This window comes from Anopheles ziemanni, chromosome 3 (genome assembly GCF_943734765.1).
Source record: "Anopheles ziemanni chromosome 3, idAnoZiCoDA_A2_x.2, whole genome shotgun sequence".
Taxonomy (NCBI): Eukaryota; Metazoa; Arthropoda; class Insecta; order Diptera; family Culicidae; genus Anopheles; species Anopheles ziemanni.
The window spans coordinates 61,767,562-61,839,650 of NC_080706.1; the positions used below are offsets into that span (position 1 = coordinate 61,767,562).

The following is a 72,089-nucleotide window of genomic DNA, read 5'->3' on the forward strand; positions in this document are numbered from 1 at the left end:
TTCCATTGCTTCCTCATAACACCCACTAGCACGGGTCCAGTCCACGCCAGTGATGCATCCAATCGGGAGTCTATGAATTTTGGAAAAGTGGGTTGGATTATGTTTTTAACTGATTTGTATAGTTTTCAGGGTGCGCCATATATGTATGTTTTTTTTTTGTTTTTTCAATAGGTATATTGTTTTGAACGAAATTTAACCGGCTTTCCGAGTGAAGTATTGAAAAAAATAATGACAAAGCTATTGCTACAGTAATTTGCTTTTACTAAATCGTTTCGTAAAATTATGCGCAGATTTTTAACGATGGCTCATTTAAATGTCTTCTCTAGTTGCTTGGTTTGTCTTATTTGGTTATTGGAAAACAGGGTAGGTTAAATTTGCACTTTGATTTTGGGCGTTTTTTATTTGTTCAGGGTGTATTTTGGTTCCTGTTGCTATCAATATGACAATTTATGCTAAAACGTTGAGGGACATAGAGCTTCACTGCTCGATGTCGTTTGCTTATTAACGGTCTTGTTTAAGTGAGAGTTAGTTATAAGTGATAAATTGTGAATTAATGAGGATTTAAAAAATGTACTGTAATAAATTGAAACTACTCGTAAGCGTTTTGAATGAAAATTGGTTAGTAAGGCACACCGGGGATGAAAGCGTCCCAGCGATACATCACTGCTCCATGCGCAAGTGTGCGCAATCGGGCCACGGCGACTGCATGTGAGGAGATGTTTGCGCTGCCGGGAATCCGGAGAGGTCGCGCTGTTTACAAACACCATCAACCGGACGCTTGTTCTCGCGGTGTTGCGTTACGCTCCTCAAACAGACTAACCCGGCCTCTCCTCTTCCCCTTTCCCCCCTCTACCCTGATGGCACTGATGGAAGCGCGCGCCGATCGTAGGCGAGCAGCAGAGGCAAAGACGGCCGCGTTTCTGGGAAAGGAGCGAAAAGGAGTGGACCGACCGAGGGCGGGGGGAAGATGGTTCGCGGAGAAGTTGTGCGAAGAAGTTGACGGCGTTTGACTCCAACTGCCTGCTGTCTACCTTCCGCCTGCCGCCCACGACGCCCAGCGTCGCATGATGACGAGCGGCGATAATAAATTACCGCGCTAGACTGGCTGGCACAGTCATTTATTTATTTTATGATTAATTTTCCCTTTTTCCTCCAACGGCTGCATGCGTTGCAGGCGCTTGCGTTTTCCTCATTCGTGGTTCTAGTTGGCCCGGGGGAGGCCTTAGATGGAGGTGTTTTGAAGGAGTTCTAACTTCCCCGACGCTCTGTCCGGGGAAAGGCTCAGGGAAGCCCTTAAAGCTTGTCGAGAGGAATCGTAGGAAATGTGTAATTTTTTCTTTCAAATTTTCAAAATTTGTCTGTGCCTTCTCCTCATTACTATCGGTTTTACCTGCAATGTTTCACTCGGAGCGAACGGGTTTGGAGCGATTCTCGGTCTGTGACTTGCCACAATGATCTGTCAATTGCTGCCACTCGTCCGATGGCTGTTTGGAGCTGTCAGGGGTTTCTGTTTAGAGCAAGGCACACAAAACGTAAGCACCGGGGCGCGAAAGAATTAGTGACGCCACGGTGGAATAGCGTCGGATGAAATATTGACAGGGATTTGAAGTGCTGACTTTTGGCAAATGATTATCCCTGTGAGATGCCTACGGAGGAGGGGGTTTTTCGTTTTTATCGCTAGTGGTCGTTGACCTTGCTCTTGATCTTTCTATTTCCTTGCGTGATCTTTTCAACCGAGATTTTTAAAGTTATCTGAAATCTTTCGTATGATAGTTGTTGCTAAAGATTGTGTTGTGAAGTTTTTGTGAGGTTTAAATTAAGGTTGAAAAATTAACAATATAACACACAAACTATGCAGTAATAATAAAATAAGTGAATATTCATGTAATTGCCCATAGTTTGTTCCATTTTGAATAACAAACAAATGAGTTTCAATAACCAAAAAATTATTTAAATCAAATAGTAGACGGAAAACCCCCAACAATGTTTACCACACCAAAGTTGATGATTGCTTGATCAATAATAACGTAATTATTTAGTTGAGAAATCGCGAGAATTGAACATTTAAGAAATCATGTTGAAACATAATCTGAAATTTTGATACCTCTCAATGATAAGAAAACAAGCTCTGGCAACAAGTTAAGGAAGTTGGCAAAAATTAATCAAATTGAGCGCCCAATGACAACGAGGACTACTATCGGCGTCAGGTGATGGGCAAAACGGAACATGAAATCAAATATGTTGCTCCAACACTAGTGAGCGATAAGAAAACATGAAGGGAACATGCATTCGCCAAATGATACCATCGATACGCGCCATGATAGTGCGAAGTAGGAGAAGGTGGAGGCGGAAGGTCATCGACAGTAGAACAAGCAAGGTGGTTGCTACAGTGTTGTGCATGGTACTGGAATGACCGCAAGCTGTCGAAACCGGTGTGGCTCACAGGAATATCGCTTCTTCAAATTAGCTGCTTAGTAATGAGCGCTGCCAAGATGGCGCTTGGCCTCGATCGAATTACTAATCGCTTGGGATGATTCGTGATGCATTGTTTGACAGCTGTCGAGGGAAAGCTGGGCGATGGCACGGATGCACCCGAGACGGGCAGGCCCGGAAACTCGACCGGAATTCTGACCAATGCTCGACTATGCATGCCCTTGGGCGAAGTGTTATTGCCGTTGGCTGAATTCAGGATCTTTTCCGTTAGTTACGTTGCGATAAGCAAAGCAAATTCAATTATATGCACATGTGATCGATTCGTAGAAAAAAGAAGCGTGGAAACCTAGTGACCTCGAATGGTGCAAAAAACAAATGAAGCGTTTTCTACGTCGATGCTCGCAGGCAAAATGTATGTATTCGCCTTATCTCGTTACAGCCTCTTCGCGATGGTTAGAACTAGTAGCTGGCAATTAGATTACTCTTCTTACCATCAGCTGCTTTTAGCACGTTTTTGGATTGTCGTATTGCAACTTTAACTGGATAAAAATGTTTAAAATTAAAACTAACATTTTGTTTTATGACTGGTTTTGTAAGTGCTAACGATTTCCTAAATGATCAATTATTATTCTCTACTAGAAATTGAGCAACAGGTTAATTAAAAAGTCAATAGAACTGATTCTAATCATATGTATCATAATAGGAGCCATTCTTATGCATATTCAAATAAATAGATCAAATTTTTAGATTAAACGGGAGTAATTGAACACTCGATGAGCAGAAGGCACGAAGAAAAGTTTGCAATTATTACAATTTATAGAAATTAGGCATCTCCATTATTGTACATGGAGATTGACCAAAACGGTGTTTGTTTTTTAACTGAACAATTACTGTAGTACTGTTCCACAAAAATTACAAGCTAAGGTAATGTGAGACAAGATACACTCTTCAAGCGAAAGCATTTATAAATTACAGCAAATTCATTCAAATTCATCTCCAAATTTTCACTAATCTATTCTCCATACTTTCTTCCACTACCAACTATTAATAAAGCCACATCAAATTCCTCAGATAATTTTGTAAATGATGATTTTTGAGAGTACACTTTTCCTAGCGCAATTTGAAATTGTGGGGCAAAATGACTCAGATAGTAAGGTAGAACGTATGCAATTAAGGATTTGATATTTTTTGAGAATTTCAGCACAAGGTAGACAATGTCAAGCAGTTCAGTTAAATGTATCTCTGATTTAAAATAAATTTAATTTAATCGCAACGCATTTTACGGGCGTATATATATCAATATGAAGCATCGAAAATTGATTATTTGTGAGTTGCTGATGTGCATAGCGTCATACTAAATAACTTTAGAAATCTTAACTGTTTTTATTAACATTTGCAGCACTGCATTCAGCCTGTATGTAATCCGGTATGCTAGCATTCTGAATCATATTCTATTAAGTATTTAGGAAACATATTGCGGTACTTGATGAATATGTGATTGATCAATATTTTATTTATTTTATAAATTTAGCTTTTACCTGTTTTATCCGTTAGACACGCCAATTAACGTATTATTTTACTTAAAACAAAGTTAAGTACATAGTTCAGTTAAAAAAGGGGTGGTGCACTTTCCTTTACAAAAAAAATTAAAACTTTTTTCGAAACTGCATAAAATTATTCAACTTATGATTTACATTTTTATGTTTTTCAGATGAATATCTTCGATAATTGAAACGTACTAACTGTACTCTTGGCAGTAAAGAAGGCCTAAGAATTAATCCACCTCTTAGCTCATGAGTTCAATCTATGTACGACTTCGTGACTCATTCCATAGGAGTGTTTGTGTGCTGTCAGGACGCGAAATCTGTCGCCCGTGGCAGATCGGTGCTCTTAGCAAGCCTTTTGCTAATGAAACTGTCAGATTCGGCTGAACCGCCGAAAACTGCCGAATTTAACGACTAATTTTCATTAGCATATGAAGCCAGCGAAGCGGACGGAGCGGGGTGGTGCTACGGCCGACGGGATGTTGTTTTTCTCATTTCATTCAGAAAGCCAGCCATTCAGCAAACGCTTAATGCCACGGCTCGGGTTCCGTGGGCCGCAACTCACCAGCCATGGACAGGTGATAATTTGAATTTTCGATTGGTTTGCCGCCTTTCGGGCAACCTGCCGCGGTCGGCCACTCCGGGCTGCTCGAGTAGAATCAATAAATATTGAATTTCATTCCTTTATCTGATAGCTTTTTGGCTGTCTTCTTCCCTCGGCTTTTGCCTTCTTCCTTCGAACTTCGACCATACAGGCAACGGCCGGCGAGGACGGGATCAAACGGTTAATTTTTATCGCGCCGAAAGCTAGTTCGCCCGCCTGCGCCCAACCCACCCAGTCGCTTTTGGAGGCCCGAAAAACCGCGAGCCAATCGGATGAGCCACGGGGTGACGCCATCTAGAGAAAATTTATGAATAAAATATTCACATTCTCACTCCTTCCCCAGGGCAATCAACGCCAGGAGTTTGCCAGAGGGGTGCTCACACGTCTCGATTTTCGTCTCGGAATTAATTAGAGTTCACCTTTCGAGCTTGACAAGCCGACCGTGTTGATGGCATGGACTGGAAAAGCTTTCCTGTCTTGCGGTTGGGCTCGATTCTCCCAAAAAAAATCGAACCACTAGGAAACTGGGCGGAGGTGATGGAGGTGTGTTTGATGCTGCATCTGGGACCGTAAATCCGAAAATTCATTATGTTTTTATTGGATTAGATCATTCGCCCGAGGTTTTATCGACGATCGTCGTGCGATCTGCGACGCGATGGAATGATGAGAGTGAACACTCCGGGCGCCATTTTTACCGGGGACAGCTTCTCCAAAGTTGCTGCCAAAGGGGTTTTTTCATCATCTATGAACGTTTAAAATTTCTTCTCACTGGGCGCCTTTTAGTTTTTCTATTTCTAAGTGATAAACAAATTTGTTGAAATTAAAAAACGAACATTAAAAGTTTTTTATTTTCATTTTTTTCTTAAATTACGTGCAATAATATTTTATTTAAGTTAAGTTACTGATGAAATGTTCATATTCTAACGTATACCTGTTAGCGTTAAGCATTTTAAAAAGTGGAATAAATGAATAAAAAAACAAATGATTTCCAATTCCAAACCTACGCCACGTTCGACTTGATGAAACTATGGAGGCGGAATTTTGACAGCATCAAATGATATGGCGTCGCACGAAAGGTGCTTATCGCTCACTTAATGGCCGATCTATTTATAGGTCCTCTGGTCTGCTATTCCGCCCTTCCTTCTGATGATGCTGAATTTATGATCGATCATCGAGTAAAAAAGGTGGCCAATCGGTTTAAACGCTTTTGATATATCAATTCGATTTTAACGACAGGTCGCACGGAAACCTAACACATTTCACGTATTGGAGTAGATTTTGGAGTTATTTTACTATCTTTATTCGTTTACAGTTTTGGATGTTTATGCATGATTTATGTCATTTTTTATATTGGTGAAACAATAAGTTTTTGTATTTTCAGAAATTTACAAGCCCTACTTTTGATAAGTGAAATAAAACAACAAATCATCCGAGCTAAATGGAATAGTTGGTTCCCATAAATAAGTTCGTTTTCATAAAATATTATTTTTATTAACAATATTTAAGTTTTTAGTTCGTAACCAAAATATTCGAAATGATATTCGGGATAAACATTTTTCAACAAAACAACATAGTTTAAATATCGTTGTAAATATTACGAGAGTGACTTGTTTTGCCCATAAATAATTTTGTGATATAAAGTTTCTTAACTGGTAGCGACACTGCGTTGTTTGGTCATTTGGTCATGACCAACACAGTTGATCAATTTAACGCAAACTTGACTCGTCGTCCAAACCACTTCACATTTCATCATTGGCACAAAATAAATTATTCAACTTTACTCCACTCGTAGCCGGATGATTTCTCCCATCGCATCCAGGGGACGCGATATCATTAGCGATTTGAAAGTGTGTGATCATAGATTTCCATCAGGTCTAGCCTTCCTTTCCTGCACCTTTTAAACCTTCCCGCTTGATAGTTCATCGAAGATTGTGCCGGTCGATTTATTTGGTCCCGGTGATCCGAATCCACCTGACAGCGGTGGACAAGTCAGTGGATTGGAAAAAAGAAAGGAAAAATAAAAACACCCGAAACCTGAAGGAATGATGAATATCTCTAATCCAATGCCTTGGGAACGTCGCCTTTTGGGAACCAGATGGCTTGGCTAGCCTGAGCCAGCCACAAATCTCCTCTACTGGAGTAATAAATTTCTCGTTCCTCGTCTCCCCGGGACCCCAGGATTTTCCTCCCATTGGTGCACATCCTAGGCGTGGTTGGTTTTGGTTCCTCGAAACACTGGTCCGGCGCTGGTCGACGATTGAGACGATCAGTTTGAGGTCAAAACACCAAACACCGGGGACTGTTTCGGGTGACTTCGTCGCCAGGCGTAAGGCCCGGTGAGTGAGGCGTCGGACTGAGATGGATGGTGTGGTTGATCGTATGTTCAGCCCCCTCCCCTCACCTGCAACCTCCCGAGCTACGGGAACTGGAAACAGAATCCATTTGCAGCCCTCCGGGCGATCTTGAACGTGGCCACCTCTCGCCGAAGCAAACGCGTCCGTCGACGGCGACTGGCGACGGGTTGTCTGGCTTGGTCGGATTTTCAGCGCCTCGTCCATCCCGCTCGCACCGACACGCATCACGCACGGCGTGCCATCTCACTCGCATCTCGCACCACACATTCATGCACACGCCTGGCATGACATGGCAACGAAACCCTACGGCGATCGTTTCCCTGTGCTTTTTTTCCTTTTTTTGTCGTAGGTTTTGGTCTCTTGATCGACGTGCGCGTACCTGTCCGACCGAACCGCGTCCTCTGAGTGCACTCAAACACGCACACACGGAACCCACATATGGATGCGGTTCTACGTCGTTTAGCAGTCGGAACGAATAACAGAAAAATAGGGGAAAAAAACAACGCAAAAGGCACATGATCACATCTCGTCGTCGTTTTCGTTGTCGTTTTCGTCGTCCTGTAGTGGCCTGTTTCGCTCGTATTTCAAATCTTTGCCACTTGCACACACACAAGCACACGCACATATCAGGTCCCTATCCGATTTGGGTTTGCGATCGCGAAAGCGAAGAGCGCATGAAACTTGCCTGTCAAAAATAACATAAAAAAAACAGCGGGAAAAGGTTCGGGTAAAAAACCCAATCCAAGCACCGACAGCATCGTCCATCTTCCGATCGTCATCGTCCCCCGTTTCGGCCGTTCCCTTTTTTTTTCTCGACACGGGCCCGCGCGAAATTTTGCGAGTGCGTCGATAAATCTTTGCGGTCCATCTCGCTCTGGCCGCCGGTGCCGGTCCGTTTCGCGGTCCTGCTCGCACGCCTTGATGATCACGCGCTCCCCGGATGGACGCCTCTTCGAAGTTGGACGACGCGTCGGTCGGCTCCATCGTGTCTCGCCCGTTCCAACGTTCGAGGTTCGATTTAGCTCGCGCGTCTTGGAAACTTGCTTTCCCGGGGGTTGTGTTCTTGGGCTTTCCACTCGTCCCGTCCGGTTTTTTAGCTCCTCTCCTGCAGGGACTACGCACGATCGCGAGTCCGGGAAATCGACAACAAGCCATCGCGAACACGTTCGCGGCCCCAAAACGAGCCGTTCGATCGTTTGCCAGGAAGCTGGCCTCACAGTAGTGATCGAATTTTCACAACATGCCAACAGCTACTGGATGCGTTTCGAGGGACTGAAGTAGACAACTAAAAAAAATTATACTTGTCAATAGAACTTCAATTTGTTCGCCTTTTAGAACTTACTCAATCTTCTAACATCATTTATCGTGTGTTAGATACTCTTAGTTGAGGGTTGTGTCTTATGAATCTTTCGAGTTGATTCATGAATCTTTGATTCGCTTTTCAAAAAATTGATAATCTTTTTGAAACATTCTAAAACTAAAGCTCCACGAGTATTTGCCTCAAATAAATACAACGACCACAAAAAAGGGGTGTTATCTTTTCAATCTTCGTGATGAAAATGAATGAAAAAAGTCATTCATGTCCGTGAATTTCAATCTGAAGTTTTCCCATCATCCATCTTTGTCCCTGCATCTGTACAACTTATTATAGCGAACGCAGCGGCTTTGAGCGTAACACTTCTATGTTATAGTACATCTATTCAACGTAACAGTGCGATCGCCAACCCGTTTACTGAAATAGTCGTTAGCAATTGTACGAAGTCAGAAAACTCGGGATTAAAACATGGATCGGGTTAAAACATGGTGTAAGGTGTATTGTTTTATCCTTTACCTACACAGAGTGATACTATGTTTAAATTATTAATTATTTAAAAAAATATCATCGTTTTCGCAACTAGGGGTAATTGCCACTTTTTACTCATTAGTAGAGGGTCATCATTAAAAAATCGTTAAACTCATTGTGTCGATCATATAACGATAAACTAGGTATGATAAATTCACACTTTTTAATTTATTGGAGGTTTTTACTGAAAAATTATCAATATGTCCACACCTTTTTTGTCGAAACACAAAAACGCCTGTTAGTGACACCGAAAATACGCTTCTGTTTTTCGAGATTTGAATAATGTTTTAAATAAAATGCTTAGTTTGCTATTTTAATATCCGCCTCTAAGCATCATGATTGCATTTTTATCTAGGAGGACTCACAATCAGCTATCAGTGTAAGAATGCATAGAAATTCGTGTCAATTCAAACCAGATTTCCTTGCATCAATTTTGGCCACTCTTTGCATCGATAAATTTTTCAAGCTTTAAGAATTCAAGTAACGTTTAGATAATCCTTAACCACGCGCACACTTTGTGAAAATATTTATTCATAATTTTTTAAGTTGTGGTTGCTTTTATTTCAATAGAGGGTGAACTAGACGTCTTCAGCATAAATGGCCAACAATTTAACAGCGGCTTAGTTTTTAACTATTTCACTGGTAAAATCGCTTCGAAACTTGGTATTTAACTAAAATGAATCGATGATAATAATATATAAAAGGTTTTAGCCCGTTTTTATTTAAACCCAGTATTTCATTAGGAGCAAAATTGCATACATAGGTAGGACAAAACCCCCTTGTTTACATTACTTAAGGTGGATTGTTGTCTAACATAAGTGTCATAACCATCAATAAGAAATGGTTTTTTTATAAGATGTGAAAGATTAGTTTATTTAAAAAATGCAATGGAAATAAACCATTTTTTTTAAACCTCTATGCGTAAAGAGTAACGCTCAAAACAGCTAGTTAATTTCTTCGCTTTGTTTGTACATCTACCGGCGAATTTTGATTTGTCTTCTGGTGCCTCAGCTCCCCATTGAGCATTTCCTATGCTGCCTTCAATATGTTTGCATCCGTTGGGCACCCTTCTCTCTCGGGGTAAGAGGAGCACTCGGAGTGCAACATTGGCGGGGGGACTCGGCAGAACGTGTGTGCGTGTTTGTTTGTGCGAGTGGACCACCCCGCAGATCGCCCTATCCTTCCCCGCGCACTCCAGCAACTCATTAGCCAAACGATGGAAAACCAAACGAATCGATCGTCTTTCGACTGGCATGATGTTGCTACCTCTTCCTGTTAATGTTGTCGATCCCGCCCCATCATGCCACCTCCATGCGTCCAGCATTCGGTTTGCCCTCCCCGTCCCGTCCAACACGTCGTCCATCGACGATCGATTCTGGAACGTGAAACGTGTGTTCAAGCCCTCGAGGGCCCATCTCATCCCTTTTTCGGTGAATTCTAGGCAGCGCACGAAGACGGGCTTGTTTGCGCGAACGGTACTACAAAAAAAAAAAAAAAAACAACAACATCGGAGGAAATCTCGAAGCCCTCGCCGCGCACCTGCATTCCCCCTGCTCTGTTGCCGAGGACCTGTTCCTCCATCCATGTACGATGCATGAGTACGTATGTTCGGCCTTTGGTATTCCGTTTGGTGCCATCCTCTTCCCGATCGCTTCATGTTCTTATGCGACTTCTTGCGCCCCTTCCCGTGCGCACATCTTATGCTCGGTCCTTTCGCTCGACACTCAACCCTCACACCTCACCTCCCACCTCCGTCACCGGAGCGAACGGTATTGAAAGTAACCTCGCCGGGACGCTCCCGGAGTCAGGTCAACGCGTGGAAGATGGCTTTTACAGCATCCCCGATCCGTGGGTAGAGCCGGGGCGGGGTCTGAGCGAAGGTGGCGATAATGGCATGGGCAACGTCAGCATGATCGGCTTTTCCTTCCCTCTTCCCTTTCCCCTTTTCGGCGACCGTTTTCGTGTCCGGGGCTCTTTTTCCTCCTCGGGATCTGGCAGACAGAGTGGCGGGTCGAGTTTTGGACGTTTGCGGCTGGCGAAGGAGCGGTTTCGGGTGACGGGAAGGCAAGGGGATCTTAAACATGAACCTCGTTCCCGGACTCCCACCGGGCTTCGGCGCACCAACCCGCGTCGGTTAGTACGGAAAATCAAAACCCGCTTGGTGCCATGCTGTCTGGAGTGTCTGATATTTATTTTTAAAATGCACCACACACTCTTCGTTCGTGGGACTTCTCCGGGGAGCCGCGATGGAACGGGGTGCCACTGAGGCACCGGTTGTTCGGTTGGTGGTCATAGAGGGCCGTAAACCCGTCTCCCCGGCGGGTTAATAAGGACAGTGCGCACTGTACCGCCTGGTTTCCTGGTTTTTCTATCACCGATTGTCAAAAAGAACACACAGAAAGGTGACACACAATATTCGGCAGTCGCGTTTTAGCCGCGAGCTGTCGCGTGTTGAGTGACTGAAGAGTGTTGTGTCCTGCCTAGCGAACGAAACAGGCGAATATTTTGCAACGCCTAATGATTTCCTAATAAGTTGTCTGATTTATTATGATTCATATGCGGGTTCGCCACGAGTGAAGGGTTATTTTTGGAATAAATGTTCAGGTCTTACCGAACGTTACGAGGCATTCGCAAGCTTCTTCCATAAAAGTGGTTTACGAGACAGTCCGATCTTTCACACGCGGCCGGCAAATAAATCCTACCATCTTAGTTTCTTTGCCATACATCGAACGGTTTACTAAATTGGCCTATTAAAAGATCATTTAAAAACCAGTAAATTTATTGAGTACCGAGGATCATCATCCTGAGAAAACTTTTGAAAAAAAAAATGGTTGGAAAACGTTTAAAAACAAAATGAAACTTTTATAAAAGTATGCGAATTAGGATAAGCAATGCTTGTATAATAGTCTTAAAACATATTCATTTCATATTATTCCAGAATCACCATAAAAAGTAAGAAATAAACCAAGCACTGCTTAAATTTGACGTTTGAAAACATAAAGTTTTAGCTTTGCTATTCTCATTTACTATAATCAAAATACTTTTAATGTACTTCTTAACATAGGAGCTGGAAATGTTGTACATAGTATTTTTTTTCTGGTGAGTAAAACAGACTTTTGAGCCCAATTTGCTCTGTTATCATTCTTTTCTTTCCTAATTCTAAACATCTTCAACATATTTTTGCACACAATATCATATCAAAATTCTTAACTTCCTTTTTAAAATAAATGTACTCAAATAAAATTAAACAAAATCACTAGCAACAAATAAAACTAGATAAACTTTATGTTTAAGATGCATAATATACAACAGAGGAACCATAAGCTGACCAATTTTTCTAGTTACACAACATAGAAGGATGGTATAAACCAATTGACTTTGGTCAATGCATTTAAAAACGGTATATGGAATTGGTAAAACACGTAACCACAAAGACAGAGGCTATTCTCGGGACTCGATAACATCTTCGGGTGGAAAGAACCGTTCGTATGTGAGTGTTTTCCTCGAGGACTTCGCAACCTTCTACCTTGTTCGTTTATGAATTCCATTTCGTACAGTTATCACATCACCAGAGATGATGGCTCTTCTGTCTGTCGAATATGTCTTGAGGCATGCCTGTCGGTGTTGCAGTCACTCTTTTATCCCGAGCAAACCCAAAAGTCAAAATTGGGGAAAGGCATCTACCATCCCGTGGCAAACCAGAGCTGGCGCAAATTAAACTCGTGGAGGGAATAAAAAAAGGAAGATCTTCTGTTCAAATTGCCATAGAATGGAACCGAAAACGGTAGAGATGAAGAGACAAACCAAAACACAAAAAAAAAGCCCAACCGAATGAAAGAAACTCTCGCGAAGTGGCGGAAATGGGAGGCACCGAAAATCTTCGCCTCGTTTGAGCCCAAATTTCCAGCGAAACTGAAGAAACAGGCAGCAAAGTCGAAGGCGAAACCTTAACTTTACCATTATTTTCGTGTAGTTTTTGTTCTTTCTCCTTTTCGTTGGCTTCTCGGAGCAGTTGAAAAAAAAAGAAACGAAAAGTGAAGCGCCCAGGAGTCTCGCGGGATTCAGCAGGAAAGCCTCACAGGGACGTTGGTGGAAATGATGGTGAGAGAAGGTAGGGTGGAAAAGTTGACAGCATAAAAGGCGAACAAGGCGTCGGACTGGGCCCGGTGAGGAGTTGGCGGGGAACGCGGGGAACACAAAAGTCGAATGCGATGTTGGTACGGGTTTCTTTTTCCCGTATTCGTTCCTTCCACTCGCTCGGTTTTCATTCGAAAGTTCTTTTGTGCTCTCCGTTATGCGTCGAAGTCCGGACCGGGGCTGGTTATGCTTGCGGCATTATGTTGCTACCAGGCAACACCAGGTTTGCGCCAGGGCTCGGGTGCAGAGGAAGTCCCGGGCAGGTGGCGGTACCCCGGGGGCCAAAATCCCAGGAACGGTGACCTGCTCCGGGCGAAGGACTCGAAAATCACCGCATAATAATCTGATTAAGAAGAAGCATAAGTAGCGCCCACACCCGAGGCCTATGAGGTACGGACGAGGACTTAGAGACACAGGGCCAGGGCTGCCGGGAGGAAGGTCTCAGGGCCTCGCCCTTTTCTTCTTCTCCAAAAACGGTTGTAACGGTTGCCATGGTTCTGCTATGGCATTATAGCGTTGAACGCTTCGTTGGTAGCGATCGGGGACTTGAACTTGATCTTCTCCTCCCTCAACAAGTTCCACTGCAGGTTTTGGGCCGGTTGGTTCGATTGTTTGCCAGACGATCCGTCGTCGTCGTTGTCACCATCTCCGCCAAACGATGGTGCTGCTTTGCACGACAAACAATGACCAACTCAGAATTAACTTGAACCGATGCGCCCGGTACGGATGCGTTCAAGGAAACGGTCCCGTACGTGGTACGGTCCATTTGTTGCTGGTAGATATCCGTGCATGAATCGGGGCTATCCTTGCCACATGTAATTCCTGGTGTTGGTGTGGCCTCGAATTAGCCCGATAGAGCTATGGGTATTATGGGATCCGGCGCGTAAGCGCAGTTGCCAGTGAATACAAAGATATGAAACGCGATCCTCTGGCAAATCCGTGAAGTCCGCTGTAATCCTGCGAAGTTGTTTCAAGCTTGACGAGTCTATAGAAAACGAAGTACCCTTACCCACGATGATCAAGTGCGGGATGGATTGTTCGAAAGAGTCTACGTCGTTGCCAAACTACCCCTGCAAAGTTACTGCAAGGCAAATCATTTAAATACATTCTCAAGCAATCCTAATGATTCCTAATGATAAACATGCACATTTTTAGAAAAGTTATATTTTATATAGACCTTTTTAGCAGCTTTTACTGTAAACATGTATTTTATTGAGGTGAAGGTAAGTAGTCCTTTGGTACAGCGAATTGATATCATTGGATATGGGTATTCTGTATACGTTTACATATTGATAAATTAGGTATATGCTCTAATACTTTTCATCTGCACTATTTGTGATACTCAACATATCAAGACCTTCTCATGCATTAAAAACACATCCAGTGTATTTGTGTGTTATTCAATATCATGTTTTTGCAGGCGTATTGCTTTCCAAACTCGATTCTACACATCTGTGGGAGTTCTGGAGTAGGAAACGAAAACATAAAATGTTCAGCCTAAAACATATGCCGCCATGTTTCGATCACACAGGAGGAAATTTATTTATGTTTGATAGCACGGATTGAGTAAGAAAGCAAAACATGCACCGTTGGCTGCATCATGAGGATCATTGATCAATTGCATGTGTGAGACCGGTAGTCACTTCGTCAAAATGATAAACTTTCGATTTTAAAGAAAATATTGTCGAACGTGTGTTTTGCGACTGTCTGCGCTGCTTCCGACTTCTGTAAGGTGGGCTCCTTAGATCGTCCGGTACCCGGAATGAATCGGTTGACTGATTCTGGGCCAGAATTTCCGGCACTCTATCGATATCTCACTCTCTGGTGGCGTAATCGAAACCAGATGTGAACTCAAATTTAGCGAACTCATCCCAAATAGTTGCTTATCTATTCTAGGTTACCAGAATATGTCGTTAGGAAATTTTGTCTTTACTAAACCTGATCTTCAACACCCTAAGATCAGGTCTAAAAGACCTATAAGATAACCCAAGGCAAGAATCGGTAGCTGAGAACTCGTTTTTTGATGTTCGGTGATTGGAAGAAGGTAAATCAAATCGTCCGACTTGGTCTCTTCGAAGTATGAGTCCGCAGACTTTTCGCCTATATTTATATTCAATGTTTTTGCATGCAATGGAAAGTTCCAATGTTTTTGCATGGTTATTGTTTCCCTGTCTGCGTGGTTTCCGCCTGGGGGGACTGTTCGGTACGCTTTATTTCTAGCGTGCAAATCGGAGAGCATAATTCAAACCAGATGTAGGCTTTGCACATCCGTTTGAAAACAAATCATTCAACCCTATCAATAGCAATAGTCTTGACACGCAATATCTTGGAGAATCGAGCACATGTTTGGAGGTGGATCAAACCTCTCAGGCAAGGGTTTATGCTGCGCTATGCGGCAATGCAATGGAAAGTTCCTATGTTTTTGCATGCGTATTGTTTTCCTGTCGGTGTGGCTTCCACACAACGTAATTCAAACCAGATGTAGACTTTGCACATTCGTTCGAAAACAAATCGTTTCACTCTATCAACAGGTATAGTCATAACGCGGAACATCTTCTTGTATCTAAAAGATGACAAGATTCTTAGGTAACCACAAGTATTTGGAGATGGATCAAATATAGCTTGATCGCTGGGTATTTCGTCAGCTAAGGCGGTCGGTTTATGCTGTCCTATGTTTCAACAGAACGCAACGCGTCTTTTCGAGAATCATAGAGGGGGCACGTGGGAGTACCCGGTAGTATATGCACATTCTGCTGCACAGGAAATCGTAAAAGTGCACCACCGAGACTCCCCAGGTTTAGCGAAAAGGGCAGCTAATGCGCAGATGTATGTACGTGCATGTTGTCGGTACCCGGCCCGAGTCGGTGCCATCCCGTCTAGCCTGGCTGAGCTGAGCCCCGGAGAGCTCAGTCCGTCCGGGAACACCAATCCCAAACACACACACACAAACACACAAGCACGACGAGAAGAGCGCGCTTCCAAAAGCGAACCCGGTTGGAAATCCGTGGTGTGCCCCGCTCCACTACCTTCTCCCGTCGCTAGGTGCCACATCCCGGCGCGAATGAGCGAGGTCGAGGAAAGCTAATGTAGATGCCAGCGCCAGAGTGTGCGAGATGGCGCGTCTTTATGGTGGAACGCGCGACGAGCCAGACTTTCCGACGACGCTGTCTCCGAACGAACTTAAGTACGTGACTTTGCTGCTCGGTGTGTGTGCGTTTTTATTCGCGTTTTTATCCTCTGTCCCTTCCCTTCTGGAGCAAAGCCCCAAACCCTTCTACACCCCCCTCTCCCGGCCCCATGTTCCGCTGGCAGACGGTTCCTTTATTTCTCCGTTTATCATCTGAATTTTATCTCGATTCGCTTATCTCAACGCGCTCCCCCATCTCCCGTTCCTCCACCTTCTTCGTTGAGACCCCGCTCCCCTTCCTTGCGCCACCTTCGTCAACTCCTTCCCTCATTCGTTTCGGGAAAGGAGTGGCGTCCGGAACCGGTTCGTCGGAGTCCCCGCTTCGGGACCCGGTTTGGTTCTCGAGGGGTTCGATCGATCGAGCGATCAGGAACTTGCCGCCGCCTTGCTACCGGAGTTGGGTGTTTTCGAAGCATTGAAACCATAATGTATTTTATGCTGCTTTTTTTCCTTTCGTCGCCATCCGGTCGCTCGTCGGTGCGCGTACATTGTGGCCGGGTATGTTTGTTTTTTATTCGAGTTTTTATTACAGTTCCATTCCGTGGCATTAAAAAAGGATTTTTTTTCTTCTAAAGATCCCATTAACATGAAGTACTTTCTGTCTTATTCACAGTGTTACTAAAAACAAACACCAACCTTATAGATTTAACACCCGTTCTTTATTCAAATACGGCATAACACTATTCATTTTAAAATGTCAAACGAGATACATTCTATTTGAATTGTTAAATTTTACATTGGTGAACCTTCAGCACATTTGAAAGTCAGACTTGCATATTCTCGATCATTTCATTCTAAATTCTATTTTGATGAGTTTTGGCTGTTTTACTTCTTTTAAATTTTTTTCGAGTTCTCAGCAAATAGTTACAAAATAATTAATCGTTATATCTGACGCGTACGGATACATCTGAACATTTGCGGTACAAGTTAACACGAAACAAAAACTGTTAGTTATGTGCCCGTATAAATATAAAACGACTTTAATTTATTATTTTGCAGAAAAAATATAGCTAATGCATCCACAAAACTCTACGTCATAACGATGAAATTAAATTTTACTGTTATACAAGTCCATAAACAAGATGAAAACGATTCAATGGAGTTTGATGGTATAAATTATAATCATAAAAGGAATGATGAAACATTCGCTCGGACCGTCTCTTCAAGACAGCGTAAGAAGTTTGGTTGGAGTGCATTTACTGAAAATTGCCTCTGGATATTATTAGAACACAGAGCAGGAGTTGGGATCAACATCAACTGTGAGCTGTCCAAACATCGTCGGAGACCACCACGAACGAATTGACCGTTGAAGCAGCCAGTAGAAACAGCATCACTTTCGGCAATGTGCGTTATGGGCATACGTTATGCTGCTTATGTCGGAAAATTGGTGCAACAGTGCGCTCTCTCTCCACACTCACCTAACTCGTCAATCTTCGTTTTGGATGCACTGCGGGTGATCCGAAGGGTGAGTTTGTGTGGTCGTGGTGACATTTCGCTCCGTCGAAGATCAAACGCGCAAAACATACTATGGAAATTTCATTTTCCCGACGGCTCGCCGAGTGGATTCGTTTGTCGGTGGTTTTCCGTGGATGGTAGATCAATCGATCTTCCCGTTCGCCGCTAGATCGGCACTCCATTCCATTGACTCGTCTGATCTTGCATCAGATGATCAAAGGATCCCTCGGCAAAGCGGCCACTAAAGAGGTTTTCGAGAATGATGTATCATAGGACAAAATAGCCCTTGCTGGAGAGCACTGTTCATCCACCGGGGCTGCTATAATTAGTACTTCAACTACAAATAAAGCCCAATGCACTGTTTCAGCGATTGCAAAAGGCGATTTAAAGTTGATCTTGGATAATGTGTAAGGGTCAATTTTCAACGTGGTTACGATCAAAATTAGTGGAATAAAAGTTTCGTTTTGAAGCGATTGAAGATTGTTGGGAAGTTTAGCAGCTTATCGTCAAATAGTGGAGTTTTCGTAACTGAATAAAGCTATTCAAACCAAATTGAAGTAAAAGAATATGTAAGAATAAGGCTCATACAAAAATACAATTGAAATTTTTAGATAAGATATCAATCTCTTTAGTGCTACAAAATCAATATACTATCAAATCAACCCTGGAAATGTTCAAATTTATGGAAGAATTTTTTTATTCAAAATGTTGTAAATGTTTAATTCACAACAAGTAAACAAGTTACTTAATTTATCTAAAAAATACATTTTAAAACAAACACAAAACGTTCGTCACACATCGAGCCTAATCGAAATGTTGTTTCAAACAAATTGTTTTGGCTCCTTAAAAAGTTAGGAAAGGAATTTCATGGGATAAATTAATCAATGATTAAAAAATTTGAGAAAAAATAAATAATGAAAAGAATACTTGAAGAACAACAGTTAATTAAAATGAGTCCGAAATGGGGCTGGTAGCGCTGTGGGAATATGATTGATTGGCAAAACATTTTCAGCGAATCGACACAACATAACAAACAACGTGGCGTTATAGGCCGCACGTTGATAGGCGGCAAGTAATTTTAAACGACATTGTAGACCACCGAGTTGACTTTGCCGGCCGGCCCCGCTTTATACTGCCGTTGCTTATTAACGGTTTTGATAACCCCCCGAGACACCGTGAAGTACTAGTTTCCAAGAGCTGGCAACATTTTACGACCCTATAAACATTTGCACTTGCGGGGTGGTCTTTGGAAATGGTTCTGACAAAGATAATTTGGAACACACGCACAATTGTTGGTCCATCGCTGGTGGTGATTGTGGCGAGTTTTTCTTACCGTTTTAATGTCCAGTCGGCCAGATAGTCGGCAGGAAGCGCTTTGCTCCCGGCGTTGGCCCTGGAGCCGTTCGACTTTGATCTTGCAGAAACAACGAACCCCAGAGATCTCGAGGGCGGGCGGAGAAATGTCGCAGTGGGAGGAACAGCGGATGACATGCAGTGTCAGCCGGATGTGGCTTCATCTCGTGCGGCGAGGTGAACTCCCCGGAACAGCGTCTTCGGTTCGCCCCCGCGTGTCAGCTGGATCGTTCCTAATTGAAGGGATTTTTCGAAAGACTCAGCGGGAAAAGAATTCCATTCACGTCAGCCCGAACCAGACCAAATCGAGGCACGGAGACAACGACGGCAGGGATCGTCGTCCAAAGATGGTCCACCCCAGTGCGGGTTTCCCGTCCGCGCCAGCGATTTCCCCAAGGAGTGCAAGGAGTAGGCCTCCGAAAGGGATCCAACCGATTCGCGATCCGGGTTCCGAAGGGAACCCTGCGGTTTTGTGTGCTTCGAGCTTCAACAAACTCTGGGAAAAGGTTGTGGTTTGGCCGGGAAGAGGAGAGGGCTAAATAAATGCACATAAAATATGGGTTTTAACGATCATGTTTGGGCAAACTGTCCGCGCCAGGGTTTCGCGCGGTGAGCGAGCACGAGCCAACGACATTCCGACGCGTTCGAAACGAAGACCATCCCGTTGGGAGGGATCTTTTATACTGTCGCCGTGGCCAACTAGCCTGAACGGCCTATCAGGCTGAACGCGCACACGTCACTCGCAGGGCCTAAGGGCAGGCACGCTGGGCTTGGGCGGCGAAGACCACACCGGGAAAACATTATGCTAATTGCCTTTGCGTGGCCCGCTTTGCGCGAAGGCCCGGATAACTCACACAACACACGCCGCCGGTGCTGGAATAATCTAATCGCCCGTTTGGCAGATCGTAAAATAAATTTAGGTTCATTTAACAGCCGCGGCCGCAGCCGGCGGAGTAATAGTGGCAATAATTGTGCGGATTGCTAATGTGCCAAACTAATGGCACACCAAAGTGTTGAATGTTTTATCATTTCGTTTTGAATGTGGTTTCGTTTCTTGGTACTCTTAACGCAAGCATCATCTAGATGATGAATTCGAAAATGTCATACGCCTGATTGTGCTAGTTCGGTAAAGCACTCGAAAAAGCAAGTTGAATTGACGCCTAGTGAACCAACCCCTTTAGTTTTTGTAAACACTGTAAACATTCTGTGATAATTCTATATTTAAGGTAGAAGTAAAATGATGTATTTATAAAAATTTAATTGTATATTTTATTCGATTTGTTTTTTGGTTCAAAACAAATGATGAAAACTGCAATAAGAGAGACTTAATCCATGCCGGATTTCAATTTTCAGCTTTCCGTGAACAAGCACAGAGTTTTATAAGAAACAAGAATTCAGTTAACAGAAATATAAAATAATTAAAATAAGAAATAGCTTGCCACCGAACATGAGCATAATGTTTACAATGTTAAACAAGAGCAAACTTCAATTAATGCATAGTACTAAGTGGGATTTTTCGATGCGGAATTTTATTCTATTATTTTTTAATCGTGCTTGAGTAAAAAAACGATAAGATTACCCGATTAGTATTGGTCAATTACTAAATTAGCTGTATGAAATACTGTTCTTTGAACACGATTTATTTACGAACATGTTTTATCAGCTTGGTTTCATGTTAAAACGAACTTATTTTACTATAAATGATAGAGAAGCGTTCCTTCGAATTATGAGAGTTGTTATTTGAACCCTTTTTTCACTAGGAGATTCAGAAAACCATTGAACTTTTGTTAACAATTTTGATCTTGTGTCTTCCTTTTGTCAAAAACAAATAAACCATTTAAGTAAATCTTTAACCAACTGTTGCATTAAAAAAATCGATGGCCAAACATTTTCTGGCATTTTATTTCAAAAAAATATTTTACAACCAACTAGACTCACATTGAAGCCAACAATTTAAATCTGTTCTGCTTTGTCACAAGGTAACTCTACTGAAGGACGGCGCTGAACAATGAAATAAAACCCATTTATAATGTCTAGTTCATAAAATTAATTAGTTATTTAAGGTCTTAGTGTTAAGGTTAAAAAAATAATCCAACCAAAAACAGAGAGTATTCAAATAATATTCGAAAGCATTAATATTACATGTTGGAATTGAAAATAGCTCGTTGACTAGAAAACGTCACAAGTAAAAAATAATTAATATAAAATGACTGGCCAGAATTGTTTTTTTTTTTTCTATTTGAATAAGGGTCATCAACACTTGGGAAGTATATTTCAACTCGATAAACTTTCGAAGCGTGTGCCCCAAGCCAAGAAGTTCGGAAGCTGCTAAAATTCTCACCAACTTGCAAAACATTCCGGCAAACTGCTCATCAGTGGCCTCCCCGGGTGGTCTCCATTCGGGAGTTGTTTGACTTTGAGCTTTTTTTCTTGCACATTTAATCCACTCATTCTCGCGCATGTGTGCGCTATTTACAAGAAATGTTTATTGCGGCACTTCCTTTGCATAATTCGGTCGGGAGTTCAGACCACCGCCAGTGGACGGTCAATTTCGGTTTGAAGTTGGCCCACGAAGCTGCATGCAGTGTTTGGGTTAACCGATGATGGCGGGAGTAAAAACGCATCCGAATAAAGTAAAGGTAACTAGCCACGTACGCACATATTGTACCTTTGTTTTTTTTATTATGACAACATTAATGGTGCTTCACTTGCCCGTGTCGCTGGATGAACAGAGTTATGGCGCGAAGAAGAGAAACGATAATCGTATAATTAGACATAAATGTCAAGCAAGCAAAGCAGGCGGTGGCGGCGGCGGCGGCGGCAACGGAGGCAACGGCGAGCATTCACGACCATGAATCATGCGGCATGGACGCGAGAAAGGGCGAGGGAATGAGAAAAGGGGGACCGCTCCTTTTGCTGCAAGCCTTATCTGTCCCCATCGTGCCCGGTTCATCATCGGTGTGGTGTGTCTGTATGTACGTGGTGTTTCTTCTTCTCTTCTCGTGTTTGTCACCGGGAAGGAACGACGTACCCCGCGGTGGCGCTGCGAGATGATAGAGCTCATTTAGGCTGGCCAGAGCGTCGAGTTTGGATAGGCTGGTCGGTTCCACCGTGTCTGCGGTCGACTTTGGGTACGCTCGCAGCATCCGTGAACGGCGCGCGTGGGAATGAATATGACGCCAATGCGTCCAAATGAACCGTGTGTGCTGTACGCGATCGTCGATCGACTCAGCCGGACGATCGTGGTTCATTTCGCGAGTCGATCGAGGGCACGATGGAGTACAGAGCGAGAGAGAGAGAGAGAGAGAGAGAGAGAGAGAGTGAATGACAGATGAGGGGGGACCCGAGGGGATGGCATGAGATGGGAAAGAACGATGGTGATGGTGATCTTGCTTGGCTTGACTTGACCTCGCGCCCAAGCCCTAGGCCGTGGTGTAGGCCAGACAGAGATGCAGGAAATTGTCCGGATAGCTGAGGTGCTCCGAGAGCCACTGGAGTGGAGTCGTTTCGGGAACGGTGACGCCATGGGTCCGTGCTTCTACTGCAGATAGGAACGAGGAAGAAAAGAAAGAGACGAAGACAGAATGAATGTCAGTTTTTTTTTCTTCTATCTATAACATCAAATAAGGCAAAACATCATCCCCACAAGAGCCTCCGCCTCACATCCCCTTTATCATTTCCTTCTCGACAGAACGCTATCTCTTCCAATTAGGATCTCGATGGAGACGATGGAACGACTCTTAGGAACATTGTGCCCGGAATGGAAGTGGAGCGGAAAAAAGGGTACAGAAAAACACATAAAAACTAAAATCAAACGATCAAAATATGATCCGAATATGGAGCCATAACCGGTTTAAGACAATGTACTGTGGAAAATTTTTCCATTCCTCCTGGATGGGTAAACATGTTTTCGACCCTGTGCCGGATACCAACGGTCGCTACAAGCATTCCTTTCTGGGACCAAAAAGAAAAAAAAATAAAAAGCAACAGCTCACGCTCTTCTTGAGAGCGTCCCATGTTCACGAAGTTGCTCATAATCGTTATCAACCGCAGAAAAATCAAGCAGTTTTGGTTTGTTTACAATGTCTCTCATCAAGTGAAGATTAATATTTTGGTTCAATTTGCCTGAGTTATATAAGCGATCCGCGGTCGGTTTGAGATAATTATTTAACGATACCAATACCATCTTGGGTTTTGTTATTGGGGATCGAACCCCTTTGGATACCGTATTGAATACTGTAATACCGAAAAAAAACGATGAATAAAAGAAATAATTTTTGAAAATTGTTAACAACGATTCTAAATCAATAAGATGAAATAATTAAAATTGAAGTAACAAAATAATAAAAAAATGAAATACGATCACATTTATCATTTGTTTTGACACCATTGCCGGTCTATAAAAAGAAGACAACAGTTGGATGGATACACTCATCTTTGATGGAAACCATGAGATGTTGGAAATGGATTCATCTAAGAATAAAAGAATATTGATTGTATAGCAGAAGCTTGAGAACAGAATGTTGAATAGAGAAAACAGGAACAGAAACTGCATGTGTCAATATCATGTTAGTCACATTCAAGTTTTAATAATATATACTTCGAACATGAGCAAAAAGAAATAAATATAAATATAACATACTTCTGATCCTTCTTTGTTAAGAAGTAAATAAAGAGAGAGTAAATGGTACGATAGGCATCCTTCCAGGCACCTTCAGTACCAATCTATTTTCAGTACCTTTTCGAAGTACAATAATTGTTGATAAAATTTGTTTAGAAAATTTATTAAATCGACCGTATCAAGGGAGTAATGTTTGTTATTACTACAGGATTTATATTTAATTTTTTATTTGTTTTTGTCGTAACAACATTGTATAACTCATGAAAGCTGGCTATCAAATATGATATGATCAACAAGTTTAGTAATTTGGTGAAAACACAAAAATCAAACCGACAAAACTGTTTAAATGCAGGCTGAAACAAGATTCAAATATGTTTATCCTTGCGATAATCAAAGAATTACTTCGAAAGAAAGAAAATCCAAACCTCCTCTTGAACGAAAGCAGTACAACGGCATCGGCAAGAGTCCTGGGTGCCCTTTGTTCCATTATTCCGTCCCTCGTCTTAACGATAATCGCCATCAACCATCAACACCACCCAGCGTTACGATAAAGATTATGGTTTCGGAAGAAATACGCCATCTCGGGCCCATCTTGGGCGCATCTTGAAGTCAAACCGGAGCCAAACAACCCCAAGATGGGTTCCGAGAAGTTCTTAATTAGTTATTTGGTTTATTAAATAGTTCTCGGCCCGGGTATGGGCATCTCCTTGCCGACCAGGGAGCCCCCGGAGGGGATACGCACTTTCTGTCGCCCCTCAGTCTCCGGTCGGCGGGTTTTGCTTTGGTGCCTTTTGAAATTGGATTTTGAAACATTCCGGGGTTGTTTTTTTTCTCCTCTCTTCGCCTTTATGTGGCGTTACGTGGTAAAACCCTGGAAGAGGCTAGAACTAACAGGCTCCATGCGTCGCTCTCTCGTACACTATTTACATTCTCTTTTTACCATCGACGAAGCCTTGGAACGCCAGCATCTCGCTTCTTCTTCTTCTTCTGCTGGACATAAACGGTTCAAGAAAAGTCATCCTCCGTGGTTTGATGTTTGTCAAGAGTTTGAGAAATTCTGAGTATGTGACGCCGGGTGTGAATGAGGGACACCAAACCGGTCTCCAATTCTAGTTCTATCTGAGGATCGAGACTATCGAGAAAAAAACTACATCGAGAGGGATTAGGAATTCAGTAAAAAAAAATACAATCGAAACGACGATCGAGCCTCCCTCCCATAGGGTGAGTCAGGAAACGAGGGTCTCTTAGGTGAAAAGATGGTTTGAATGTGATTTTACCACAAGCAAACGCAGTGCGCCAAGCTATTGGGGCAAGAAGCGAAGAAAGCGAGAGACCTTCAAAAAGATAGAAAAGAGATACGACGTACATGGAGACGTCGAGGAGCCGGTGTTGCCTACTGCGGACCTTTTTTTTCTACAGTTCTTCTGTGATCGAACGCATACGACGGTTGACTCGATGCTAGTGCCAAACTCAAGCCCATCCGTTTGCTTCCAGCGTATCCCCAGAACTTGTTAATTACGCGTCTAATCCTGTGCTCGAAGCCTTGCCACAACTCTCGGCTCAAGTTTAGGCGTGTTCAGCTGCATCCTCCAAACCAGAGCAAGAATAGAGGCACGGTTCGTTCTTGTGCCTACGTTTTTCTTTGATGGATCTTTATTCTCCACCCAACCGCCTTCGACGGACAATGAGAATCATTCAAAATAATCTGACATTTCCATCTCATCTCGATGCTCGATCGTTCCCCACACGCCTTTTGCATCATCGCGTACATCGCTTCACTCCTTGTGGCCCCTTTTTTTTTTTTTTGGCTGTGACGTTTCTGTGGCTCATTCTCAAAACCGCCGAATCCCGTTGCCAGCGATCCTGCCAGTCGGGGCGGCGTTTTGGGGCATTCTTGTTTGTTCCACTCCTTCCTTCGGTCCATCTACAGTTGCAAAGTGGCGCATATTATTTTTAGCTTCTCATCATCATCATCATCATCATCATCATCAGCATAGTCGTCTTTTACCACGCTGGTTTACTTTAATTTCCTCACCTCATCCATTTTTTTCTTTTCGCATCTCTGTTTTCTTCTTCGGAACCGATGCTTTTTACTCTTCTTCATATGCCCCATTCCCTTCGCAAGGCAACTTCTGAGTTATTTCTATTATTATTTTTTAATTCGTTAGAAGTTTTTCAAGGCTCTCCTTTGCCAGGGCCGGCTGTAGCAGCGGGTGCTGCCCTTTTTTTTCGGTGGAGCAGAAATTGAAAAATTCCATTCACCGATGGAATTTCCAGCCTTCGGGTTGCCGTTTTTTGTCGGAACGTTCGCGAAGAGGAATTCGGTGCCGCCGACAATTCCGAACTGGATCAGTTTGATCCTTCGGTTCGGGTTGTTTTTGGTTTATCACAGCCAAGAACCTACACAACCATCCGACGGATAAGGTAAGCAAAGAGTGAGGAAAAAGTAATTTAATAAAAACGGATAATTTAGAGCAGAGGGAATTTTAAAATTCAATGCTTGATGAGGTTTATGAATTTGGTTATAATATTGCAATTTACAGTTGAAGAATTGTTAAATAGTTGAAGTTAAATAAGTTGAATAGGTGTTGAAAGCAGCAAAACAGGTCCTGCGTGCAGAATACTGCCTGCTTGTGACAGTTTGCGTTTGAATGGAAGAACAATTCTGTTTTGTGGCAGACGAAATACTATGGACATGATAGAATTGATCCAGCCGTTCTGCTATTTTCTACTTCTAATTTGAGGTTTGAAAAATAGGACACTACGTGAACGCCGCTGCAGGAATAACATAAGCGTTTCGATTAAACCAACGCTATCTGAGATGTTGAGCAAGGATTTAGTACCTTAACTCAATGCTTTCTAAAGCCAAGACCAGCCGAGACACCACCATCTGCTTTTATCATCACCAACGTTTGAGCCCAGAATGCCTTTATCGTTCGGGTGCTAATGTGCTGACGCCATTACAGTGCGAATTGAGTAATCGTAATTGATCCATAAATTTGGTTGAGTTTGGTTTGCCCGAAAAATTATTGCTTTTCAAGGATACCAAACTACAAACGTCAAGCAGAGTTTTAATCCAACAAAGTTGTAAAATACGCTGTTGGATATACTGCGTCAGATATGGAAGAGTCAGAATAAAGAATTAAGCTCGATTACGATACGTCTATTGAACAGTTTGTTGCCCTGTCTTTCGACGATTTTGCTTTAAAATGACAGACTAAGGTATTTGGTAATTTATGCAATAATAATGTTGGTATAGTTCAACAAAGATATGCAGAACGTTATGATAAGGGATTGGAAAAAAACAAATTCCAATCAAAGAATTCGAAACTTTGCACACCACCAAGCGTCTCTGTCCTCTATAATTTGTTTTCAACTATTAAAAATCAAACCATTCACGGAAAACCTCTCAGTTGTGCGTTGAACAAAACCCTGAAAATAACTTAAGGAATTCACCATTCATCTCTTCGACTGTCACAGAATGTGATGGAAATTTCTACAAAAAGATATCGTTCACGTTCAAGTTAAAAAGAGGAAACAAAACGAAACCATTCACAGCTGAAGCAGTCAGTCCGGAGCCAACGCAGGAGGAGACTCCGACGCTTCCGGGGGTGGGTGTGTGCTGGGATGTGTGTCGAAGATAATTGTTTTCCTCCTTAAATTATCTTTCCCGCCAAAGTACGTCATTCCGAGACCAATGACCACTCGAGTAGCACAGTTTTCTGGGAAAACCACAATACCCCGGGGCGTTTCACCAGTCCCCCCACCCTCGTTACTCTTTTCCCACCCAGGGTGGTAATGACCCGTGGTCACTGAGGGCGTTTAAAAATAAAAATAACATCGCTCTTCTCGGTCGCCCCGCGAAGGTGGAAGAAATATCGTCAACACCCGAACCCAGTGTAACGCCGGTGGTCACCTGAAGCCACATTGTCTACCGCGACCTGGGAGTAGTCGACCGGTAGAACCGTTTTGCCAGCCATCGTGACAGATGGCACGTCCCATCGGTCGGACGGATGGAACGTCTCCAACGCGTTGTAGCCAATGCGTTCCAAAGGGATACAAAAACAACACCAACCGGATACAAGGACAATCGTAGGTCGGCTTCCTGTTGGCCTAGGCCGTGATGATAGTTTCGTCGTGTCCCAACAGGACAAGGAGGCTCGTCCACCCATCCGCAAAGTCGATGAGCCTGAGGAAATCGTTGCATCGAAAGCGGTGGAGCTCATGATCGATCCATTCTCGTGACTGCTGCCTTGGCTTCCGAACGAGAATGTGGCGAGATGCGACGAGCCGGCCGGAGTAACCGACCGCTGCAGTGTACACACACTTCTGCCACTTGACGTACGTCAAATCGTTGACCGGTTTTGTCGAAAGACGGTGGCGATAGATGTTTGTCGCGCGGGAGATGATCTATTTTCAAAAAACGCGGCGTCTTCTTTCATCCCCACCTCTTATCTCACTTTCTTCATCTCCCCCCCACAGGGTGGTGGAATTCACTACAGGCCTCAATTTGTCTGCAATGTGCCATCCCGAACCTGTCGCAAAAGTTTGGCTCCCTCGGCTTCGTTGTCCTTTTCATAGTTTTTGTGTTTTCTTTTCTTATCTTTTTGCAAACCCTTGGGCTTCGGTTGGGTGGGTGGGTGTGTCTTCTCGTCCGTGCCCGTCACCACTCCCTTCCTTCGTTAGCCATTGCACATGCTCGACAAAAGTAGCAACGAAAAAAAAAACAAAACCCTAAAGGATATTTTTGGTGCCGAGATTGAGTCACCGTTTCACTGGCACACCGTCGGGGGGCTTGGAGAGGAGAGAAGACGGCGTGAGGCGAAAAGGAATTTCAGCGACACAAGCACATCAGCGCACATCAAGATGTCACACGCTGCCGCTGGTGCGCAAACGAATTCCTTTCCGATTGCAATAACAGTTGCCAAAATAAAGTGAACGTTCTCAATGTTTCCCGCTTACAACTGGTACAGCTAAGTTTTCACTACTAAGATTTTCCGCTTGTATTTTTTCTCTATCCACTCACTTCCTCCCATCCCCCCCACCCATCTGCTTATGTCGGCTTTTCTCACGGTATTTCAATCGTATCGGTTACCCTAACAGAAGTTGCATGATGCAAGCGCACTGCAACATGTCATCTGACGAAAAAATACAAGCAGAAAACCCATAGTTCGGCCCTTGTTGATAGGCAATTTGAAAAGTCTTAGGAATAGTGTGGTTGGGAGAAGTGAGTTTTGAACAGGTAAATCTAAAATATAGACGCTTATTGTTCGACACGACATTAACACGTTTTCCTCATTCAAATAAAATTGCAATTGATACATTTCTTTTTAATCGGACGTAGTTACCATTTATTGAACCATATTTTGTCAGTAACAACTTCAAAATGTAAAGAAATGATTAAATTATAAAGTAAATGATCACGTTAGTGCAGGATTCTCACAAAAATCAATGGAAGAATTATTTTACATGATTATCACAAAGCAAAGGGGGAAAATGGTATGACAATGCAGAAAAACTACCTCAACCTAAACATTTCCATTGCCAACAAACATTTTTAATTGAAACAGTGTGTTGCTTTTTGTTGCTAGTTTTTGCCACAATGTTGGTCACTTTGAAAATGTGTCCTTTAAAATGTGAACATTGATAGATTGATTGATTTATTTTGATTTGTTCGCAACTTGAAAGATCGGTTCAGCGGATTTACGTACTTGTCATGCACAGGAAGAGGATAATTAATAGAATTGCACATGTTTTGATCCTCAAAACCGAAAACAACATCATTTTCTGTTATTAGTTACAGGATTTAGTTGTCACGTGAAAACGTAGCTTCGTTGCAGGTATTCGAACTAGAATCGCTGAAATATTCATTATAATTATCTTAAATATTAACAAAATAATGTGATAGTGTGTACAAACCATCCTTTTTTAAGAAAATATTATTTCACATTTTTTGACAGTGATGTTTGACTTCATTTTTGTGACCAAATTTAACAACTCTATTTAAAACACCGCGACAGCCGAGCGGTAGTTTAAAATCGGCCCATGAGCGCCGAGGCTCACCACCTCGACGGCGTGGGTTCGAATCCCAACCGAGACCGGACCCTCCCCTGTACGAGAGGATTGACTATCCACGTACAACAGGGAAACAAGTCTCGTAAGCCCTTAACGGGCAGGCATGACCAAGAGGTCGTTACGCCAAGAAGAAGAAGATTTAAAACACCAACCAAAAAAAGGAAACAAACATGGGTCAAAGTAAATTGGATAAAATAAGATCGTATAATTACATCCTTATTTTTAATAAGAAAATTCGAGTGCAAACCGAATGAATCAAAACTCTATGGTTGCCGACCCAAAACGTCATAATTGTTTGCGGCCCATGTGGAAATGTTTGGCTGTGCCTCACATGTTGCATGTTCTAGCAAACTATCAACCAAGAGGTAAGCATCTCCCAAGGCGCCTGCGCATAGCGCACATCGATCCTTGCAAGGATGTCTCTCGCTCTTGGGCTGCCGGCATGTGGTTGAAAACGAAACAACCGTCCGACGATCGACCGGATTTGCACTTAGTGGCCTATTTAGCGCCCTCCCTACCTTCCCCACTCTGACAGCTATTTTTTACCTCCGCGAAAAGCATTATCGGTTGCCAAGAAGATTGTTGAACGCCTTTTCTTCCACACCCTCTCGAGGGTAAAACAAAATCAAATAAAATAAAAACCCATCGTAACCACAGCCGATGCGAACGAGCCGCCAGTACAGTGATGAACAATCGGAAATTGTTTATGCGTTACACCAAGAAAAATATATGAAGAGCAACGGGTGATGTCTGTAGCAATTGCTAATATTCAATTTCAATTTTCCAATAAACACTGATCAACGAAACTTTGATGTCAAAATCATCGACATAATTAAAAAGTAGTCTTCCTTTCACGTAAAAACGTCGTAGTGGTATGCATTGCATTGTAGGGCGTTTTTGACCTGACTTTGCCTGCTCGAATGTTTTCTTCAGTGTTGGGTTTTTTTTTGTTTTCTCAACTTTCGTTGACGTTTTGGTGTACGTCAAAGCGGCAAAGAACAAAGTAAGATCACCCTGCGATGGGGATTGTCAGAGAAAAGGCCTTTCTTCCTCCCGTTGTTTCTTCTCCTTCTTTGTTGTTGCGGTGGGTTCCGAATGGTGCCAAAGCTTACCATCAAAGGTATGCAAAGCAAAAAGAAGGTAAAAAGTGTCGCAGAGTGTAGATCCACTTCCAATCGATCCGCTTGCATTCGCGAACCGCTAAGTGCCCGGTGATGATTGACGATCGAGCGCCGGTGTTTCGTTTATTTTCACAATTTGCGCCAAATTGCGCCATCGGCCGTCGCTGCACCCGATGCCACGCGTACACCGCCCGTCTCCATGCCGGCTCTGCCCTACCCGTTTCCTTGTTTTCAGCTTCCACCACCTAAACGAGGGCCGACGTGTTCAACGGCACGCAATCCGCGCGGAGGCGCTTTCTTCGGCCGCCAAAGACGAAACCGACCGACCGTTGGTGCGGCGTTAGGTTTGCGTTTTTTTTTCCTTGTTTTTGTTTCACGCCGTACGACGTTCTGGCTTCTCCTAGGCGACACGATGGCTAATCTCTTCCTAGTTCGCAAAACCTCGGTGCGGTCGGCTTCGAGCTTGGGCCGATTAGGTCATTGTTTTATTTCGTACGCATGATGTCAGACCATCGAAATGCTGCGCTGTGGCCCACGGTGAGAGGGGGGAGGTTCAGGTTGGTGGCGCTGACGACACTGATTACCGGGCAAACGTACAAAACAACCCAACCAACCATCTTATAACCAGCGTCCTGCAACCGGCGACCTTTAGCGCACGATACCGGAATTGTTCGACACTGTCGGCGATAAGACGCATCCCGGCCTCACCCCACCCTAATGGCGCCAATGGCTTTTCTGATAAGGGCTGGTGGGTCGTGGTTGGCCATAAAGTCGGAACCGACAAAGCGCGCTCCAAAGTGCAGCGGGTATATGATAACGTCCCCCTCCACGTCCGCCGGCAGGTCGTTCCGGTCCTCTCCAGAGTTGCTGAGCAAAACAATGCTGCAACTACCGGACAGCGTTACGCGGAATCTATTGCTTATCACTTGTTGGTTGAAGGTGCTCACATGTTTTAACGTGTCTGGGATCCACTCGTGTAAGCGATTTCGAGAAACGAGATTGCAATCTCGTGGTGGAACGGTACGCGCTGAGCATTTACGTCATGCTAATGATGTAATTGATCGATCGATCAAGCCCGAACTAATTTCCAATTACAATTCAAAACACGAAGCAACCCACAAAAAAAAATGGTGACACTGTAAATAATTCCAAATCAAAAATAAGCATTAGAAGAAAATATTACAAAAAGGTTGCTTGCTTAAAATCTTGTGTAGGGTTCAAATACTTAAACAACGTATTGCTTCCTCCTTTCACTGCTACTGAGTCAGATGGTGTTTATCAATGTTGTCTTCTGTTACTGAAACATACAATAAAAACGGAGGTTATTTTTAACCGTTGATGTGATCATATGTTGCTACGTACGGTTGTTTCTTGTTTGTAACGCATTTGATGTGGCCGCTTCGTTTTGAAACAAGAAAAGTGTGCGTCGATCGATAAGAACGGAAAGTAAAAAGTAGCAACGTGGATGATACTTGAGATCATCACAACACTTTGCCGGCACGGAAAAACACACACACACACACTAGAGCTCCTTCACTGACGTGAGGCTGGTTATCAGCGCTAAGGTGGTTTCAATTAAAGCACATGAGATAATCTACCGTGCGCAATGATTGATAAGGCCCCGGGAGGAAGATGACGTTATCGTGAGGCGGGCAGGCTTGCGGCCGAGCGGCGGTTTCGGTTCGATGATAAAAGGAATCGTTACTAGATTACCCCCGCTGAATCACGTGATAATGTTTAGCAAGTGCGCGAGCAGCGACGACCAAACACTTGCCCGGTGACGCTTATGTAAGGCTTGTAGTGCACAACTGTTGCCGTTTTGTTAACACCAGCCGAAAGAGCTGCAGTATTTTACCGCCTCTAAATTATTCTCACAGAATCGCGAAAATTTGCTTTGATCTTTGTACAGCGTGCACGAAATGGGGCAGTAAAACGAATTATTTACGGCGTTTCACGGTTATTGTCACGGAAAGTATCTCTTGGTGAATCTCGGACGAACCGCAAAAAAACATGTGTAATGCGATCGAGTGCTTACGTGCAAACAAATAATTCCTGCAGAGCCTTAATTATTGTAGGAATATTCGTTCCTCGGACACAAATTGAAATAACTTTGTATTTTGCCCTGTTTGCTTCAAATCATTGGCACAGAACTTGAACTCGTGGTTATGATAAAAATGTATCATGATTATGTTAGAATTTAAATAGTGACATTATTTTTAACATCTACTTCGCTTTTTCAAATCTATTCCTCATTTTGGAAACGTAAAATAAGGCCTGAATTTTTGTTTCATAAATTGTGTTTGGGTTCTGTTCTGGACTATTTGCGAAAAATAAAAATTTTAAAAATTTAATCGTATGCTAATGACCGCACTTTTGATCTGTCATCTCCGATTTGACTCAGCACAGACTTGTCGTAAACGGTTTTCGACACTTTTGAACGGTTTTACAGGTTTTTTGAAAACTTTCGATGTTTGCCGCAGCTTTAACATGTTTTCTCAAGTGTGCCTTCGTTAGCGCCCAAAATATCTCAATTGGTCTGGTCTTGGTCGACTCATCGTCGAGCTGATGAATGATGATTGGCGGCACAGCAGCTTGTCGTACAGCTTCCGGGCCCGATGTTTAATGCATGCAGCCTAATTTGCACTCCGTTACGATTTCTTTTGGATTTTGTACGATTTTAAATTCAATCTTGCCTTGTCTCATTGGACGTTACTTTTTGACGTACCCATTTGTTGAGCCACATCGCGAATGGAACTTTCCTATTTTTGCTTGAATGCTTTTGCTCTTTCCCGGTTCAACTGTTGGTCGATAGGACCAGATTTTTGATCACTTTTCGTCGTATCCTCGAAGCTGGACTCCTCCCGAAACTTTTGGATGGCGGTTCGTACGGCTCCGATACTCACACCTAGCGATTTCGCTAATTGCCTTAGCGAAATGTTAGGAGTCAAACACCATTTGTGCATAACGCTTTTTCGCTTTTTGATGGAAATGCCACGCATTTTAACAGAAACGGTTGAAAAAAATAATTTCGATGCACTATCTAGTAGGTTTGAATGTGAACAATCAAACACCCGAAGAATGAACTGTTTGGCGTCATCCGTTTTCCAGAAACGTAATTTAGAAATCGTGCTTATACTTTCGGGGACATCCTTTATGCATAACAATTCGAAATATACTAATTTGAGATTAAATTCATATAACTTTTTACGACCTTGTGTTGTGTGGGCTTTGCCAAATCCCAAACAAAATTTTTATACTGATCCATCCAGACTCAATCCAGATAACTCGATCCAATATTTGAAGTAGATAATAAAGTTTTGATTACTCGCTAGTAAACAACCAAGTGTTAAATTGACTACGAATTATTTACAAGGAAAATATCTTAATAATCATAGTACAAGGTAACGACCGATAAATGAATGCCAATTCGAAATATTAACGGTTGCGATAAACACTTGGTTATGTTACCATGATACTACGTATAAAAGAGATATGCAGAACGTTTCAAAGTCTCGGGTTTAGGTTTGAAAAATGAATGCCTGCCTAGAATGCGACCAGAACGGTACCTTTTCCCAAGCACCGTATAATTACAGGCAACGCTTAGAGCCAATCCTTTTCTTTCAAATGGCATTAATTTCTTATACACAACAGAAAAATTCTTGCCCCCCACACGGCGTTTTCTCAAGACGCTTCTTCGGGCACTCCTTGAAACCGTTCGCCCGATTTTCGACAAAAGAAATCTTCGGCTCGGTGAAAAAGCTACAATGCACATGTGCATACCGATTTGTGCATTGTTGGCAATAACAATAATTTATGCAAATTTTTCTGCTCGTGAAAGATTCTCCTAAGCACCTACCGGCACCGTGTGCACCGGCATTCCGGGGCTGCCAGGCCGAGCCTGACCGTGAGAGTGAAGCAAGCTCATGAATGGCAGGTAGGAAACCTGCACATACACACCTTGCAGCGCCGTGGACTTCTTCGGATTGGGTGAGAAGTCGGACCGGGACGGCCTGCGAGGCGATTTGCATTTTTTATGTGTCTTATCCTTCCACGCAGGTTCATCTCATTTATGAAAGACGTCTTATAGGCTCGCAACGTGTGGGCAGGTTGGAAAAAAAAGATTGCTATACGAGAGGGCGAGCTAAGGTTCCGTTTCGCCCTAAAACCCAACGGTATGCCATGCCGGGACGAGATGCGCCAAACACCTACAGCACTACGCAGTGCTGCACAGCTTAAATTGCAGGGTAATAAAAACCACCAGCCGCCCAACTAATGTTTGACCATTTTTCGGCCCTTTTTTTCTGTTAGTCGGAAGATGAAACTCTGTCGAACGAACTCCGTAAGGACCAAAGAAATGCACCGACTACATCCTTGCAGCGTACAGCATACATACAGATCTTTCGAAAGATGAAGAATACCTCCCGTAGGATGCGCCGGTGTTCCTTTTTTCCCCCATTCCAGCTTGGTGCACCGTTCCGCTTTGGCGTTATTTATTCATTTACGACGGTAATAAAATATTCACACCTCTCTGAATAAACAACCAGGCCAGCATCTGCGGGGCGCACGGGTATCTCCGGGTAGATGTCGGACAGGCAAAAGAGATTTAGCTTTCTGCCGACTCCACTCTAACTGTTCGAAGGACGAAAAGCCGAAGACACGAAATAAAATCCAAGACCATGCCACACGAAAGGCACATCCAACCAAAGCACCCATCTGGAGATCCTCTGGAGACGCACCAGCTTCTCCGAAAGAGCAGGATCTGCGGGCTCTTTTGTTTTACCCCTGGTCCAAGAAAAAGGATCCGATCGGGCCTCTGTTTGCTAAAATGGTTCTCCCGTCCGGCGGTACCTGCTCCTAAGAAAACAGTGCACGGCTAAGAAAATATTTAACCTCTAACACCTCGATCGGACCCGTTGGGAGGCGAAGGTTGCCTGGTTTGCATACACCGGCACATAGCGGCAGGTTCGATGATTAAATGCAGAAACACAACAATCGTCAAGGTGTCAACGCCAAACAAGTGCCAGCCCGCACCTCCAGATGGTGACCGAGGAGAGCCGGGCCTGGGAGAGGGCTGTAAATGTTCAACAGCTGCACTTTTCGTCATGGGAAAATTGATTTATTGTACCCACTTCCATGAAGTACTGGCAAGAATTGCGATCATGAGCTTCGGTAGATACCTTAGCATTAAAATGTATGTACAGAAAACAATTACTATGCCTGTGACACTTATTATTTAATCTGTTTTTTTCTGGATATCAATGTATTGTCCCAATGATTAACCACATATTGTGTAATGTAGTATAAGATTTTGAGCACAGAATAAAATTTAAGAAAAAGGTTGCGAGTTAAATCAAAGGAATAGGTTATGTTATTATTGTAAGAATGTTATATTTATAGTGTTTCATTATTCTTTTATCAACATGAGAACAGACACGTAGAAAACGAATAATCAAATTTGGGTTGAAAAACCATTGACTTTCATGTGTTATAGAAAATATGTTCATCTCATATAAAATAATTTGTCTAAACTAACTTGTATGTCTTAAATTCAATTAATGCCAACTGAATCGATAAATTATATATACTGTATGTTTGCAATTAACCTTTCCACATTACCAACAAAATGTCTGTAAGATATATTATTTTTTCTATTTTTTTTGTGTTTTTAGCATCGTATTACGTGACCGAGACTAACACCTGCGATATAAGCTAGGTTAAAGTAAACCACTTCGCTACCGTTTATGCGTGCCATGTATTTCTAGCGAACAGCATAGGTGGATTACATTATTTATTTTACGTACAAATACAAATAAATATGGAAAATGCTAATTCCCGCAGCATTGCACCACCGATTTCAATGGCAATGCAGTTGACTGAGTTTCTTTGCGGTTATACCAGCAAAACTCAGTCTCAATCTACGCAAATTAGATTTACAGACCGTTAAAAATACAACTCTTTCGTTTGGGGATGAAGATTTTTTAAAAATGAACGATACAAATGTGTCGGAATGCTCGATTTTCTTCTATCATGATTTATGGCTCGCGGTTAAGCAAAAATAGATGCTGAAGGTCTTGTTACAGTGTTTCGAATCAGATGATTGAACACTTCAAACACTTGGGTGGAATGTTTGCAAGATCAGTAAAGCACACCTAGCGTGATATAAGACTATTTGAATCGATAAATCCCTTTAGATAACAACGAATAACTTTGTCACGCTAAACAATATGGAAAGCGATAAGAAAATTATTGTTTGGCTAGGAAAGAAACAATCTGAAACTCAAGAACGACGAGGGGTTTAATTAAAGGCTTTTTTCATTCGATTACCACAGTGGATATATTTTTTTCGTATGTGACGAATGACGAACTTACGTTGTCATAATTTTGTCCCATAGCCGACACCACAACGAGCTGGTAAAAATGCGACGAATACAGCTGAACGGAAACATTCTTCGTTTGCATGATCTTTCCTCCCCTTTCCGGCCGAAGGTTCATTAATTACCAACTGCTGTGCCGGGAGTGGAAATGTTTTGCACAAACGAACATTGGCCGTTAATAACTGAGGTGATGTGTGGCGATTCGCGCAACTATTCGCTAGGAAGTGGACGGTTGGCGACATTGGCTATTTTCGCGAGCTGGCGTGGAATACCGAGCACCGCACGTAACCGGCACACTTGGCATCCGGGGAATGCAGCCCACAAACCGGACGATTCGTGGTGTTTGGCAAACGTGCGCACTACGAAATTTATGCGTTTGTTTGCCTATCGAAGAATGCCTGCCACCGAAAAATGTGTATTAATTGAATTCACACAGCGCTCGAACGGAAACCTATTGTGCTTCATCCATCTTCATTCTTCGTTGGTCGACTGTCAACGGTCGGAATGTCTTCCGCCGTGCGAGCTAGGGATGGCTGGGACAGGGGACTCAATTCGCCCATCGGCGGTGGAAGGAATCGCGTCCCAGAGCACCACACCGGAATGTATCGGTAGCAGTTGCAGCATATTGCGTTGTTTGCTCGCATAAATCAGCCCCGGTATGAACGGTAGCTCACGTCATCTATCCATCGACAAATGTACGTACATACGGACCGAATGCATGTGCCATCCGACCGGCGACCGGCTAATTGATAGATGACGCTTTCGAGTCACCCTTGTTGCGCGGTGTATTGCACCAACTACCGAACCGGCCGGACGATCGGTACGCGCCGTATCTTATCGGTCCGGCTGCGCACAGGGTGTCTCAAATGGATCGCTGCTCGGTCCGACAGCAGCGCAGGAGCAAATTAATAAACAAACAAACAATCTCCCACCCCGCGAGCCAAAGAAGAAAAGAAACCGTCCCCACCCCAGACGATGGGGGGCCGCTCGATTTCGGAGGGCAGTGGCTTACTGCCGATTGGGTTGGGTTTGTTTTTGCACCACCCCTAAGCGCTTCCCCTTCTCGAATTCGAAGTAAAAATCGTAGAAAAAACAACCGAAATTCGCTGGCGTAGTGCGGAATTGATGCCATCTCGTTTGTGCAATCGACCCGAAGAGTAAACAAAGCCACGATCGCGACGGACCACGATGAACCAACCAAACACCCGCCCGCCATTCGTGCATCCGATCCGAGCTAGGGATGCGGGACGAAACGGCGAAGCACGCGACCTGGCCGTTTTATCGGGGTTTGGGGGAGCTAGGTTAGGGGCCGGGAGGGTGCGGCACACCTGACACTTGTGACAGGTGACGACCGATGATAGTCCCGTGGACCTGAAATGTCACACATCGTACTCCTTGGTGCGGGCTGGCAGGAGGGAGATGGATGGGGGATATCCGTGGACAAATTTTTCGCTAATTGATCGTACGTGAGCGTACTGGTAACGAAATTATATTCCTTCTGGCGGTGGACCCTCAAGGTGTATCATTTGCGATTGGTTGGCAGTAAAACCTACGGCAGGGAGCAGAGAAAAGAAAGGTTAACCGTGAAAGAGGAGGGCACATATCCATATACCACCGAACAAACGAACCGAACCGAAGCTTCCAAAAACCGGTGGCCCACGGAATGGCGATCCAAGCAGAGCCGCTTGCCTGCTCGTTTCTTGCCGAACGCGGTGGGTCCCACGGAATGGTAATGAAGTTGTTTTGATTGAACGATTCCGCGATCAATTATTTCGTTTGCTTTGATTGCTTATCGATTTCCACTGTTTACACAAGATCGGAAACAGTTGAATCATGTGATTCGATCAGCGGAAAAATGGCAAAATCGATCGGGGTGTTTGAGTGATGGCAGCCGTAGGTTGACAGGCTGACGAATCTCCAGCCATTTGGACCCGGGTTTTTGGGGGAAATCATCAGGAAGCGGTACGCCTTTTCCACCTGTTTACCCACACTCTTGACAGGGCGATACATTAGCCGGTATGCAAACAAAGCGGTTGGGAAATTTATTGCTCCACCTGCATTCATGTCCATTACATATTTAACCATGAAAAATCCACTGCTCATAGTGGGGGGTATATCAGCTAGACTCATTAATTAATAATAATTTGAAATGTCCAAATAACCAATATACATTAGAGTGGCCACTCCCGTGGTACACTTGAGGCACATTTAATCATTGGATATGCATTCGGTGTAGGTTATAAAGAGACACTGATAATATACTTCACTAGGTACCACATATTCAAAAGACACAGCTCTTTTCCTAGAATGATACTACACTAAGAAGAATGGTATACCTTAGAGTGCAATTGTGCTAAAATGGTACAAAAAATTAGAAAGAGCAACAATGTTTTATCAACAAATGTATGTGTTCCACAAAAACTAACTAGTAGTATTTCATATTTCTAAATGGAACGGATTATATAAAAATATTGGATGCGAATATGGGAGATCTCAGTAGACGGTGACACAGATAGAACCCATCTTAAAAGTTAACGAATTTATGTTAAAGTCCATTCAAAATGCCTAGTTGTACAAAATACTGCATCGAAATCATCTAGCAAATGTTGCAGACAGAACTGCTTTGGCTGAACTGAAATGGCTTACAATTTAAGCTAAAAAATGTAGCTAAGACATCTTTTAGCGTGCAGAAACTAATGCAAACAAATTAACGAACAGGTGAGCGGTAATGCCAATGATTTGTGTAGATCATAAATCTTTCGTTAAATTTTGGTTACCAACAAAACTTCCATCTAATTTTGTTTTTCATGTTTCATCATTGTATGCAAATCACTGGATCTACTCTAGGCATTAAGTAGAAACCAAAACTAACTTCAAATATTTTGAGTTTAAAGTAACATTAAAGGTTAGTACGCTCATTTGAGTAGCTTTAGTGAAAGATTAGATCTATTAGATCAGTGGCGAATCAGTGCGCGGATTGACCGGCTGCGGGGGCCCCGAGCATGCAAAGGGCTTGTTATCTGCAAGGTAAAGTTGGTAAGATTTAAACTTAAACAAATATACTATAGAATGAATCAATCTTCTTTAATAATCGAAAGGTAATAAATTGGAACGGCGTCACTCTTACAATTGTAGGATATTTTACTGTATCCGATAAAATGAATTGTTACAAAGCATCACGAAATAATAAAAGGATGGTCCGCTATATAATCAGAGTTGAAGAACAACAGATGGAAAATGTCTAATCAATTGGAAACAAATATGTATTTGCTTCAAAACTACAAGATTTTGGCACATATCAAGCATAAGACTAAAATAATGCATAGAAAAACTGAAACAGTTTCATCTATCAGATATTCAGCAATGCATTTTTCACATACCCTGTTACATGTTGCCATACATTGGAAAAAGCTACATTCAGCTACCATTCTACATAAAAATCGTTATTCCTTCACTAACGAGGTGTTTAAACGAATACTTTATGCGGGTCTTAATGGGGGAAGTAAAATTACCCGGTTGACAGAAATTTAATTTTTTGCTGCTATCATCTAGCTACAGCAAGAGTTCCAGCAATATGCCATGGAAAAACTTGCTTTAACTACATGACAGCTGTAAAAAATTTAAATTTTTGTCAACCGGGTATATAATTTTTCTACTCTCTTAATTGAATAAGCATTGTTAGAAAAAATTGATAAAATCAAACTTTGAGGATTCCGCCAGAAAACTTAATGATTGTAGGATTATATATACTGTAATAGCTAGCATAGATTTTGTTGAAAAGCATATAAACAAGACAAAAGTTGATAATATTTTAAGGTATTGCGTAGGGGGCCTGTTCATTTTACCGCTTAGGACCCCGAAGAATGTAAATCCGCCACTATATAATATTTACAGGTATTGATATTAGGACACGAATGGTAGTTTTGTGAGATGTCACACGATCACATGTCACAAACGTTCTTCAAGCGTGAACTTTTCACCTAAGCAGATGCATTGGAATCGACCTAATTGGCTATAAACATTCGTATATCTATTGCTTGGACATGCGACGGGCACTACGACACTACAGCAGGACTGCAATGAGGCAGAAAAGGAAGCTCTATGTTTTGCGAACGCCGAGCGTGTAGTTAAGCAATCGGCTTGTGAACCAATCGCGAAATTTCGGTGATCGCCAAATAATTTGCATACACCACAGACGCCGTAACCCAACAAATCGGATCGCTTTGATTCGTCCGCGTTGGTTGGTGCGATTTCGCGATCGCGCATTCGTCTACGAAATCCTCCACTCGATGTCTGATTTCCTGCAACTTGCCACGAAACAACAGACAGATTGGTTGCTAATCGTATGTGTCGCCGATCTGCTACATTGAGCTCAAACGAAGCGAAGAGGTGGACCGAAATCAAAATATTGAAATTAAAAAAGAAAAACATAACTTACACAGTGGAGATATAATCGGCGCTCGTTAGTAATATTAATGAGTGGCGAGTCAAAGCCCCAGCTCGGCCCCGGGCAATCGTGTTCCGCCCCGGTCCTCGATATGGACCGAGGGTGAAAAATTGAACATCATTTAGCTTTCCGGCCGGGAGTGATTGAAATTCGTAAATAAACTATCAAATTCAGTAACCAAGGATCGCTTTTTTCGGACAAATGAGTAGCGGATGCTTCGGTCACGAAGTGACACCATGTGACAAGTGTGAGAAAATATCCCACTCGTTTGCATTCCGCTTCGCACTTCCCGGGAACAGATGCGTACAAAGTTCGATGAAGGATGCGCTAAATTTTGCGTCTCCTAACTGTCTCTGGGATATGTGTTCCCTCCAGGGTCCAAGCAAAAGGTCCCAGTCGGAGATGCATAAGCAGCGCTAGACAGAATTTGTTTGACCCTCGTACGAAGCTTGTGACATGCTTTCAAACAAATTAGCAATGAACCGGATCCTCTACCTGTTACTGATGTTTGGGTAGCCCTGGGCACAAGGACAATCGTATCTGAATGCTACGTAAGTTGCTCTCGATCGTTAGCTGCTGGTTGGCGGTAATTTTGCCTTTTTTATTGCCTCTACAATGTGTTGCGATCTGGACTGAAGGCAGACAGACTTGTACGGTGCAAGCACAATAGCACCCTTGGTACAATCCTCAGGCTATGGAAATGCGGAAAGATCGCCAGCTTCACGATCCCTTCGACACTAGGGGCCACTGTATTTGATGCCCGGTTGAATAAGGACATCGAGTCACAATGATGAAGAAAGGAAGGATAATGTAAAGCGCATTGTTAGTGCGCATTTCATGGTTGGATGCATAAAGCATGCAATCACGCAGGAGCAGATACAAGAGAAAAGCGATGTCTGAGAAGGAAAAAGGTAACGAAAGCGAACAAGACCTACCTGCTTTCTTAACAGGTGTTGAAAAATCGTCCAATAAATCCTGTAACGTACGCTTTTGGCCGTTCGTTGTGCTAGGTGCGACTAGTTTTTGCTGGTATGTTCCATCCTACCGGCGAGAGGAAATAAGTGGCATTATAGAACATAAAGTGCTTGCAATAAAATTGTTCTACGAATACTTATTTTTTAAGCAGTGTTACTAACGGTATGAATAATTTCAAAATATCTAAAATCGTTGTTACTTTGCACGTGAACTGTTCTTTGATAACAATCTATATAAGACATACAATTTATCAATGGGAAGTTTGGGTAGTGGTGAAGCGTTCATTTTTTTTATTTAGTAGTTTTATGTATAAATAACGAATAAAGCTAGTAGCTTATCTTCAATATTTTATTGGCAATTAACTTTAACGGGTTTCTTTTCTGATTGTATTATAATTTGATTCATGTATACTGCCCATACTCGCATACCAGTCCCATTTGACTTTTCATCACTTTTGAGTTAGCCCCATGACTAATGTTTATTTTCATTATATATTTTCAAAAAAATATCTCAAAGTTGCCATTTAGTGGATGCAAATGTGAAAAAATACCAAATTGACTGCATCCCACATTAAAAGTACCCACATAACAGTCCCATATATGATTTCTTTTGAGAAATTAAAGAAAAGTCATAGTTATTGAAACTTGAACAATTTTGTAATGTAAAGTATTTTAAATAATCAACAAATGGTTGTAATTCGAATGTTTTTAACGAATTAGACACCGTTAAAGTGCAAATATCCGTATGAAATGAAAACCCGAACATCGATGACGTGCAAGGTAAACAAAGTGTGCTTTAGGATGGGACTGATATGCGAGTACTTTCCCATATGGTTTATTTTCACCATTTTAGAATTAAAAACATTTATTTAACATGAAATGCCGTTCTCACCGAAATGTGTATGTTACAATACAAAAGATGTGATTAACAAATCATAGATTTTGTATCACTAATAACAGCAAAACGTAATCTTATGTAAAAAATGTCAATCGCTATTTTCTCAATATGATGATTTTTGAAATATGATTCTCAATATGATGAAATTATCATCAATTTTCTCAATATGATGAAATGGCACTCATATGCGAGTATAGGCAGTAGTATAGGCATAGTTCCATACAACTCACAAAACATCCAAAAATTTTCATACATTCTATTGCTTTTACTTGTTATGACTTATTGTGATAAGTATCAGATAAAAACTAATAAGTATGAAATGCAACGATGAGAGAGCAATCGGTTGGCCACCGTCATTGTATGTTGCGCCCGGGTTTTGAAACCTGAAGGATATAGGAATGAACAGTTTGTTTGTAGCATGTCTAACATCATTTAGTCACCCTTTATCTTCGAAAAAATATCGCTAAAACTTATTAGTGGTACAGTACACCCCGCACAGCATCGTTAAACTTCGGTACCGAATCGATAATTTGTGCAGCTGTGTACATCATATCATATCATTATATCAAGTGTATCTTTAAACATCATTAGAAATTTGTCGGACTGAAGGTTTTAGTTTTTCATGCATAATCTGCTTATATAAAAATCGAAATAAACCGGTGTAAAAACTAACAATTCGCTAAAGAAGTTCAAAAATTAACTAACGATGCCTAAGGGTTTTCCTGTGCGCTAATCAGGTTTGACAATTTGTTTTCAAAGCTTAAAGGTACATTCAACATGATTAATATTTATACAAAACCAAACCCAAACAAAACTGATCGTTTCGACACATTTACGGATTGAATAACATGTTTCACACTTGCTAAAACCTTTTTTTTTGTAGATAGCATAAGAACCTTCTAGAGCTGTAAAATTTATTTAAATACGCAAAATCGCAAAAATTATGTTTTATTATTTGTTCAAAGTTACTTATAAATTTGTCACGCACTTGAAGTTTAATAAAAAAAAACCAATGAAAATTAGAATCGAAGATATTACAGATAAAAATGACTGACATAGGAAAAGGGATTTTTTTTTAAATTTGACACATTTAAAAAATATAAAACCGTCCACATTGGAAATCACCCACCTTTATGTAAGGAAAGTAAAAACCTACTATAAAAACTAAAAACTATAACTAGCAAGTTTGCCGGCAGTTTGTGCTGAGCTCACTTAAAGCTCAAACATTCTTTTCATTCTAGGCGTGTAGTTGTTTTCTATTGAATTATGATAACACTCGCCACTAGTATTCGTCCCACCATTTGAGAGGAAGTTTGAGGTTGTGTATTAGCTTTGAACAAAAGTCGTCTGTTTGTGATTTTGTTTGAATTGTACGTTTTCTACATCAATTACGATAAATATATAAACGATGAATTGTTGTCGCCAAGGAGGAATGGTTTTGAGATTATTTCGCTACATCTGAATTCGAAATTGGAAGGGTTGAAAAACAAAACATTTTTTAAAGTCCGGTTTTATGTTTTTAGTTCCACTGAAGTAATAGTTAGTTGCTTAATGAATTCCCCAAACAATTGCAAATGAAAATATAGTTTGTGCGTTAAGCGTTCCACAAACATAATTTAGGATTATCATTTGAAAGTAAACGTAATCTTACTTATATAAGCGAAATGCTTACCTCGGCATAACATCGTACTGGAATGTGTTTGAATCCATCCTGGTCTGGAATGGGTTCCATTAATCGCCTGTTCACTGCCCAGAACTGGTCAAACTTATCTAAAACATATATTGTACAGTTAGAAAGAGCACTCAACAATATAATGTCGATAAGGTTATTTTCCTACCATTAACTAATCCTAGCCACAACTGATTGTGATCTTTCTTTTGCATTGCGGAAACCACTTGACCACGGTGTTTGAGAACGTCGGCTTCCTTAAGACTAGACATGAAGTGAGCTTCGACAACTTCTCTGCTGAGACATGGAATAAGAATATCTTCAGGAAATTTGGAAAAGTGCACCGTAACGTCCCATGGCAGCGATCCGTCGGTGCCAACGAGTAAATCATACAAAACACCTGTAATGAAATCGACTTATTTGACAATCTTTATCATCTATTGACGTAAAATGTTTACACCCACCTATGGGATAATGCCATTTTAGGGGAGTGCCATTGCTGTCCATCCACATTTCACCATCTTGCAGTTCGTTCGATACGAATCGAAGAAAATGCTTCCTCACCTAGCGAAGATAATAAATAGCGAAAGTTCGGTATGTTATCAACATAAACAACCTTTCCGTTCACTTACTTTATCGGTGACGAGGGGAAAATAGCTCAGTCGGGGAATAAGCAGAAAAAACTCTTCCGGTTCCACATCGGTTTCGTCTGCTGATAACTTAAAATGTACGGGTATTTTTCCCTCCCAAATTTCTCGCAAAATCTCACGATCGTTCGCCATGCTGATGAACAACTAAAGATGATGCTGATTGCTTTAATTCATGTAAAATTTTATGGAGACAGCAAGAAATTTATAATCACTAAACCACACTCTGTTGAAGTTATTTGTTTTGTTTTGATCATTGATTGATGTTGCCAACTAGAGTAGAAAAAAAAACACGCACCCAGTTAGTCCGTTCCTTGTTATGATGTCGGATCCAGTTCTCTTTGCAGAGAAATCCTTTCCCGGTTGACGGAAATTCAAATTTTCTGCTGCTGTCATGTACTTCCAGCAAGAGTCCCAGCAACCTCCCAGCAAGTCAAAATTTGACGGATCGCCCATGTATTGCCGCACACATTTGCATTGGTTTGCTTGGTGGTGTGCGTGAGGCTAGCTCGCGTGTAGGTGTGTGTGTATGGCATATTCTATGAATGTGATATTTTCTTCTACCCGCAGAATGCTGCGGTGAAATCAAAACATTTGCTTTTTGAGAATTAAGTCATCGGAATTTTATTATTCGGATATTTGCGATCATGCTGTTTTCTGACTTACCAGTGTAGAGATCCAGCCTCTGCAGTGGACTTGCCGTCTCAGAAAGATCAAATTCTTATTAGAATATGCGATCCACCTCATGCATCATTCGACGCATTCTTTAGCTTTGCTTTTCATTCCTAAAAGTAAAAAAAGTTAGAATGTTACTGATTTAAATTACCAAGATTTCCATCATTTTCATAAGTTTATTAGTTTTTACTTACCTCAACAGTTTTAATGGCACAATCATAACACTTGCTGCTCAATGCACTTGCGCCTGCACTCTGAGATTGCTATGACCAGACTGCGCAAATACATGATGCTGTAGTTGCTCCAACAAGGAACACACTCACATATCTCAAATAGGTTTCGTACGTAAGTACGTGCGTATACGCTAATAACGACACATGCTTACTGCAGTAAGCATATTGGGGATAGTTTAGCGTTGCATGGTTGCAAAGGATAGAATATGCATGGGAAGCATTCGCACTCTCTCTCTCCCTAACAAAACGACCAACGCACACATTCTCATTTCTAATCATAGAGTTGAGGGGGGGAGAAGTACAGATTTTTGGATGCGGGGACCCAAAACCAGGATGAGCTGACATTTTTCGTCAACCGGGTTTACTTTTCACTAGAAAAATCCATCCCAAATACAAAAAACACCTACAAATATTCACAACTGAGTAGCAGGCATAATAGGATCACGCTTTTAAGCTTAAAAGAACTGTTATTTTAGTTTCTTTATATAACGGGCTAGTTACTTGAACCCAGCCATTCAGCTTTCTTCAATAGTTCCATCACTAGTTCACAAAGCTTCTTCCAAGGATGTAAACTTTCAGGTGGATTATTTACAAATGAAATCTTACCCGGTTGACGGAAATTCAAATTTTCTGCTGCTGTCATGTACTTCCAGCAAGAGTCCCAGCAACCTCCCAGCAAGTCAAAATTTGACGGATCGCCCATGTATTGCCGCACACATTTGCATTGGTTTGCTTGGTGGTGTGCGTGAGGCTAGCTCGCGTGTAGGTGTGTGTGTATGGCATATTCTATGAATGTGATATTTTCTTCTACCCGCAGAATGCTGCGGTGAAATCAAAACATTTGCTTTTTGAGAATTAAGTCATCGGAATTTTATTATTCGGATATTTGCGATCATGCTGTTTTCTGACTTACCAGTGTAGAGATCCAGCCTCTGCAGTGGACTTGCCGTCTCAGAAAGATCAAATTCTTATTAGAATATGCGATCCACCTCATGCATCATTCGACGCATTCTTTAGCTTTGCTTTTCATTCCTAAAAGTAAAAAAAGTTAGAATGTTACTGATTTAAATTACCAAGATTTCCATCATTTTCATAAGTTTATTAGTTTTTACTTACCTCAACAGTTTTAATGGCACAATCATAACACTTGCTGCTCAATGCACTTGCGCCTGCACTCTGAGATTGCTATGACCAGACTGCGCAAATACATGATGCTGTAGTTGCTCCAACAAGGAACACACTCACATATCTCAAATAGGTTTCGTACGTAAGTACGTGCGTATACGCTAATAACGACACATGCTTACTGCAGTAAGCATATTGGGGATAGTTTAGCGTTGCATGGTTGCAAAGGATAGAATATGCATGGGAAGCATTCGCACTCTCTCTCTCCCTAACAAAACGACCAACGCACACATTCTCATTTCTAATCATAGAGTTGAGGGGGGGAGAAGTACAGATTTTTGGATGCGGGGACCCAAAACCAGGATGAGCTGACATTTTTCGTCAACCGGGAAGTGTCTGGTGAAGATTCAAGAGAGAAATTACATTGTGTATTGAACAATGGAGGGTGAGAACGAATTCAACGAGTTCCTTGAGATAGAGATGTTGGATAGCGAAGAAGAAAACGAAGGTTTGCATTTGTATGAAAGCCTGATTCTCCGTGGAATTCGATTATCCGGTGTCAGCCTAGTTCCGAACAACCCGGACAAATGTTTTAAGTATGTATGTAATGTAGTATGTATGTAATGTAATTCATCAGGTATGTGAAACCAAACGTACAAAAAAGCGCGCGATTTTTAAAATATATATAGCGGTAAACTCCAATGAAAAAAGTACAACAATATGAAACATCAGAAGCGTGATTTTCTGCCGTGTCTAGAACGCTCCCCGGTTGACAGAAATTTAAATTTTCTGCTGCTGTCATGTACTTCCAGCAAGAGTCCCAGCAACCTCCCAGCAAGTCAAAATTTGACGGATCGCCCATGTATTGCCGCACACATTTGCATTGGTTTGCTTGGTGGTGTGGGTGAGACTAGCTCGCGTGTAGGTGTGTGTGTGTGTATGGTATATTCTACGTATGTGATATTTTCTTCTACCCGCAGAATGCTGCGGTGAAATCAAAACATTTGTTTTTTGAGAATTAAGTCATCGGATGTTTATTATTCGGATATTTGCGATCACACTGTTTTCTGACTTACCAGTGTAGAGTTCCAGCCTCTGCAGTGGACTTGCCGTCCCAGAAAGATCCAATTCTTAACTGCATATGCGATCCAGCTCATGCACCATTCGACGCATTCTTTAGCTTTGGTTTTCATTCCTAAAAGTAAAAAAAAGTTAGAATGTTACTGATTTAATATACCTAGATTTCTATCATTTTCATACGTTTATTAGTTTGTTCTTACCTCAGCAGTATTAATGGCACGATCATAACACTTGATGCTCAATGCACTTGCGCCTGCACTCTGTGATTGCTATGACCAGAATGCGCAAATACATGATGCTGTGGTTGCTCCAACAAGAAACACACTCACATATCTCAAATACTATTCGTACGTAAGTACGTGCCTATACGCGAATAACGACACAGTAAGCATTTGGCGATAGTTTGGTGTTGCATGGTTGCAAAGGATAGAATATTCATAGGACGCATTCGCACCTTTTCTCTCCTTAAGAAAACGACCAACGCACACATTCTCATTTCTAATCATAGAGTTAAGGGGGGGAGAAGTACAGATTTTTGGATGCGGGGACCCAAAATCAGGGTGAACTGTCATTTGTCGTCAACCGGGTATAGTAACGCTTCTTTCATAACGCTATTTTATTTTGTAACTAACCGCACGTGGAACTTTGCACAGATCTTAGGAGAATATAAAATTTGAACGGCAATGGAGCTGATATTAAGTTCAAAAAATATGTTAAAACGCATTAATTTAAAATTGGCAGTTCTATGAATACAAAATATATAATTTGAACGGTAATGGAGTTGATAGTAAGTTCAAAAAAATGTGTTAAAACGCATTAATTTAAAATTGGAAGTTCTAGGAAAAGAGTTAAAGAACGAGGCAAAGCGTGCTTATGAAGACAATGAATTCGATTATTTACATTCTCCCGGAATGTGGTATTATTGCAACGAACTTATAAAATTTAACAATTAAAACCAGCCTAATTATGAAATTATAAAATTAAAGTTTCGAAGAAAATATTCGAAACTTCGAACAAGTACTAATGTTGGGAAATCCAAATTCAATTACTTTCAACTTATACGGTTATGTATAATTTTTCACTTTTCTTTAACAGACCTTGCGCTGACTTTTGCGTCTCTTCGCGCATTCTTGCGAATTGTTTTGCGCTGTTCATCATGAAGTCCGTTGATACCAAACGTGCATTGAATACAAATTAAAAGTCCATCGAATGTGTCACCAATCGCCCGGTCCCCTGCAGTGGTACAAAACCCAGTCCGCGAGCTTTCTCCAATATAAACAAGCACTATGTTAATCAATGGCCGGAGGAAAAGGTTCGTTCGCATAGTTTGTTTGATTGAAAAAGTTATGACTACCGATAAAATGACACAACTTTCAAGAAGCGTTTTTTGCGTGTGTTGATAAGTTTAAAAATTCAACTAAACAAAGCCTCCAGAATGATTCACCGTACGGATCTTGCGCGGCGGCGTTTGCTCTCTCTCTCGCTTTGATCGCTAGACGCAAGACGCATCGCGATGCGCAGGTGAAAGCACGCGGACAGAAAGCAAAAACAAACTAACCGACGAGTAAAAGAAGTTGCGTTCCCGTTGCCACAACTCCTTTGAAACGCCCAGTCAATTCCCGGTTCCCGTCTAGCCGTTTGGCGTGGCAATCATCAGTCTCCGTGCAGGTCACGATCGGAGTGGATCGGTCCCGACAAAACAGGCTTCAAGCGCTTTCGAAACATTCTAGATCAAACTTCTTTCACCGGTTTTAGTTAGTTTTTCCCTTTTGCTCGCGGATCGCGGATAGGGTGAATGTTCGCCAACGATTAGCACAGTTTCGACGGCCCGAGTCGCTGACCCCTGGATAGTGATCTCCCGATATTCGTGTCATCGTGATCATGAGTCACAACTATTACTACCAAATCATCGTCGTCGGTGGAGTGCTGCTGCAGCTGATCGCCTCGCTGGCCCCGACCGCTGCCGTCCGCTACGTGCCCAAGTGGAAGAAGCAGGTTGAGTGAAATTATGCGTCTCCGGTGGAGATTGGTGCTAACTTTTACCCGAGTGTGGAAACGGCTTGAGACCGTTTTCCGTCGCGGATTACCGAGATGCCAATGACACTGGTCCTAGATTTCTCCATTAGAGGATGTAGATCGCCTAACCCGACGGCGGATGGCTAAACGTTCTGTTCGAGGAAAAACTTTTACCCTGCCGTTAAGCGGAAGAGGACTTGCTTTTAGGGATGCATTCTTTTTTGTCAAATTTTTATGGAGCTACCAATTAAAATTGTCACCCACTATGCGCATAAAAACCGTTACGATCTCTGGAGTCATTCGAAGAGAAAAAAAAGGTCGGAAGTCGGCGCGAGATGTACACTAACGCGAACAAACACACCGGTTGCGGTATTTGTTGCCCCACCACCCATCTTGGACCTGCTTCTGTGGCTTGCTACGCACGTAGAGAAACCGTTATGTTGTTATGCTTTTCCTCCATTATCTGATTTTTGAGCTGGTTAATGCCTTGGAGGCAAACAACGGTTTCAATACATATACCTACGGCCGCGCATCTTGGCATGCGTGTGACTGCTCGAATGAAGGAAATGGAAAATGCATTCTCTTGTTGGCAACAGGTTCTGAGTGAGCGAAGAACACATCCGTTCAATGAAATTAAGACAAGGGCAGCTGTTAAACTTTTTTGTATTTTAATTGATACAAGCATTGGTGATCGTTAAAGTTGATAAAATCGTTTTCAGAACTTATAAAATGTAAACAAAAGCAGGATTGTTCTTATGTTTTGAAATTAAATCATAAAAAATAAGTGAAAAAAATGGATTCCATCGTAACATTTCGGTAAACATTTTGTTGATAACTTGACAAACAATACTCATGTTAAAAACAGTTTGGATAGTAGGAGTAGGTAGTAGAGTATTACTACTACTACTTCGTGCGAGGGGTCAAAAGTGGAGTGTTTTATTTTACTTATTTATTTTTTATCGGTGTAAAATGATTAACACTCAGCAGTTGAGTAAGAATAGTTAAATTTTCAAGAGTATAATTAAGCTAACACGAATCAAAACCTTAGAAAAAAACAAGTTTATTGTAAAATTTGTTCACAGAAATTTTCTGTCATAGAAGAGTTGATCTGTAAATTTGGTTGTGGAAATTATATTATTACCTATCAAATCTTTCATTTAATTTTGATAACTTGTTCAAACTTGAAATGTTTTAAAATTCAAATTGGTAGTTTAAAAAATCTGAGAATAGATTATTGACTAAACATGTTGCAATTTTTATTTTAAAATAGTGCAAAGCAACATTGTGATGGAAAAATGGAGCGTGATGCATGTATCGTTGAAGCAGATTTTTACAATTTGGTCATTTAAAATGAAGAAAATCAGCTTGTTATATCTAACACGTGTTTCTGCACGTGGAACATTTTTTGAAAAATCGATATGGTACTACATACCAATAATTAAACCTTTCAAATGCTTACAACGCGTTACCAATGATAGCACTACAAATGTACAACTTTATTTTGCTGCAGGCCTGTGAACTACCAACACCCCAGAACGAATATTCTCACTATGTGTGCGACGACAATGGCGACGTGAAATGTTTGCCCGGCTGGACGGGGGACCTGTGCGACGTTCCGATCTGCAAGAAAGGATGTGACCCACTGCAAGGGTACTGCAAGCGTCCGGGAGAATGCCGGTGTAAGCTTGGGTTTTACGGTGAAAACTGCAACCGGTGCATTCCGTTGCCCGGTTGCCAGCACGGCGGATGCCAGGTGTCGTTCGAGTGCGTCTGCCACAAGGGATGGGATGGAATCTTTTGCTCGGAACGTAAGCAATGCTGAACTAATCTCTCCGAAGGAAATAATTTCAATTCCTATAAACTTCCTGTTTTGTAGCAATTTGTCGTTCCGATTGCCATCCGTCGCGTGGATACTGCGAAGCACCGGGAGAGTGCCGTTGCCGATTGGGTTGGGCAGGTCCGACTTGCCGTGACTGCCAAGTGCTGCCCGGGTGCATGCACGGAACGTGCACGAAGCCACTCGAGTGCAAGTGTCTGCCGGGATGGACGGGAATACTTTGCCAAACGCGTAAGATAATCCTAGAGAAAAATTTTAACCCGATTCGAATTTTATGCCACACGTTTTTCTCTTTGTAGCCATGTGTGCTGCCAACTGTAGCCGCGAGCATGGTTATTGCCGTCGTCCAGGAGAGTGTCGATGCAAGGTCGGTTGGATGGGACAGGATTGCAATAAGTGTCATCCGTATCCAGGATGCGTTAACGGTGACTGCCGGCGCCCGTGGGAATGTAACTGTAAACCAGGCTGGGGTGGAATGCTTTGTGATGAAGGTAAGGCTAAAATTCTCTTTAGCCAGTTTGACGGCCGGATTAACTTTCGTTCGTTTCAGAGTTGACCTATTGCGAGAAGAATCCGGATACCTGTCAGAACGATGGCAAGTGCAAGTCGTTGATCAAGGATGATGGTTACTATCGTTGTGAGTGTCCTACCGGCTACAAAGGACGCAATTGTGAGATCCCACCCATGTCTATGATGACGACTTCGACGAGCAGCACAACCGAGATTCCAATGTCCAGCAGTGATTCGACCTCGGCACAGTCGTCCTCAACAACCATCAGCAGCGAAAGTGTGGAAAGTTATCGAAACTCAACGCTACATTCGACAAACGAAGACGATACGAACGAAGAGTTCAGCTCGGAAGATTTAGACAACGAAGCTTAACCGGTGGCGCTGCCTGAAACGGAGCGATCATTTCAATTCATATTATTTATTTCATTACTTAACTTAACATTTCCGTGTTCGAATAAACAGAAGGACGGGCACGGCGAAAGAATTCATACGATTGAACGAATCTTTAAGCGATGAGTATTATTCTTTTGGAAGACTTTCTAGTAAATCGACCACCATTTGATTGCTTTCGAGTATTTCACACTTTTTGGTGGCGGATTTGGTCGGTTTGAACGTGCGCTGCTTCGAGTGACCGAAGGAGAAATTTTTCCTACTCTTTGACACTGTCGCTTCCTTCGGATCGACCGAAGTTGGTGTTGTATCCATTGAGGTCTCTTTTCCCTCAGGCGAACCGGACGCCTGTTGCTTCAGCAGTCGTTGATGGAGATTTGATTTTTTATCGAAACGGAAATTGTGCGGGAACTTGTGCTCTCGTATGCAGTGATCTTTTCTATCGGCAGGGTCTTTGCTAAGGTGGTTGCATTCTTCCAGGAAACAGGCGTACTGGAAAGGAATAAACACTCGTTCAGGTCTAAATGTGAATTTTTCGGGACTACCAAAAACGGATGCATACCATAAGTTGCTTGCCTGCCTGAACTTGGGCGGCAAAGTATGAGTCATGCGTCTCGGAAAGATGCAGGTCCAGCAGATGGCCATTTGGAAGAGTCTTTTTGCATTCACCACAAGTGTATCGATGTTGAGCATTGTAATGAGATTCATAATCTAGCACCGACTGGCAGATAAAGTTGCAATCGGGTACGTTGCATAGGATTTCGCTGAGAAAATGATTTCCAATGAGCATTGAAAAAGTTAAAAGGAACAAAAACAACTTACACATCCTCAGGATCGGATTCAACAACTGGTATTTCACTCAAAACTCCAAGCTGCACAAAAGGTTTTAGGTAAAAATTTCCTTCACGAAAGAATTCATCATCAGGTGCACGGCGACCAACCGCATAGCTATTAAGTAACTTGAGGATAGTTTCCTTTGGGGTAAACTCCATAATGCAGGACTGCAGCAGCCCAGATGATCTTTGAAAAAATCCACACTTTAAAAATGCCGGCGCAGTTTTGTTTATGTTTTGCAAAATGATATAGTGTGGTGAGCCCGGAGTTGGATTGTTTCGATTGATCCGATCCATGCACTATTTTCGACTACAGTTGAAATAATGGTTGAAATCGTTGATTCCGTAGGGGACCGGCGGACAATTACTGACGAGACAATCCGAAGCCGAACGGTTTAATGTACTGATTTCCGAACAATTATTGAATAACTCGTCATGGCATAACCTTCATAATTTCATCTACCTTGCAGGTGGCATTTCTGACAGAGTAAAAGATTGGCGTTTTGTGATCCTGATGACCATACGAAAACACATTTGAACACCACTCAACAAATATTCATTAGTATAAAACTCACTTCACATGTTCAAAACAAGACATATTTAAATCAACAATTTCGTGGATCCGTGCACCCAACTTTGACTTACTTTTTTTTATGCTGTAAATTTCACATAGGGTGTACTAGATACATGACTCAACACTTTACATCACTTAATTTATTTTGAAATTGCTTAATTCTGCCAAAAACATGCCGATACATCTTACCCCACCGGGGCATCTTGCCCCACTTCCCCTTATTGCTGGACGTTCGATTAACAGTTCATAACACGTGGTGGACGCAGCCATCTTTATGGCAGTTGATGGTGGTCGCAGCCACCATCATGACACGTGTCATCCATACCGGTTTGACACAGCGGTTGATTTAAAATGTCAGTTAAATTGAATATTGTTTGTTTTTTTTTTGGTGTTCGGTCTCATATTCATATGGAAGAATTTATCAATAAATGAAAAGTGGGAAAAGGCAAAAATTAAAAACTTTACTCTGAAATCAAATTGTTTCTTTATACTTGTGCGGTTTAACGAAAGTAAAAATTTGTAAATTATTTCGTAGGGTATTATTTATTACATTTATTATAGCGACATTCTTTACAGGTTTCGTAGTTTCAGATGAATCATCAAACCTCGTTCAGTGACACCTTCCTTCCGGCGACGCGATTCTTCCGAATAGATCAAACGTTGAACTCAAGCAAGTTTGTTTGCTCTTCCAACGTGTGGTGGTGAATCATCGTTCACCTGAATCTATAAAAACGCTCCCCAGCAGATGGTGATCGTTCGCTTGTACTTAAAGTGATTTAAGTGAATCATTCTTGAATCATTTTACTATCATGCGCGGAGAAAGAAACGACTGCCTGCTGTTAGGTGCATCTTGTTCGGGGACTTTTACACAAGTGAAGAAGAGTTCTGCGAAGTCATTTTGCAACGCTGCCCAGCTCCCGGTCCAAACAGGTTCCCTAGTCAAACGTCATTTGGGATCGGGGGATTAACGCTAATGAAAGGGTGCGTGTTGGCTTCGCTGCCTTCGCTTCTGGGGCTGCTGTTTTCGTGTCGTGCTTGGGGGCCCCAAGTCTTCCCTAATTGCCCAAAAACGCCATGCAAACTCTCGACCCCTGCCGAAAGCATTACGGGACAGAACAAAAGCAGAGAGATGCAGGAGGATTTTGGCAAATAGGCGAATAAAATGGAACGGAGTCGTGCAACTCCTCGCACAAGCCCTTCGCTCCAATTAGAGGAAGCTAAAGCATGCAGCGCTGCAGTTCAGAGGCTACGTCGGAGGTACATGGGATGTCCGTCGAAACAAAAAAAGCCACAAACACTTGTTGCAACGGACCCAGCATGGACGATGACGCCGGTAATGGTGATGATGCTTTCGGGGGAAGCAACTTAATTGGAGCGTTTCGTGCGTGTATGCCCTCTAGAGGTGCTGTGAATCGCTTTTCATTGGCCGTGCCTAAAGAATGGCTCCACAAAGGACTGGTTTGTTGTCAAATACGCTTTTTAAAATAAGAAAGTACAAAAACAAATGAAGCTACCGAGACCAAAAAGATACAAATCCCCAGCAAAAATAACGTGGCCGTCGACCACGAAACAAACAATTCGGTAGCACCAACTGTGAAAACATTTTTGCGGACACTAATTGGTGGGTTCAAGTTCAGGGTAACGAGCGGGGTTGTTCGGCCTGGACACGCGGATTTCGGTGTCGGCTGTCTGTAGCCTGTCGTGCACTTTTCGGCCACCTCAAAATGCTGTGACAGCCGGTCGATCTGCTTGTTCTGCTGGCTCTCCTTGCTGGAGCTGGAAGGACTTCTTGCAAACGCAGAGGAATCTTTCCAAGCTCCTGCTTAATGGTTCTGGCAACGAAAAACTGGCAGGCGTCCGCCGAAGCAATTGCCCAAAGGTGTAATTAACCTGCAGTTTTCGCTCACGATTGCATGCTGGGCTAGTTTGAGGAAAATTTAGCTTTTATCCGCTCGTTGAATGATTTAAAAAAAAATTCTTGGACAAAACTAATCCTTACTCATAATACATAACATTTGACAGGACATGTTTTGATATGTTACGTTTCCAACTGTTGGTTGGTAGAGGTCCTCTTTGTAATTCTTTTTTTTTAATCATAAATTTGATGATGATGAACAAAAACAAACAAAAAATTAGTAGTGGTTAAATATTCTACATTGTTTAATCCAAGATCTCAATTATGAATTATGTTTTAACTTTGAAATATGATTTATCAAATCATTACAACAATGCTCAAAACCGTGAATATTATATTGCATATTATATGAATATGTGAATATTAGATTATTGCAATTAAACGTAATAAAAAAAGTCCAAGAACAGCGAATTTAGTTTGATTTGGTGTATCATGTCCAAAACTAAAACATGTATTGAATGTTTCTCATATGGATTTTCCTTTGGGATTTAATACGGAGAAAGAAAACCAAAAATATGCTATTCTTTGCCATGCTTGGGTAGCAATTCTTATCGTTATGCAACCCGTTCTTCAACAGGTTTCTGCAGTGTTTCGTTTTACCTTTTTCACCTGTATGCTATTTTGGATAATTTGGTCCCTTGAAAACGCATTCACTTGTTCACGTTCCTCTCGATGTTCACGTTACTCTTTGGCTTTTAATCATAACCTTTCAAGAAGCAGTACAATTCTAAAGATGTTTATTAATCAGCTTTCACCGTATGTTCTTCCATTGTTTTCATTCATTTTCGTGAAGGTTCTTACTTGGCAGAAAGCAAACGAAAAACCAAAACTCTTTAGCACACGAAAAGGATACACGTACCGTCGCTCAGAAATGTGAATGCAATGGAAGAAAGCTTGTAAAACCAACGGTGTGGATTGTTCACTCCGCCCGCTCTCGTCCAAACCCCCCGCCGGAACGATCGACTTTCCTTCGAAATGGAGGTTTCCTTCCCTGATTTACGCCGCGCTCCCGGACGTCCTCCATCCACACTTCGAACACGTGTTCCGTTCGTAATAATATTATCGCTACATCCACGCAAGGATCGAGGATTTTCATCGTCGATTATCGGGACCCTCTGGGGTCCCGGGTTGGCCTTCGAAAGAGACACGAGAAAATGCGTGTCAAAACGAAAAACCAAAAATCGTAAAAACTGGAAAACTGACAACCGAACACAACGGAGCCAGATGAACCGTAAGAGTAAAATGAATTGGAAAAAAACAACCCAAACGAAAAAGAACCGGCCCAAAGAAAACCACCGAGCAGCCAAGAACGAACCGAGGTGGCAAGTAACAGACGAAGCAGAATGGGAAACGGCAAGCAAAACGCACCGGCAGACCCCAAGCAGAGTAACGTTATGCCAGTGCCGGTACACATTGTGTCCTTCATTTTCCTACTCTTCGCCGCCCCCACCCTTGTCCTCCGCCCCGCGACCGAGAAGCAAGAAAGCCTTCTTGCCTCGCGCAGGAAGATCATGCGTGGGAAAGTTGCGCATGTGCAACGTTCGGAAAACCAAAACCGATCCATCTCCCTCGCCCGCGTGTCCTTGCTGTGTCCCCTGGTGCTGTGCCCCTCAACCCACGACCCTTGCTGAGTCCGATCCCGAAAATAAATAGGAACCGAGACAAACAAAAAACTCTTCAATTCATAAGCACACAATCCCGGGGCCCTGGCGAAGATGTTGGGCGAATGGATGGATTCATCCTTTGACAGTGCGATGCATTGTGGGCCTGCGTGGCGTGCTTGCGTGTGTGCGTGTATTTATTGCTTGCGTGCCGGCATATGATCGCATGCGTCTTTCGGATGCAATTTCTTCTCACTTGCGACTACGCGACCCCTATCTGCACCCGGGCTTTTTTCGTCTTTTACGATCGACGATCGCGGCAGAAGCCCGACCCTTGCAAGAGATTGAGCCCCGGAAAGCCCCGGGTGCGTTTGCGAAGGAGGGTCGCCGGGCGGTGCAGGTGTGGACCAAAGAAAATCGAAAAGGAAAAAAATAGGAAAAACACAACGAATGACATCGCCCTTCTACGGTTGGTTTGTAGAGGGACTTTAGAATGAAGAAATTACATTAGGGTTCCATCGTTGAAGGGAAAAATGAGAAAATCGGAAAGAAACGCTAGCCGAACCGTGCCTGCACTGTCTTCCTCACTGTCTAACGCCTCAGCGGAGGTCCCGCTGATGTTTGCACGGAAAATGAAAACGAATTTTCCCACACGCTAAGCAACTCATATGTCACATGTTGTGTGCATTCGGTGGAAATCTTCAACACTTGGGGTGCGCTATGGAACAAGATTGTTTCCCGCGTTTTCGACGAACCCTATGGCAGCGTTTCACAAGGGTACGTAAGGTGCGTAATTCTCCTGCATAGTGTCATTGTCAACAGATCACGAACGAGCGGCAAAAACGATTAATTAATCAATGGATTTTCAATTTATTTTTTAAATTGTCCTATGGATTTTAAACAAATATTAAGTTAACAAAATTGGTTGGGTTTTCATTCGGTTCGTAAGATTGACGATCATCGATGCTTCCGCTACCGGGAAAAGTAATTGAAGATGGCGCTCTAGGTGGCTCTTAGCAAACGTTCAATTACCCCCGGGGATCGGTTGGTTTATCATTACTTAATGCACGGACCGCAAAGTGCGTAGAATGGCATGCTTTATGAGTTGAGAAATATTTATTGAAATGAAATTTCGATTGAAACATTTAACGAACAATTTAAAAATAAATTTTTCGCAAAATATGATCATGATGCCAGAACGTGTAGAAAAATGTTTGCATAATCAGTTAAACGAAGATAACATTGACTCATACGATAACCTAAGGTGGGATACACGACACGAGCCAGTGAATTCCTTATTCAAAACTTCAACTGCTACGCCAAAAGTTGTTTTGATTTTATTGAATGTTTGCACATAGATTGTGGACAAACGATAACAGACAACGTATTTCGCCTTTCGCAGAAATTAAAACATTTGCTTTTGAGAAATTTCCGAGAATGGGACAAGTATAGTCCTTTAATCTTCAACACAGTGTTATATTGACCCCTCAAGAAGATTTTAGGTAGTTCGGGGTTTGTTTAACTTATCATTGGTTCAAATGCTTATTGGCGAGCATGTCAACATCCTTATCGCTTCATGTTAAAGCTATCGCTTTAAATTAGGAATTCATAGAAAAAACATCTTTGAACCGTTGTTTATTTGAACAGTGTCTAGAAAATTTTTTAAAGGCTTGTGTATAAAAGTGAAACTGTAATATTTGAAAGTTAAAATGTGGCATAGTGCGTAAGTAAGAAATGTTACAAGATCGGAGAAAAGTTATTTTTTATGAAAAAAGTACATTGACAAATGTTTTTTGGTTTTATTCAAAAATAGGTAAAAGACTTTCTTGTAATATTAGACACCCCTCTGCAGATACTTATCAATCGCCCGTTCAGGCGCATGCTAACCCTTCCATGCCTTCCTTCTCGGTGCAGCATCCCACCATGCCACGGTTTTCAGCCCGTGGTCCAACAGATTCGCAGCCAGTATGACTCTGGGGACCCCCGCTCTCGGGGCGGTTCGGAGCGGTGGGGAAAACCTGTTTGACAGCTTCGTTTAATAAATGATTTTGATTGGTTATGGAATAGGGTGTGCGAGCGGGGGCAACGGGACGAGATTCGGTGCGCACGGCGAAGAAACTACCACAACAAAACAAACTGGTTAGCGATGGATCATTAGGCTGCACTTGTCGGTGACAAACGCCATGACGATCAAACATCCCGCGAGGGACGACGACGGAATTTCTTTCACGCCCGGCCCGGATGTTGAGGCTGCCGTTTGCTGAGGCGATGATGCCTCGTTCGGTAATTGGAGCCGTCTTGTTCTACGCCTTGAAAAACGACTCCGAGGGACCGATGCGTTGGTCTTTTAGACCATTACAAAATTATGAAGGATCCCATTGTGCCCGAAAACATTAAACCAGCTGGAATGGTGTTCAGCTCATTTCGGTATGATTGATTGAAAGCCTTTACTGCATCCTTCACGGTATGGTGAACTTTGAGAAACGATTTTCATAAAGTGTCTTCTTCCATATTTCTTTAGAAATTGCTTTGCCATTGGCAAACTTATTTGGGGTAGGTCAGAACAAATTCTCATTTGAACTCAAACATAGTGCTTTAAGCTACTCAAGAAGGTAAAGATTTAACTGGCAAAATGCAGCCTAAGTGATTTGATACCTCCTACCTAATCCTTTTGATTTCTTTTAATCAAATTTGAGTGAGAAGTTGTAGCCAGTTGCTTGAAACGAATGTAAATTAGCCGTTGTAAATGCTATGTTAGAATATAAAAGTTGAAAATAAAAGAACGCCAAGGAATGATTTGAGCAGATGACCGAAATAATAATAAAATTGGGCTAACGTTGAAATCGTTAAAGTAGTGATGATGCAGGTAGAGAGCAACTCTTACCAGAATGGGCAATTAAAATGCTATTGGGCAGTGTGAAACACATGCTCGCGATGATTAATCGAACCCTAATTAGGTGTCGGTGCAAACGGCATCAAGGTAATAAAACCTCCACCGAATATTTCGGCCCGCACTGACCGGGAAGAACACGATGGAATACCAAAGTTAACCCTTGGCGACGACAAGACCATTCCCATGTCGGCGGGCAGCCCGGGTTCGCACACCGAAAAGCAAAAGCAAAACAAACCGTACCCGTATGAAAGCGATAACATGGGACTGTGAGGCTGCAGGCTGTCGCGGAAGAACGGTGCGGGGAAGGATACGGAGTTAGGCAACACATAACTTTGGCAAACGTGGCCCCAACGTGTACGGTTTTACGACCGAACAAGGTTGATCACGAACCAATAGGAACGCAAACGGCGAACACCGTCCCTTGTCTTGTCCGGCGGCGTTTATGGCTTGGACGGCTTGAAGTGGGGATCGGTGGAAGGGCAGCGAGGCAACGCGGTGGTGGCGTGTGCCAAGACATCCATCTCGAAGCGCTCGAAGTCACGACTACAGGAAATACTGTCAACGGGTTCGCCGCCGGCGTTGCTCGCCAACGTTTTGCCGGACGGACGGCGAGGCGCGTTCTCGAGGAGATATGGGCAACTCCGCTTATGCCGGCAGTGCCGTGGGCCAGTCTATTTATGGTAGGTTGCCTAATCCCTTCGCCGGCTAATCGGGTAGGTCGATCGCGCCGTTCGGTTCGCGGATGCTCGAGTATTAGAAATTGAAAGTTCTGCTGTCAGTTTTAGCGCGCGAACGCTTCCTCGATGCCGTTTCCTTCTCCGGCGCCGGGCACTACGGCTTCTGTCGAAGGTTAAGTTGGCAAAAAATAAACCTTACTCTAGCGCCATGGGATACCGAAGATGCCAACCAATTGCGTTTCCTTGAACTCTAAGAACCATTGAAGTGCTTTAAATTTTCGTAATCCTGTTAGTCAGACCTAAGCTGGGATGGGATTCACAAGCACTCCACCACGTAATTTACTCATGAGATATATTTTATCTTACGTGTGACTAAGGTTGACGGATGATAGTTAACTAAAGTTAATTTTCTTCAAATAAAGTGCTTTAATTGCACATCCACAACCGCTTTATCAATTTAACATGCGCTCCGAAACGAAAATATAGTCATTCAAATAAGGAATACTAATTTCATGAAAGGCATTCACAACCACGAGCCTTAGATTTAGTTTGAAAAAATGATATGATAGATGTTTTCAAATAATTTCTGCTAAATACGCGTCTTCTTTTATAACTGTTATTTGTTATTGTTGTTTAAAAAAAACCAGCATAAACAAACAAAGCCAACCACTTTATTTCCATTATGATTTATAAACTTAATGTACGTAAAAATTGAAGAAAGGAAACGAAACAAAAAGAATAAAAGATACCAGAATATGCTTCTTCAATATGATTAAAAAAGATGGCAAAAGGATATCTCACAAATAATGTGCATTTTAATTATTCCAGCATGTAACGGTGTCGTTATTATTTTATTTAGATATAACTCACTAAAGTACTGATAAAAACTATAATTTATTTAAAATGAAACACTGAAAAAAGAGATTCAATTTTAGATTCCACACTTAACACTTTAAGTTAGCCCAATCTAGAAGAATCAAAAGAGTCATCAAAATACAATGACTTTGTCGTGCAGAGAACCAAACTTCTTGAACAATATGTACAAGCTTTATTCACTCAAATCAATGTAGAACTTGAGTATAAAGGGTGTCCCAGAAAGTATAAGCACGATTTCAAAATTAGGTAAAAAATAAAACCTGTTCCAGAAACTGAATTTTTGTTTCATAAATTGTGTTTGGGTTCTGTTCTGGACTATTTGCGAAAGATAAAATTTTTATAAATTTAATCGTATTCCAATGACCGCACTTTTGATCTGTCGCCTCCGATATGGCTCAGCACATACTTGTCGTGAACGGTTTTCGACACTTTTGAACGGTTTTACACTTTTTTTGAAAACTGTTGATGTTTTCCGTAGCTTTAACATGTTTTCTCAAGTGTGCCTTCGTTAGCGCTCAAAATATCTCAATTGGTCTGGTCTTGGTCGACTCTTCGTCGAACTGATGCATGAGGGTTGACCACACAGCAGCTTGTCGTACAGCTTCCGGGCCCGATGTTTAATGCATGCAGCCTAATTTGCACTCCGTTACGATTTCTTTTGGATTTTGTACGATTTTAAATTCAATCTTGCCTTGTCTCATTGGACGTTACTTTTTAATGTACCCATTTGCTGAGCCACATCGCGAATGGAACTTTCCTATTTTTGCTTGATTGCTTTTGCTCTTTACCGGTTCAACTGTTGGTCGATAGGACCAGGTTTTTGACCACTTTTAAGCATATCCTCGAAGCTGGACTCCTCCCGAAACTTTTGGATGGCGGTTCGTACGGCTCCGATACTCACACCTACCGATTTCGCCAATTTCCTTAGCGAAATGTAAGGAGTAGAACACCATTTGTGCAGAACGCTTTTGCGCTTTTTGACGGAAATGCCTCGCATTTTAACAGAAACGGTTGAAAAAAATAGTTTCGATGCACTATCTAGTAGGTTTGAATGTAAACAATCAAACACCCGAAGAATCAACTGTTTGGCGTCATCCGTTTTCCAGAAACGTAATTTATAAATCGTGCTTATACTTTCTGGGACACCCTTTATTTGAGAGTAGAAAAGTGAATTTGAATGTAATTGCTGAGGCCGATCGCTATTAATCTTTCTTTATTTTAAATCAAAACTCCCATCAGACATATTCCAGGATATAAAATATGACCAATGAATAAAAAAATCTCAGTTAAAAAAAATAGATATGTTTGGTATGCATACATTATTCGATTGTTCAAGAGACTCACAGAAGTTCAGCTACATATCTAGACCCGATTGTAGTTCTCTCGTTGAGGGTGGAAATTCGCAAAATCCTAAAAAATGCCGAACGACGCCGAAGTAATGGAAACACGAGTTGGTCGACCGTGCCAATTCCCGTGGTGTGTCTGACTGAACTTTGTAAACTCCTTTCTAGCTCAAGATACCACTCTGCAGATCCTTGATCTTGACAGCGATGGTGTCCGATCGCCAAAGTCCAAAATACTTTCAAGCAACCCTTTCGTCGACCAGGTGAAGGGACTCGATCTAGGAGACGGTCGCCGATCAGATTGGAGCGAATTAAGTCAAAGCCCATCAATCACGCAACTGTAAACGAAGACAAACGGCAAGACGGTGTTACCTTTCGAGCGGCCCACGCCGGAGGCTTTGCTCGGAGATCTTGTGCCGAAGCCCGGCAATCGGTACATCTTTCTTCGCTTGACACATTTTGGCTTGGCGCCGAAGTAAATTAATCATGATGTTGATTACATCCGGATCGACGACAAATGGAGCAAACTGCAGCTGGCTCGTGACTAGACGCGTCCTTCGCGAGGGCAACCAAAAGGGAATGTAGTCGAAAGGAAACGATTTATTTTCCAATGACCTTTAGAGAGAACCGAGCCATTAGAATGCTTTTATCATCGAAGGATGAACTTAAGAAATGCTTTGATTTCTGAGTTAATTGAATGGAGTAATACATCCAACCTCGGCAATTACTTCATCTATCAAATTTATTCATGAAGTTTTCCTTCTATAATTCCTTTCCCGGCTTATTAGCTGATGATCAATGTTATTCGTACGGAACGCTTTGCTTCTGAATCGTGGTGAGAATAATCCATACTTACAGTGGAAGATTAAAACTATTATTTGCTTATGAAGTTAGCCCCCTCTCTTCGACTGAAAACCAAGGGGGAAAGGAGTTCTGTAGCCATTTTTCTACCGGTGGCAAGCCCTCACCTCACTTAATGCGCTAATTGTGACCCTTATGTACCGGCATGTCAACAGCCACGCCGAACCCCTCCCGATGGTTTCGGTAAACGAGGAAAAGCCAGGGAAATTACTTCCCCTCCGTAGCCCGTCACCAAATAACGGATACAATTCTAATGACCGTCAATTGGTGAAAAGTGGGAAAATCAACTAGTCCTGGTGCCGACGGTGATCGGGGATTTTGTTGACAGGGGATGCGAAGTAACGAATTTCCCAGCCAAAACCCGCCACGATCCACGTAGGTTATCTCTGAGGAGGGTTCCGGTGCTCTTGAACCTCCAGCTCCGATGAGGGCTCGCGTGCTTAAACGCGGTAGCGTTGTTTTAAGGGAGAGCGCCATAGGGTGTCACATTCATTGCGGTATAATAAATAAATGAACTCCGAGCCCGCATCAGTGTTTGGAACGTTTGCATTGGTTTCAGTTGCTGGAACCAGGGGGTACTCGATGCCGGTGTCGGTTCCCCTAATTCGGGTCAGGGGAAGTCGCTCGAGAGATCGGAAGTAGTTAATGTAACCGATTTGTGCGGCAACCTTTGCTTTTCGGTGCCGGCAGTGCGTTGGGAACGAGCAGCGAAAGCGTTCACACGTGACCAGCACGCGCTTTGCTCAATTGCCCGCCCGAAGTGGCACGGATCTACCCCTATATGCAAGAATCCGAGAATGAAACAAGGTGGAGCGGAGGGTGCTTGTGCGTTCTCAAAACAATCTGCAAAGGGTCGTCAACATGTTGGGCGATGCATTTCGTTACGGTTTTGAGCCTACGTCATTTGGAGGATCTCCGGTCCATAGTGGGTTGTGTTTTATTTTCCTAACGGTTATTATGCCTCGGTTATGCTGGTACATAATCGACCCATGAGAATTGCAGTAGGATTGTCAATTTATAACTTAGAGTGGTTGAAAAGAGCATATGAGAATGTTATTTCACAGCTGGTTTGAAGTTATTGAAATACATCACATGAAAGACAAAGCTACACAATAATTTTCTCCAAACGTGAAAAACCAGGCAAGCTAATTTTTTTTATTTATCTTTTTATTTCAATTTACTCTTTGCTACTTTTACTTTCAATTTCTTTCAATTGAATAATTTTAGCTATAATTTTTAATAATTAACATTATTTGAAGCCTTGTACACAACCGATTGTATACATCGACTGATGCCAATCGTATCATTGATTAGTATTGCATGTTTAACTACCACCAATCGTGATAATGTGTGTACCATCGTTCAAATATGGATCGATGATTTTTGAATTCGATAAGTTACATACGAAAATCCAAATCCGGATTTTAAGTAAGTATGATTAGCTGTACGGCCCGAAGCCGAATGAAATGAAGTGCAAGACTTATTCTAAACTTCATTCAAATACTGTAAGTCTCAGACAAACATTGACCATTTGTAATTTTAAGGTCCCGTTGTGCGTTCCCGAACTGTGTAAATAAATAGCCTAAAACCTAAAGGGGTCAAATTGAGCCTTTGATTAATTGAAATGAAACTGAATCCGAAAAGCATATGAAAAAAGAAAACAAACTAAAAATATTTTGTTCTTGAAAGACATTCTCCTTGTATCTAGACGTTTATTTCACACGATAGCCTACTGTAGCGCATGTCTGTTTGATGTTGTTGTGCACAAATCGAAATTCAGTACAAACAATAATACGAAAGTTGATGGCGAATGTATTTTGAGTGTATACAGTTTGTTATGACTACTTTCCTTCTTTTGCTAAATCTAAATATATGTAGAAAATACAATAAAAACATTTTATTTAAACCTCAGCAATCAAACATTCCTTTAACTGTATTCAAACATTAATGTTTCCAATTCCCAAGTTATTTTTGTTTTCGTTCTACAGTTCATAATAAAGAACAACAATTTGCCTTTCTAAAAATACCTTACGATGTTGTGACGGCCAATCAATCTGTTGCTTAACATATCTCCTCCTCTCATCAGCCGAAATAGCTCAGTTGGGAGAGCGTTAGACTGAAGATCTAAAGGTCCCCGGTTCAATCCCGGGTTTCGGCAAAAGAAAAAAAAGCCAGCGGAGTTTATTTTTGTTTTCCAAACCGCGCAGCCCCCGATGCATGAGATTTATGTTTCTGTTTACTTGCGTGTGTTGAGCCTTCAGATGATAAACGTGGTTATCATGCAGTACCACAAATAGAAACAAGGTTACTGTTATGTTTGTTTACTTTGGCTGATAAGGGGAGATGTGTGAAAGGAGGAGAGAGCATAGGGGCGAATGAAAAAAAGATTAGTGGCTGCGTGTGATTAAGAGAAAAATAAACACACATTGGGAAAAAATAGGCAAACTGTTGAGGGTTAGGCTGAGTCTAGAATTGAACGAATACACATTTTTATAGTTAATTAGGTAGACAAGAATGTTACAAAATCGAGATTAACGGTTCGAACATCGAACACCGAATTTAGTTTTGTTCTCGGTGCGGTACATTAACTCCACAAAATGACATCCTGCTTCTAACTGTTCTATTTTCCCTCTACCGAATAATGCGTAAACGGATTCCAACACATAGGGGACAAACTCTAATTAGAAATCCCATAAAATAACACTTTTCACATTATCCAAGTTCACGGCATTGTGCATGTTCAGAATTGGACATTCATTGTTCGCGATTAAGTGCCGCGACTGAGTACAGATGCACCGAACGGGAACCTGTGTCTCCACTTCGGGTGGCATAAATCATCATACAGTACCTTCTACTTTCACTAGCTCGCCGCTATATGTCGCACCCATTCGGCTTCCTAGTCTTCCTGTCCCGCACCTTTGTGGCATGCCAGATACCGAGTGCGGTCACTCGAATCGGACGTCCGGAAATAGGTCATGAATTAGAAGCTGACTGCGCGATGTAACATGTGCTCCGGTTGTACCTTCCGGGCGCTCCGCACTCGTGATATGGCTTCCACACTGATTGTTACCCTTTCCGGACAAACCGTGGCCACAACAAACGTGCCTCTGGTCCGCTCGACGATGATGACCCGCTGTCATTTCCCGCTCCCAGCGTATGGCCAACAATGGCGCATATTCAACAATTTAAATCGCATCGAAAACAGCTCCGAGCGCCAATGCAACCGGGGCGCGGTGGCAGTTGGCGGTAGAAACGCAGCATGGGATTCCCCCGGCGTAAACGTACATACGTGGGTAAATTATTTCGGTCGAGTTTCCGCCACATCTTGCTCCGTTTCCGATACGCTCGCCTTCCACGAGAAGACCCGGCTTTTACGGTGGCGGTTGTAACAGCTGATCCAATAAAATTGTTTTGACTGTTTTTTGTCACCGTACAGACCATTTTTACTGCACAAAGAAGACGGACGCCACGGCTCGTGGGTGGCGTTTTGTGTGGGTTGAAACAAAGAATTGCGAGAAACACGTAGAAACACATTCGTGAGGTCAGGTTCATCTGTTCGCAACCCGGATCTTTGCATCGAAGGACGGACAAGATCGAGTGATGCGACGGGAAGGGGAATGATCAGCTGGGTCGTCATTCGTTGGGGATCTGTTACTTGATGTTATGCATGTTTGCAACGAATAATGGAATAACGAAAAAACTCTGATAACGTATTTTGAGATTTTAGTTCAAAAAGTTGTTGTTGTTCAAAACCAAACACAGTTTTAAAAGCCACATACATTTGAGCTTAAGATGTTAAGATCGTTTGTTAAGATGTTATGTTGATTGGATGTTTTCTAACAATGGTCTTTGATTTACACGAACAGAATAATTTAGATTCGTTATTTAAGATATTATATTACCAGGCATGAACACAAGTTGATAATGCTATGTATATTTAAATTTTACAGTGATACAACACGCGATATTTCATTTCTAACGGATGAAAACTATTTCCAATTTCATTCATTTTCTTTGAATTTAGATTTTTTTCTGTTTAGTTTGGATTTGTAAGTTTGTAACAATTTATTTCAAGTTCAGCTTCGTTTTGAAGAACTTACGATCAGCGAATGTAACAAAACTGTTCCCATTTGCAACACACCCTTTAACATTATTTTTTGTGTTACTTTAAATGAGTTTAGAATGCTCGTTAAAAGCTGTAATCTTCTCGACGGTCAAAATTGTCTAATGCTAGCAAGGTCATTCAATTTCACCCGTAAAGTTACAGAACTTAAACCAGTTTTCAGCATTGACATGAAAACGGAGAAGCGCTGGTAATATTGGCCTCAAATAAGTTAATTAGGACGACTGGCAGTCAATAGAAAATTAAAATCGGAAGGTGTAGTGAAAAAATCGTGTAGATGTTTGTTACGTCAAAATTGGAATAGCTTGTTGCTTACTTTATGTTCAGGCGTAGTATAATACTCGGTTTTTTGTAAGTAAAATATCATGCAAAATTTTCTACAGCAAAGACATATGGAGTCTGAGAAGACAATATTGCCAAATTAAGAAAAGATTTACGGAAAATTGGATTATTTGATACTAAGAAGAAGAATACACTAAGGTCCACTTTTTCATTGTAAATGACAATTTACAACTAAGCAAACGAAAATAACTTCATAAAGTTGAATTGAAAAAAGATGTAGTCCGGCAAACACATCCGTCCATGTTTTTGTTTTAACGTTGGCATTGATTTGTTCCGTAGAAATGATTAGTTTTTGTTTTCGCAGCCAGTGAATCCGGACAGAACCCGGATGAGGACCGCCATTGCCTATGTTGACTGTTTGGATAGTTGTTCTTTACTTAGCGCATCCTCGCCCGAACCAACAAACCCCAGACGGTGTACGCGAATTACAAAATCCTCATCTTCAAGGTCTTTGCATGTGGGAACTACAATAAAACGTCGCCATCCGTAAACCAACCCCTCGGGAGGGTGTGTTATGCAAGCAGGTTGGAAAAGGTCGTGTAAACTGCCTTGGCGATGACGATGATGATGGTGTAGATGAAGGTGTTCGTAGATGACGTGCTGCATTTCGGCATTTTTTGGCTTCACTGTTGCCTTACTCTCGTAACGATCGTGTTAAATGTCGCTGGAGTGTACTTTTCTCGTAAAATCTCATTGTTTCTTGTATTTAAACATAATTTCAACCTTTTTGGTACTGTTTTCGGCGCAGCCCCTCAGCTCATCCGAGCGAACTGCGAGCTCCCTTCCTTGTGACAAGCGTTATGAAGGTGTTGTAACTTCCTGTCAATTTTCCCCTGGCAATGCTGGATTTGCCTGCCCGTTGTTCAGATTGTACCGATTGGAAATGCCAAACGGTGCGTGAGCCGCTGGAAACACGCTCAATTATGTGCCATTATGCTGTCATAAGCGATTTGTCACTCTCACTTTCAGGTGCTGTGGATTGAAGTTGCGGGACTGATTCCGAGGAACGGTGGTAAGGCAGTAATCTGTTGTACAATTTAAAGGCTACACAGTTTTATCCCAAAACGAATCCGCACGGAAGGTAAAGTGTGGCTAGGTGTGACGTGGTAATGTTTTGAACAGCATTCACACCGAAATAAGCTGTCTGGCAGTTTAATGGAAATTACTGCTTCATTGTAATGCAAAGTATGAAGTATTTATTAAAAATTATGCTGCAATAAAAGAATGGAAGAGAAAAGTAAAGCAACGTGCAAACCTTCAATGACAAAGAATCTTTTAGCCCAATAAAGCTATAGTTTTAGGCAACAAAAAGACACAAAAACTAGGGAAATAATACCAAACCGTTAATTTTTAACAAACAAACATACATTAGGTAGAACGGTACAGTTGGTAGAACCGAAGCTTGAAATTTTGTAAAATGTAGAAAATGTTGCAATTTGAACGCAGTAAATAAAGAAATCATTATGTTTGTATTATTTAAACTAGCGGGGGTCTGCGACAGCCGGTTAGCTCCGGTTAGAAAAATCGGCAAATGAGCGACTGACTATCCACTTACATATAGAGTCTAAAGTCTCGTAAGCCCTTAACGGGCCAGGCATGACCAACAAAGTCGTTACGCCAAGAAGAAGAAGATGAAACTAGCAAAACTTGCCTCGAACACATTGTAGAATACTTTTCATCCCCGTATTCATCAAATGTGACTGGTAAATGTGTTTGTACATGCATATTGACCCACTGCGGACAAGAAAAATGTATGTATATTTATTTGTTATGCCAACTTCAAAATCACTTTAGGGTCATAACATTATTTGAAGCATACATTTTTAAAGCACTTCTAAGCATTAACAACACAAAGCAAAAACGTTGAACAAGAACTAAGCGTAACAAGGATTTTGTACAGTGTTTGGTATCGGTCGTTTGTACAGTTATGTTTAGTTGTTTCAGATTGCAGATCTATTACATCCTGATTTAAGTAATCCATAAGTTATTTTCTATTTTTATTTTATTCCCGTCTTGAAATCGTAGCTTTTTAAATTCTTTTTCTTTGATAAAGTTTCCAAAAGGATGATGGATACAGATTCTAGTGAAATGAAATCAACAGTGTTTGAGGAATGATTTCCCCCGGTCCACACGCCAGACGTTACCCGAGCTTCCTGGAATAGCGCTGAAGCAAACCCTTCGTCCGGCTTAGCCGCAGAGACTTCCGCCTAGAAAGGGCCGGCGGGCCCTATATTGCGGAACCTTTATGCTTAATCAGCTGAACAGAGAGGAAACACAGCGCCACTCGGAAAACCGGTCGGCGCGATAAAAACGGTACCAGAAACACCACACAGCATAGGAAGCTCGGGTGGCCGCATATGCAAAACACGCCTCGTAGGAAACACGTGTTAGCAGCGATTCCGTGTCGACTGCTCGCGTAAATCAGCCGCGCTCGATTAGCCTTTCGCTT

At 42.1% G+C, this 72,089-nt stretch overlaps 3 protein-coding genes and 1 non-coding gene across 4 annotated transcripts; 2 read left to right on the forward strand and 2 right to left on the reverse strand.

Annotated features, from left to right (window-relative positions):
- Positions 1-22,216: 22,216 nt before the first annotated feature.
- Positions 22,217-45,951, reverse strand: LOC131289832 (autophagy protein 5). The gene is made up of 6 exons (XM_058319166.1): positions 45,722-45,951; positions 45,554-45,653; positions 45,259-45,489; positions 45,093-45,190; positions 42,484-42,589; positions 22,217-22,451 (listed from the first exon to the last, which is right to left on the reverse strand). Exons 1-6 carry the CDS (start codon positions 45,869-45,871, stop codon positions 22,333-22,335), a joined length of 804 nt encoding a protein of 267 aa, XP_058175149.1. The 5' UTR covers positions 45,872-45,951; the 3' UTR covers positions 22,217-22,332.
- Positions 45,952-50,730: 4,779 nt separating this feature from the next.
- On the forward strand, positions 50,731-53,584 carry LOC131287083 (protein jagged-1a-like). The gene is made up of 5 exons (XM_058316100.1): positions 50,731-50,844; positions 52,376-52,673; positions 52,742-52,933; positions 53,002-53,193; positions 53,253-53,584. Exons 1-5 carry the CDS (start codon positions 50,731-50,733, stop codon positions 53,582-53,584), a joined length of 1,128 nt encoding a protein of 375 aa, XP_058172083.1.
- An 8-nt stretch (positions 53,585-53,592) lies between these two features.
- On the reverse strand, positions 53,593-54,660 carry LOC131287084 (protein lethal(2)k10201). The gene is made up of 3 exons (XM_058316101.1): positions 54,425-54,660; positions 54,165-54,366; positions 53,593-54,094 (listed from the first exon to the last, which is right to left on the reverse strand). The coding sequence occupies exons 1-3, from the start codon at positions 54,592-54,594 to the stop codon at positions 53,732-53,734; spliced, it is 735 nt and encodes a 244-aa protein (XP_058172084.1). The 5' UTR covers positions 54,595-54,660; the 3' UTR covers positions 53,593-53,731.
- Positions 54,661-67,260: 12,600 nt separating this feature from the next.
- On the forward strand, positions 67,261-67,333 carry Trnaf-gaa (transfer RNA phenylalanine (anticodon GAA)). The gene has a single exon. It is a non-coding gene; the product is annotated as a tRNA-Phe (tRNA).
- Positions 67,334-72,089: the final 4,756 nt, after the last annotated feature.

What these genes read in the sequence shown, in the direction of transcription:
- LOC131289832 (XM_058319166.1), bottom strand. Translation starts at nt 45,871, where the DNA reads ATGGCGAACGATCGTGAGATTTTGCGAGAAATTTGGGAGGGAAAAATA. An exon ending in AAAATGGCATTATCCCATAG is followed by an intron (nt 45,490 to 45,553) that starts GTGGGTGTAAAC and finishes ATTTCATTACAG; the next exon opens with GTGTTTTGTATGATTTACTC. An exon ending in AACACCTGTTAAGAAAGCAG is followed by an intron (nt 22,452 to 42,483) that starts GTAGGTCTTGTT and finishes TCCTATCTGCAG; the next exon opens with TAGAAGCACGGACCCATGGC.
- LOC131287083 (XM_058316100.1), top strand. Translation starts at nt 50,731, where the DNA reads ATGAGTCACAACTATTACTACCAAATCATCGTCGTCGGTGGAGTGCTG. An exon ending in TGGAATCTTTTGCTCGGAAC is followed by an intron (nt 52,674 to 52,741) that starts GTAAGCAATGCT and finishes CCTGTTTTGTAG; the next exon opens with CAATTTGTCGTTCCGATTGC. An exon ending in TGGAATGCTTTGTGATGAAG is followed by an intron (nt 53,194 to 53,252) that starts GTAAGGCTAAAA and finishes CGTTCGTTTCAG; the next exon opens with AGTTGACCTATTGCGAGAAG.
- LOC131287084 (XM_058316101.1), bottom strand. Translation starts at nt 54,594, where the DNA reads ATGGAGTTTACCCCAAAGGAAACTATCCTCAAGTTACTTAATAGCTAT. An exon ending in GAATCCGATCCTGAGGATGT is followed by an intron (nt 54,367 to 54,424) that starts GTAAGTTGTTTT and finishes TCATTTTCTCAG; the next exon opens with CGAAATCCTATGCAACGTAC. An exon ending in AGGCAGGCAAGCAACTTATG is followed by an intron (nt 54,095 to 54,164) that starts GTATGCATCCGT and finishes ATTCCTTTCCAG; the next exon opens with TACGCCTGTTTCCTGGAAGA.